Source organism: Arachis hypogaea, chromosome 2 (assembly GCF_003086295.3).
Source record: "Arachis hypogaea cultivar Tifrunner chromosome 2, arahy.Tifrunner.gnm2.J5K5, whole genome shotgun sequence".
Classification (NCBI taxonomy): domain Eukaryota; kingdom Viridiplantae; phylum Streptophyta; class Magnoliopsida; order Fabales; family Fabaceae; genus Arachis; species Arachis hypogaea.
In genome coordinates, this window is record NC_092037.1 from 79,010,067 (window position 1) to 79,082,155 (window position 72,089).

The window sequence follows — 72,089 nt, forward strand, 5'->3', positions numbered from 1 at the left end:
GAAAGTTTGGAGTGCAAAGCTGAAAATTCTACAGCATTCAGCATTTTATTCTGCATAGTTTGCCTATGCAACCTCTACATGCAACGTAACCAACCTCTCTGTGTTTGGCATCTTGCGTACGCAAGCAGAGTGCTTGCGTATGCGTGCAGCGGTTTTTGAGGGGTTGCGTGCGCGACCAACCTTTCTGAGTTGGGTATCTCGTGTACGCGAGCAAGGTGCTTGCGTACGCAAGCATGGCAAAACACACGCCCACAGGTATGCGTGGCCCCTATTTAAGCAAACATGAATTTTGTATTTTAAAGCTTAATTTCGAACCTCTAAACCTCTATTTTCATTCTTTTAGCCCTAGATCTTAATAGTATACCTAGTCATGAGATGCAGCTAGGAAGAGGTGGTAACTTAAGGGTGAAATAAGGTTGAAATATGATGAATTATGTATGAAAAATGCAGAGAACTTAAGTATATGTGATGCCATAGATGTAAAGAATGATTATGCAATGGTTATAAATGATTATTAATGTTTATTAGCTTATGCACTCAATTATCTGAGATACGAGTTTCCTTGGGTAAAGTACGGTGGCTTGCCACCACATGTTCCAAGTTGAGACTTGATACTCTGCTGATCCCATGTCGTATGGGTGACTCAGGTACGTATATATTCCTAGGAAGAATACCCCCAATGAGTAAATTTTATATGAGAAAAAACTATACATAGACTCTTAGAAATGTGTGATGGGGGACAGTCCAGGGTTTAGCAGCCGAACTTGTTGGATTGGCTTGATATCCGACAGATGAGACTCATCAGCCATAGGACAGGCATGCGTCATATGCATATTGTCTGAATTGCTTGCTTGTACATTAATTGGGAATGCCAAAGTGATTTTAATATGTTGTTTGTTATACTTGTTATCTGTATTACTTGTATTCTACTTGTGTTTGCCATTCTCTGCTTGTTTGCTTATGTGAATTCACCAGAGTTAGAGGAACGGAGGAAAGAGGAGATACTAAGGGTTTTAATTCGGTTTTGCTTAAGTTAGAACCTTAGAGGACCACCCGTTTATGGTTTCTGTTTTCATTTCTTAAGGCTTATAATCTGAGTGTCGGCGTTGTAGGATTGCCTCTGACTTTCCTGGGACCTTATATCTTATGTATGCGGCACCTTTACCATGCTAAGAACCCCCGGTTCTAATTCCATACGGATATTTGTCTTTTTCAGATGCAAGTTGAGAGGCACCTTGATAGGCGTCTGGAGTTCTGCAGTGAACTGGATCTTTGGGACTTTATTTTGTGTACTACTATTATATGCTTATATGTATAGGATTCTCCTAACAACTTGTTTTACTTTTGTACCTCTTAGAGGTGTTTGGAGAACTAGGGTTTTTTGTATGTATTCTGGATTATGGGTTTGATATATACATGTATGGGCTAGCCCGCTTGACTCTTTTTTTTTTTTTGAAAAAAATTCATTAAAATTAACCAAAAAATAATAATTAAAAAATAAAATACAAATAAAAAATAGTCAAATTATAATATAATTTTTTTACTATTTTTTTTAATTTTTAACTTCAATAAAATTGTTCAAAATAATATTTGTCAATAACATCATCTTTATTTTAAAAAATAAGTCACATAATTTGAGCATATATACGAAATTGTAAAATAAAATAAATAAAGTTAATAACTAAAAGAAGAATAAAAACAAAAAATAAAAAAAAGTGTTTAAAAATTCTATAATTATTAATTTTATAATAGTAACCACTCTTTTATTTAATAAAAAAAAAGAAAAATAAAAAGCTTCGGCCCGGCGGACCGGCCCGCCCCGCCCCGCCAAAACCCGCCAATTTGACGGTGCGGGTTTGGTGGGTTTTTTTAATTTGGCTGGCTCAAAATCCTAGCCCGACCCGCCTTTTTTAGCGGGTTTAGCGGATCGGCCTGGCGGGCTCGACCCTTTTTGCCACCCCTAATATATTTTATTATAAAGGTCGTAATACCAAACACCTCTATTTTTCGACTTAAGTGTAAAGCTCTGTGTGGTAGGGTGTTACATTACGGTATCAGAGTAGTTCGTTCTTGTAGAGCCTGAGGGACGAACTTACTATGCTTCTGTGAATTCTCTGTGTGTTGTGTCTATTTGCTATTAGGATATCTAACTGATATATGTGGCATAACGTTCATGAGCGTGGATTTGGGACTTTGAAGCACTAAACTTGCGATATTGAGACTGATCAACTTGATATCACTTATTTGCTGTGTATAGGAACCAGATGGTGCCTCAAGGACGTGGGCGCGAGCGAGGTATAGATAGATTAGGCAATGCATGTCCTGAACTGACAAGGAACAATCCTGTAGACTTTATGGCTTCCCTGGGAAACATGATTGTGGCTATGCAGGCGACAGCCGAGGCACTGGGTAATCAGATGAACAATGGGAACAATGGTGAAAAGGGTTCTATGACACTCTCCTCCTTTCTCAAGGTGCACCCTCCGACATTCAGGGGGACCTCAAACCCTACTGAAACAGATAACTGGATTCAGGCTATGGAACGGGCATTGCAGGCTCAGCAGGTTCCCGAGGAACAGTGGGTTGAATTCGGGACTTATTAGTTACAAGGTGTGGCCCAGTACTGGTGGCAGGAAACACGACATATCCTGTAGCTAGATGGTGTTGTGAACCCTTGGGAGGTGTTTCGAATAGAGTTTTATAGGAAGTACATTCCCTGTTCGGTCAGAAATGCCAAGGAGCTTGAATTACTCCAATTAAAACAAGGCCATATGACTGTTACTGAACATACTAACAAGTTTGAAGAATTGTGCCGATTTTCCTGAATCTGTCCTTAGAATTTTGTTGAGTGAAAGTGTATTAAGTACGAGGGAGGCCTTTGGAGTGGTATTCTAAGCTCCGTTGCACCGATGGAGATTAGGGTATTTTCTAAAGTTGTGAATAAGAGTAGGGTAGCTGAGGAGTGTGTAAGGAATGCAGTAGTAGAAAAGGGAAGTAAGAGGATGCCTTTACAGAGGACTTAAGGACGGAATTTTGCACCGAGGGGTAGGAAATTTAACTGGGAAGGTTTTGTTCCACAACATATTTAAGGTCAGACTAACTTCAGGAAGCCAAAGAATAATGCCAATCAAGGAAGAAGGTATGGAAAGCAGCCACAAAGTGATTTAAGCTGTTAGAGGTGCGGGAAGTATCATCCTGGAGTCCCGTGTAGATTGGGATTAGAGGTATGCTACTTTTGTGGACAACCCGAGCACCAGGCATGGAATTGTCTAGAGAAGAAGAAGTTTGAGACCAGCAGAGTACAGCAATCGGGAAGAGTATTCACTACTTCTGCAGTAGGTGTTGAGGGATCCGAGACACTAATCAGAGGTAATTGTGAAGTAGCCGATAAACTTTTAACTGCTTTGTTTAATTCGGGAGAGACACATTCATTTATAGCATTTGAAAAGGCTAGTGAACTAGGATTAAAGATTGCGGTCTTGGGTTATAATCTGATGGTGCATAATGCCACTTCTGAAGCCATTGTGACTAGATTAGGATGTCCACAAGTGTCATTCAGAGTTAAACAACGTGAATTTGTGCATGATTTGATTTGTCTGCCGATGACTGGTCTTGATCTTATCTTGGGATTGAATTGGTTGTCTAAGAACTGTGTCTTGCTAAATTGTTATGAAGGGACGCTACATTTTATATCAGAATGGTCAGAAGAGCCAGTTGCGGTAAAGGATTATTATCTAAACTCGATAGTTGTGAATTGCAGCGGGTGTCAATACGGGGGTGTTTTTTGTGGCGAATGTGTCAGGTGAGGAATAAAGCTTAGAACAGATTATGGTTGAATGTGAATTTCCTGAAGTATTTTCGGACGACATTCCAGAATTTCCTCCTGCTCGAGAGATCGAGTTTACGATTGAATAGGTACCTAGAGCCGAGCCAATCTCAATTGCTCCTTATCGAATGTCACCACTGGAATTAACTGAACTTAAATCTCAGTTAGAAGAATTGATGAGTAAAAGTTTCATCCAGAAAAGTGTTTCACCGTGGGGAGCGCTAGTGCTACTGGTAAAAAAGAAGGATGGGAGCATGCGCCTATGAGTTGACTATCGGAAGCTGAACAAGGTTACTGTGAAGAATAAGTATCTGTTACCAAGGATCGATGACCTAATGGATCAACTTCAGGGAGTCGGAGTATTTTCTAAGATTGATTTGCGATCTGGTAATCACCAGATAAGGGTTAAAGATGAGGACATTCCGAAGACTTCTTTCAGGATGCAATATGGTCACTACGAATACACGGTAATGTCTTCCGGGTTAACCAATGCTCTGGCAGTATTCATGGACTACATGAACTGAAGCTTCCGTCCATTTATGGATAAGTTTGTAGTTGTCTTTATTGATGACATACTGATTTACTACAAGAACAATGAAGAGCATTCGGATCACTTGCGAATTGTGCTACAAATATTGAAGGAAAGAAAATTGTACGCCAAGTTATCTAAATGCGAATTCTGGAAGAGCGTGGTCATGTTTCTTGGCTATGTGGTAAGTCATCAAAGAATTGTTGTGGATTCTGCTAAGGTTGAGGTTGTAATGGACTGGGGGCGACCAACTTCTGTGACGGAGAGTAGGAGTTTTCTCAGTTTACCGAGTTATTACCGAAGGTTCATCAAAGGGTTTTCACAACTCGCCTTGCGTTTAACCAAACTGACCACGAAGGATGCGTCATTTTTCTGGACTTCTGAGTGCGAGGAGAGTTTTCAAGCATTGAAGCAGAAGTTAACCACCGCACCTGTATTGGTGTTACCTGAGCAGAGTGAACCATTTGAGGTGTATTGTGATGCATCTTTGAAGGGTCTGGGGTGCGTGTGATGAACTACTATTTCATGGCTTATTTTGGATAGAATCAAGTGGATTTTATCAACTTTACTCACACTTATCCATATAATTTGCAAGTTTTTAAGTTTCCTTCCGAATTTTGTGCTATAGCTAAGAACATGTTTCCTAGGCATTAAAAACACTAATATTTAATCCTCTCTTATTATCATTCGATGTCGTGACGCATTTGTTAAGTGATTACAAGGTTTATAGAGCAGGAATTCTATAGAGGATGAAGAGGAAGCATGTTAAAGTGGACGGAAGACAAGAAATTGAAAATTTGAGAAGCTGGAACCGACACGTGCGCGTGGCTGAAGTGTATGCGTGATAATGTCATCTTCCAACCAACGCGTACGGGTGACTAATGCGTACGCGTGACTAGGAGCTTCTTCGAAGTGATGCGTACGCGTGGCTGACGTGTACACGTGGCGAGCGTTACATGCTGCAATAAAGGGAATACGCTAGGGGCAATTTTCTGGATGCTTTTGGCCCAGTTTCAAGCCCGAAAATAAAGACAAGAGGCTGGGGATAGAGTGGGGACAGACACACTTTCACTCTAGTTTTAGTTTTCGATTAGTTTTAAATTCTAGAGAGAGAAACTCCTACTTCTCTCTAGGGTTTTGGTTTTCTTAGTTTACTTTCAATTGGATCTTGAGAGAAACTGTTGCTACCTTCACTTCTAGTTATTTTCCTTATAGTGTTCTTCTTTAATTCCTTTAGTACTCTTTTCAGTTTGGTTATCTTGAACTCATATTTGGATCTTGTTAATCTTGAATTTTGTTAATGCATTGAGTTATTTCCATATCCATTGTTATTGCTTGCTTTGTTATTGTTGATTATTGTTAGTGGTAACTTGAATTACATTATTTTCTCGCTTTCATCATGTCTTTTATCTTTGCTCACCAAGTGTTTGAGGAAATGTCATCCATGATCATGGAGTAGATTTCCTTACTTGGTTTGGGGTTGAGTAATTAGAGCCTCTTGAATTTTTATACTTAAGTGTTGATTGGTAATTGAAGATTGCTAATTAGCTTGAACCTCACCAACTCTAGTCTCGCTCCATGAAGTGACTAGGACTTGTGAGATAAAGTTAATTGTGTTACTTGACTTTCCTTCAATTGTTAGAGGATAACTAAGTGAAAGCAATGAGCCTTTACCATCACACTTGGGAAAGACAATAAGGATAGAAATTCCGATTCTCACCCCTAACTAAGACCTTTTATATTAATTAATTGTCAATTCTTGCTAGTTGTTTATTGTTCTAATTTTTAGTTATTTATTTTTCTTGATCTCAACTTCAAAAAATCCCAAGGAAATCCTAACCAAAGATGTGCATCTTGTGTCAACTCCTAGGGAAAATGACCCGGGATTCTACTCCCGGTTATTGTTTTTATTTGTGACACACATTTTAACTTTGACTAGCAGAGATCTTGTCAGTTGAGAGTATACTTTGCGACGTTGATTTGGAAGAAAACTTTTTGGTAATTCTTGACCGATATTTATCTGCCCGTCAAGTTTTGGCGCCGTTGCCGGGGATATCTGAGTGTGAGGTCATATCCTAGCTCGTGGTTACCATTTGAGGTATAATATATTTTCCATCGGGACAATTTCGTTGTCCCTTAGAATCGTTGTCTTCACATCCCGAGTCTCATAGGAAACTCCAGCCGCAGACACCAAGTCCATAACCAAAGCGGGAAAAAGGTAGGTTGCTCACTGTTTGAACTCATCCCATAGCTTGTCGGATGAGTCGAGGAATGTTGAGAGGTTGCTCCATTAGGACACACCAAATAAGAACGGTCATATCTGCAGTAATGGTGGACTCATGAGTGCTTGGCAATACATAGTGGGACATGATATGTTCCCACACTCGAGCCTTCATAGTGAGCACTTGTGCTGAGATACACTTGGGTTGAGTTTTGCTTTTCCCAGAGATCCGCTGTCTACCGTCTTGAGCAATGACCCGGAAGACGGAATTCTAGTCAAAACTGTATCTCTTGCGCTCAAGTTGTGCTTCTTGGTAAGCATCCATCCCTTCTTGTCGTTGTGTTTGCTTTAAAGGTTTGGAGGCATTACCTCTATAGCGTCAAATTTCAAGTTTTCTTCGATCCCAGGAGCTTGAAATACCTTTTTGAGCAGAAAGAACTGAATATGCGTCAGAGGATGTGGATGGAACTTCTAAAGGACTATGACTTCGAATTGAATTACCACCTTGGAATAGCGAATGTAGTGGGGGACACTTTGAGCCGAAAGTCCCTATGTGCTGCTTGGATGATGCTACGAGAGGAAGAATTGCTAAAGGCATTCAAAGGTTTGAAATTAGGGGTTAGAGAAGAGTCTGGTACTCTATGTCTAAGCAGTTGTAAATTTCAAGTGATTTTAAGTCCATGATCGAAAAATCTCAACAAGGCGAAAAGGAATTACAGAAAGTGTGGCCAACAGTTGAGCAAGAGAAGCGATGGAGAGTATCATGGGATGATGATGGAATATGGAGATTCAAGGGTAGGATCTATGTGCTGGATGTTGGAACCTTACGGTAGGATATCTTAAAAGAAGCGCACACAAACGAATTTTCTATTCATCTGGGAGGCACTAAGATGTACCAAGATCTAAAAGCTATGTTCTGGTGGCTAGGAATGAAGAATGACATAGCATTGCATGTATCTAAGTGCTTGACTTATCATAAAGATAACATTGAACATCAGAAACCATCAGGAACCCTTCAACCCTTAGAAATTCTGCAATGGAAATGGGAGAGTATTGCAATGGACTTCGTGTCTTGCTTACCTAGAACTCGAGCTGGGTATGACATCGTCTGGATGATGTTGATTGACTGACAAAGTCGGCTCACTTTTTCCCCATTCGGATGAGTTTTACATTGGAGGAGCTAGCACATTTGTACATTAAAGAGATTGTGAGGTTGCATGGCGTGCCTTCTACCATTATATCCGACAGAGATCCTCAATTCACATTAAGGTTCTGGGGAGCCTTCCAACGGGCATTTGGGACTTAGTTAAGCTTGAGTATTGCGTACCACCCTCAAACAGATGGTCAGCCGGAGCGAACAATTCAAACCCTAAAAGATATACTGAGGGCTTGTGTTTTGGACTAGCCGGCGAGTTGGGATCGATATATACCGCTAGTGGAGTTTTCATATAACTACAGCTACCATGCATGTATCGGAATGGCTCCGTATGAGGCTCTGTATGGAAGAAAGTGTCAATCTCCTCTATGCTGGTGTGAGGCTGGAGAGAAAAGCTTGTTAGGGCCTAAAATGATAGCTGAAATCACTGAGCAGATAAAGAAAATTTGAAGCTGAATGCTTGTCGCTCATAGCCATCAGAAGAGCTATGCTAATCAAAGGCGGAAGCCTTTAGAATTTGAAGAAGGAGAGTATGTTTTTCTGAAGGTTACTCCAACAACCGGAATGGGTAGAGCAATCAAAATGAAGAAACTGAATCCCCATTATATTGGACCATTCGAAACTTTGAAGAGAATTGGGCCAGTAGCCTATAAGATTGCTTTATCGCCACATCTTTCGAATCTGCACGACGTGTTTCACGTGTCGCAGCTTCGGAAATATACTCCCGATGCAAGTCATGTTCTGGAACCCGAATCGGTTCAAGTAAGAGAGAATCTGACGCTTCCAGTAATCCCGGTTAGAATTGACGACACTAGCATCAAATGATTGCGCAGAAAGAAAGTATCATAATGAAAGTAGCTTGGAGTCGGGCTGGTATCGAAGAACATACTTGAGAGCTCGAATCGTATATGCAGAAGGACTATCCACACCTCGTTTCAAGTAACTAAATTTGAATTTTGAAGGCAAAATTCTTAATTAGGTGGGGTAGGATGTAAACCCCGTAAAATTAGTAAATAATTAATCAATAATTTAATTTTTAATAAAAAAACTAGAAATGTGAATTTTATAGTTTAATAAGATAAAGCTAATTAAAATAAGAATTTTGACACTAATTTTAAAGAATTTGGCTCAAGATTGGGCCAAAGGGCCAAATGGGCCCAAAATTGGCCCAAGGCCCAACCCATCAGCCCAATACACTTAAGAAGAGTACATCCTCTTCCTCCATTCATGAAAGGAATGCTGAAGCATACAAGGGGGAAAGAAGATAGATTTCCAAACCCTTGGCCTTGATTCAATCCTCCGAAACTTTCCGCTCTGAGCTTCGATTGTCGCACTGTTTGCAACCACAAATCCGCGGCGTCGATCTCTACAAAGCCCAGTATATTTTAAGGTAAGGAAGTCACATTTTCTTTCTCAATTTCCTCATTTCCAATTTCAAAATTTATGAATAAAGATGTTAAAAATTGTTTAATTCCGGTGTTTAGGTTCGAATTAGCCTGAGAAAAATGCTTCATCTTACTTCATTGGTGCTTGAGTAAGGTGAGAATCCTAGAACCCTAGTTAATTCATTGATTGTGTGTTGGGTACTAAATTTTGGGTATGTATATGTGATAAATGTGTTAGGTGTATGTATATATGTGATATGAAGCAATTGGATATGTTGGAAGCTTAATTGGAAGCTTGGGATTTGGTGCTAGTTGCTGAAATTAGTGTTCAGGGCTTGTTTCTTGTCTAAGTGGGTTGTGTTGGGTTATACGAAAAAATTGGCCAAGGTGTGGTTTTGGTTTCTCATATTTAATATATAATGTGTTGTGAAAACTTAGGCTAGATGACCATAGGATAGGTTGGAACGCACGAGTACATTGAATGCTTAGTGCCTTGATGATATTGTGGTTATTGATTGAGTAATTGTTGGATGACTATTGTTTATGATGATAATAGGTTGTTAAATGATGAGTTAATGATGGTGATATGAATGGATAAGAATGGATGGTGGTATATTGATGTTTTGGTTAACATTATTGAGAAATTTATGCATATGATGTTTAAAATTGAGGAATGGTTGTGTATGGTAGCATGTGGAGGTTGTGATGCTGTAATTGGTATGTTGTGGTGCTGATTATATATATGGAATGTTGAGGTTTGAGTTGGATTTTTAATGAAAGTAGAGGTTGAGAGTTTTTGTGTAAAATTGATTTTTAGCCAAACTTTGGCATGCCATAACTCATCTTCTAGACCCCCAAATTGTTTCAAACTTATTTCATATGAAAATTGGGTTCATGAAGTTTACGTCGTTCGAAGAACGAATGAAAAATATTTTGAAACAAAAAAGTTATATGCGTCAAAAGTTTGGAGTGCAACACTGAAAATTCTGCAGCATTCAACATTCTTGCCATTCTTGAGGGTTTGTGTACGCGACCACCTGCACGCAACGCGACCAACCTTTCTGGTTGGATATCTTGCGTATGCGAGAAAGGTACTTGCGTACGCGAGCATGGCGAAATGCACACCCACGCGTACACATAACCCACACGTACACGTGGCCCCTATTTCAGCAAATATGAATTTTGTATTTTAAAGCTTAATTTCGAACCTCTAAACCTCTATCTTCATTCTTTTAGTATCTTAATAGTATGCCTAATAACGAGATGCAACTAGGAAGAGGTGGTAACTTGGGGGTGAAATAAGGTTGAAAAATGATGAATTATGTATGAAAAATATAGAGAACTGAAGTATATATATGTGATGTCATGGCTGTAAAGAATGATTATGTAATGATTATAAATGATTATGAATGTTTATTGGCTTATGCACTCAATTATCTGAGATACGAGTTTCTCTGGATAAAGTACCGTGGCTTGCCACCACGTATTTCAGGTTGAGACTCAATACTCTATTGAACCTATGTCGTAAGGGTGACCAGGCACGTATAAATTCCTGGAAAGGATACCCCACTGAGCAAATTTTATATAAGAAAAAGCTATGCATAGACTCTTGGGGATGTGCGACGGGAGACAGTCCAGAGTTTTTTACAGCCGGACTTATCGGGTTGGCTTCATAACCGACATATGAGACTCATCAGCCATAGGATAGGCATGCATCATATGCATATTGTCTGAATTGCTTGCTTGTGCATTAATTGGGAATGCTTAAGTGATTTTGATATGTTGTTTGTTATACTTGTTATCTGTATTACTTGTATTCTACCTGGGTTTGCCATTGTCTGTTTGTTTGTCTATGTGAATTCATCGGAGTTGGAGAAACAGAGGAAAGGCAGAGAGACTAAGGGTTTTAATTTGGTTTTGGTTAAGTTAGAACCTTAGAGGACCACCCGTTTATGGTTTCTGTTTTTGTTCCTTAAGGCTTATATTATAATCTGAGTGTCAGCGTTCTAGGATTGCCTCTGGCTTTCTCGAGACCTTATATCTTATGTATGAGGCACCTTTACCATGCTGAGAACCCTCGATTCTTATTCAATTCTATACGGATATTTGTGTTTTTCAGATGCAGGTCGAGAGGCACCTCGCTAGGCGTCTGATATTCTGCAGCAAAGTGGATCTTTGGGACTTTATTTTATGTACTATTTGTATATGCTTATGTGTATAGGATTCTCCCAACAACTTGTTTTACTTTTGTACCTCTTAAAGGTGTTTGGAGAACTAGGGTTTTATGTATGTACTCCAGGTTTAGGGTTTGATATATACATGTATGTGAATATTCTCTGGCCAGCCTTAGCTTCGCAGGTTGAGTTAGGAACTTGTTATTTTGTACTCTTGACCCTCTAATCTTGTTTCTGTATAAATATTTTTATGAACCTTATCTTTCTTCGTGCGTAAGTTAACCTTATTCTTGAGCGTTGCACTTTTAATTTCGCGAATTTGTTTTACCTATTCTTCAAGGCTCCTAGTATACTACTTTCTTTCAATTATTATACGTATATATATTTTATTATAAAGATCATAATACCACACTACCTCTATTTTATAACTTAAGCATAAAGTTCTCTATGGTAGGGTGTTACAGATGGCTGGTAAGCAAAATTTTTTATTATAAAAACAAATTTTAATGTGCACGAATGGTTGAAAGTTTGGACCTTAATTAGTAATTACCACTACTTTTTTCTCCAATTCTCAACATCCACCAAGAGCCACTAACAGCAACAGACGCATATACACCTGCTTCCTTAGAAGCTCTCTTCTGGAAGAACTAATTAAACTAACATTACAAATGAATGGGCGTAAAAAAATGAGTCAAATTGGATGCAAATTATATTGATTAATGGGTGTAAAATTATTTGAACTATAATGCTTTTTTTTTTCTTTTCTTATGTAGATGAAGGTTTTAAAATTTTCAACAATAACGAAAAATTATTAGTAGAAATTGAATAGAATAAACTTAGGATAGTCTCATAGAGTAGGACATAAAGACAAACCTTCCAACATTTCCATCATTACATTTTCTACATTTGTACGAGTTATATTGATTTTTGTAAAAGGTTTTCTCCCTCCAACTCATTTTCTTTGTGCACGCGAATAGAAAAATTAATTTGGTAGATGAACTCTTTGGGTGGGAGAAGAAGAAGAAAGCATAGGAAACATTGAGAATTCAGTAAACAATTGATGAAGGGTATGAGGAAAGGATTCTTTTTTGTTTCAGCATGAGCGTGTATACACACGTGCTCTTTTTAGAGTATTGTGCCTTTTTTAGGATTGGATCCTCTTAATTTTGGATTTTATTTGAGAGGATAAAGTGTAATTTTTTATCATTTATTTTATAAATAGGACAAAAAAATTATGAAAGAAAGGATATTTAAAGATAAAATATCACATTTTACTTTCTAAAATAAAAAATTGAAAATTTAGAAAATTTAAATTTTTTTTTTACACATACGTAAAAGATACTATTGTTGCCAAATATTGGCCAAAATATTTTGGATAGAGACGTCGATATGTCATTGCCACACTAATTCCTTGTGATCCGTTGACATACTCTAAAATGTTTAAGCATCAACATTGAGAAGAGCTCTGATTAATTAGTGTTTTTGTTCCTTCCATCGAATGTTCGAGTAAGAGACATGTCCTATAAACATATATTCCAATCTCTAGTTCTAGTTGTTTCAATGATTTCCGGACATTATATTTTAGTTAATATTTTAAATCATATGTCGTACGAATATCGTACTTCTTTACAATCAAGAAGTTGGTAACTGTCACCCAAAAAAAAAAGAAGTTGATAACTCAATATCGTACGTCTTTACAATCAAGAAGTTGAAAGTCAGATTTTATAGTAAGACATGAATGAAAATTTTGTGATCAATAGTTGTCTTTCATGTCCAGCAAACATAATTGAAGACCATATCCATATATTACATAGAAACTAATAAAGCTACCTAAAAATCTAATCCAACTTCGTATATTCTCTTGAAGAAAATTTTGGTAACCTCAACCACCGTTGACGAAATCGTCCAAATCCTTGAATCTTAAGTCGAAAGTGAATCCTCTTTAGTTTTCTTCCAAGGTTTCCCCATCTTTGTTTCAGGATGCTGTATTTAGATGATCTTACTAGTCTTTTTGTACAACTACATCCTGCATCTTCAAAGAAATGTTAAATGAACAGAGAGGATGATGTAAAGAAATTTTATTCAATTTCCAACGTTATGTTCTCTTCTATCTGCACGTTATATTAGACAAGTTTAGACTTAGAGCCTAATATTGAAATAACAGCAAATCCATTATGGTCGCTACCAAATTTTGTTTCACATATAACATATTAGTTCTGAAGGAGAAGAAATTCACAAATTAAATATCTTTTATTTTTTCAAATATTAAAAAAATTTTAGTTTCTAATATAAAACAATAAAAGAGTTAATTTGATCTTTTACTTTCTAATAAATGAAAAGAAAATTTAAAAAAAAAAGGGAACCACTCTGTCTTTCATCAATTAAATATTAAGAACCAATACATTTGATATTTTAAAAGGGTAGGAATTATGTTGTCAATTTATTTTGTTAGAAATTAATTCATTTGATGCAGAATTTATTGAAAACTATTTTGGAAGGTTTATTCGTGAAATAATTTATTACTAGTATTATAATAATAAGCTGCTATTGAAGAATTGTTTTCGTTTCAAAATAAATAATGTTTAAATTTTTTTGAAGTATCCAGACACAAATATTGGGAAACTAATAAACATATATATATAGACCAAGGTTTATTTGTCCAAATAATTTTTCAATATAAAAAACTTTTAGACTAACATTTAATTAAAACATAAAAAGTATGTTCATGAAACAAGTTTATACTATGAATCATGGAATGTGATCGCAATATAGCTAACCTTGATGCCTTGTGATTTGTTCATTATCTTGCTCCAATGACTCTCTATGGTGTAGGACCTGCATAAAAAAGAAACAAGAAAAAAAAAGTTCATCAATGTATAAGTAGGTTAAGCTGTAAATATGGTATTTCTATGTTGTATACAAATTAAAAAAAAATATATATTTTTGGCCAATATAGCAAATGTCTTTTTCTATCTTTTTTTCTTACCTCAACCAGATTTTCTAAGCGTTTCCTCATTCTTCTTTGGATAAAACCTTTAGTGATCTGTGGTATACAAATGCCAAACAAAATGTCATAAGAAAAGAATAGTTATTTGAACTAGAACTTGTGCATAAGAAGGAATATTGATATTAACACGTATATTACCTTTACATGGTACCTAACATAGGCATTAAAATTTAATAGATTCCAAACAGTTTTGTCTAGCCTTTTGCCATCAACATGGTGAGAAGAGATATCTGTTAGTCATGAAAACAATGTTAGCCCACGATTTATTAGAATCCATTTTACATGAAACAATTCTTTTTCTTATTTTATGTGAATCCAAACTTCAAATAATGAAATCACGAATAAACTACCAATTTTGTTTTCGAAAAATTGGATTTTGATTTTGGAGACTTATTTAGTTTTAGGAGGAGTTAAAATTTTAGTTTTATTTTCAATCTTTTGGTTGTCTTTGAATTTTGTTGTTAAGATAGAAACATAAATATGGAAGGACAAATAATGAGAATAATATTTTTTTTCCACTTTTATAAATTACAAGAAAACGAGAATATTTTGTTTTTGACCAAAAAAATTGAATATATTTGCTCCTGAGTCCTGTCTACACCAAGCACAGATCTTAAAAAATTGAAACCATAAGTATATCTAATATAAAAATAAAAACTTAATTCTATAAATACTAAAATATGTAAAACTATGAAAATTAAAGGTCAATGGTTCGAAAAGCTGAGTCTAGCCATATTTATATAGGTGTGTGTGTGTTTAATATGCAAGAAAAAAAAAGATCGTTTTTTACTACTTTGTCCTTTACTTTAAGGCTTAAGCTTTTAATTTTTGGATCACTGAATGAAAAAAATTATTTATTAAAAGAGAAATATTATTAGAAAGTACTCAAAATTTATTATTTTTTATCATTAGTTAGTCATTAATATTTAAAAATATAGAAAAGATATATTATTAGATTACTAGACCAAATAAATTGAGTTAATGACTAATTAAATAATAACTAAAAATAATAAATTTTGATAGTCTCCTAGCTATAATTTCTCTTATTGAAATGAATAGATTAACTCAATATTAGAATGAACTTTGAACTCTTTTTTAAAGTGTAAAACTTTTAAAACAATTTGCTTGTTCTTTTAAATAGATCACAATATATGGAGCATTTTTCATAAAAAAAATTATTTATTAAAATAAATAGATGGAGTATTTTTTAAATTTGTTTCTAAAAAATTTTATCAATTAAATTGATCATTCAATAAATTATGAATTAATTATATATTTTTAATCACTTTATTAACATTTTTTGTCAATGATTGATAACATAGAATATTAACTAATAGTAGCATTCATGATACCTAACATATCCAATTAGATACACTGACCAAATATGTTTATGAAAATCTATCAACTTACTTACTAGATCATATGCTAATATAGTTTATGTAATTAGAAAAAAAGAATTAAATTAATATATTTTTATAAATATATCCGGTCAACATCTAATTGGATATGTCAAATATTATGTATGTTGTCAATTAATGTTTCATATCATTAATCGTTGACGAAAATTATTAATAGAGTGACTGAAAGATAAATATAATTAATTTGTAACTTTAAAAGACTAATTTAATTAAAAAAATTTTTTAAGCACAAATTTAAATTACTTTTTTACCCTTTCTTTTTTCTTCTATTTTTCTAATATAATCATTTCACTTATTACTACCAACCATCCAACACCACCGTGATCCACCCACTACTGCATTCAGTCACCTTAAACTTTAAATTCTAAATATTAAAATTTTAAAATATTTCAAATATTAAATTTTTAATATAAAATCTAAATTCTAAATTCTAAACTTCCAATTTTAAATTTTAAACCGTAAATGGTTACTTTAAAATTTTTTTACTTGAATTCTAAATATTTTTTATTATTTAGTTTTAGATTTTTTTTTGGTTCAAGTTCAACGCTTTTTAACTATTAACTAATTTTAAATTAGTTGGCTTAATTAATATTTAATCCTTATATACTCTTTTTCTTTAAGTGCCGTCATATACTCTCTACAACCAAATGAATTTCTATATGTATCCAGTATATCTGCATTTGGAACAAAAAAAGCATCCATCGAAACTACGTTGGTGATTTGTACTGCAATCAACGTATAAAAACTTTAAATTTGGATCTTCTAAACTAAAAAAGTTAGTAAAGTAATAAAGTAAACTATTAATTATCATTGACTTTGTAACTTATATAAAATGTATATGATACTATCTTAATTTAAGAATAATTAATTTTCACTTTACTACTTTACTAACTTTCTCACATTAGAAGATCTTTATCCAAAACTTTGTAGACAAATAGTTTGTGGAATAAATTGGTGTGGGATAATAGTAATACCAAAAGAGACAAAGCCTCCATTCGTACTCAAATCCTCAAAAGCTTCTCCTCTTAGCTCTGGAGGAGGAATGGCTGACCAGCTGCATGGTGGTGCCTTGGCATATCTATCTGAACTTCCAACATCCACCAGCTCCTTTCAATAGTCATAGTAAAAAATGAGTCGATAACGAATCAACAACAAAATCTTGTGGCACTAAATAAAATCAGCAACAAACCTGGAAGAAAGCTGTTGAAATAATCACATCTGACTTTTCTGCAAACCGAATAGGGAATACTGCAATGATTTGCTGCGGCTGTTTACAGCATATATGATTTTGTCAATATGGAAATTTTATGCATTACAATGAACAACTTTTACATGGAAGAGTAGTTTTTGGTTACTTAATTGCGGCCATTTCATGTTTCTTAAAGAAATAACATTAACAAGTAATTATTTTTTTACTATTCTAACTCTGATTATTTTAAAGTAACATTAACTAGTTGGTCAAAGTTAAAATGTATGCAGCAATAATATTTGTTTATTAACAACTTTTTTTTCTCTTGTGAATCTGATCTAAAGGATCATCCCCGATGATCTTTGATTTTATACTTAGAAAATAAGGTACCATGTGATCATTAGATGAGTAAAGATAGCTATATAACTCTTGAAAGATTAGCTGACTCACAAAATAGTACCATAAATATTTTTAATCATGTTGCGGTACCAAAATATTATAAAATTTCGTTTTGTCTCCTGTGAACCACTAGTTTGCCTTTGCTCCTTATTGGAATACTAATTTGCTAACAAATTGGCCCTCGCATTTTGTATTACACTTGTCGCACGGAATTCGTATTTGGCTGAGTATAATTAAATTATTAAAAAAAAATTAAAAATATTTTTTTTATTTTTTAGTGTATTTATCAAAATTTTAATAATAAAAATAAAATTATTAAAATAAAATATCTTTTTTAAAGTTAAAATTTACATTTTTTTAATATATTTTTATTTAAAAAATATTTTTAACATAATAAATAAACAAAAAAATATTTTTATATTATTAAACCAAACATAATTGTTAGATAAAAATATATTTTTACATAAACTATTCAAATATAAAATTATTTTTATTTTTCTAAAATATCTTATAAAAAAATATTTAAAAAAAGATATTTTCGTATAAACTCATCCAAACATACATACCTCAATTTTCATAGAATATATCCAACTTTAAGATATTATTTTTCATCACCAAAATGATTTTTTTTTAAGATCAAAATAATATTTACTCACTAAGTCTAGGTTAAAAATTCATAAATTCACAAGTAAATAACTTCTTACATTCTCTATATCGTTTTGTTCCATTTTAAGGTTGGCAATCATGTTACAAATTTGTAATGTTGTTTCTCTTTCATGGCATCCAACACTACTTGTTCAAAGATTTGGTAACCTAGGAATTACCTGTCTAATGACAAAGAAAGGTTCTCTTGGATTGTAGACTAGTTTGATGGGTTTGTGCATCCCCTTAATTGCATTATCAGAGTTGAAATTCCACAATATTTCTTTCAGCTGTGAACTTAAAATCACCGAGTGAACTGTTGAAATTTCCTTAATTACCTTGATATAATCTAGAACAAAGAATTAGAATTTTATCTGTATCACCGTTCATGTATAAAAATTTAATGTACTATTTGAATGAATGCATTGTTTCACATATTTTTTGTGATTTCTTCTTGTTATCATCAAATATTTATTGTGAAAATTACACATTCTCTGTTAGAATGACAAATACTCTTATGCATTGACCAATAGTCTCAAATTTGAATTCAGCATATTATATTATGTGTATATAAATCTCAACTATCACTTTTTTTTTTTTTTACCAAAGATTGACTCGAATCCGCAACCTCTAAATGAGTATGGAGAGACTATGCCATGTGAATTATAACTCATTAGCAAAACTCAACTATCAATTATCCATTAATCATTATGTATTGTGTATAAATACATGTGTTGTTTAACTCATTTTCAATGTGTATTTTGTATTTTTTTTTTTTACCAAAGATAGGGAGACTCGAACCCGCAACCTCTTAGATAAGTATGGAAAGGCTATGTCATTTGAACTATAACTCATTAGCATGTATTTTGTATGAGGAAGTATAGGAGCCAATGGAATATTTGTACAATGTGTACAATGGAGGTTTAAGGATGTCCGGTTCAGTATTAGAGATATAACCATTAGTGTTACTTTTTTCTATCAGCTTAAACTTTTGGAATGAGTAGTATCATGACATGGTATCAGAACTCTAGATCCGAAGGGTCAAGAGTTCGAATTCGACCTTTGATGAACCCCAAAATCATATTTATTATCCCTGTATGGATAATGTTCATTTTTTAACTCAATAGCCCATTGTACACATTGTACAAATATTCCATTGGCTCCAAAGCAGGACTCATTTTGTATTTCAATATGTATCCTATACAGATAGTTATTTTTTATGTACATATAGCATGATTATTGTTATAATTAAATTTTATTATTGTAAAATATGATTAGGCTTTAAAATATATAATTTATAAATTAAGATACTAAAATAGTAATTTAAATAATAATATATAATTTAAAATTTTATTTTTTAAGTTTTACATTTTAAAAAATTGAGTAATTTTTTTTAACAATACAATTAAAATGTCTCTTTTCTTATATATATCACTAAATAATTATTTAAAAACTTACTTCTCATACAATTAGAAGCCAATTCTTATTGATATTCATAGTTGAGAAAGTTCTTTCAAATTAATGCAATGCTACGAGAAAAATTAAAGCTAATTTTAAAAGAAGATAAATAATACTCTTTCGAGTCGATTTCTAAGAAAGAACACCAATTTCATTTAAATTGATGATTGATAACTCTAATAACATCTACTATAAAATTTTTAAATTGACTATTAAATACCAAAAATTAAATAAAAAATTATTGTGAAGTCATATTTAATAATTTAATAAAAACAAATAAATATTATTTTGTACTATTCACAAAATTTTAAATTTTAGTGGAAGCACTTGTCCCTGATGACTAAAAATCTTTAAATATAAAATTATAAAAATATAAATTTATTTAAAATGAAAGTAACGTGATTAAGTGTAATTTACTTATATGTAATTAAAAAATAATGGAGTACTATGTATAGTAAAAAAATTGATATTATTAAAAGATAAAATTAAAATTTATTTTTATATATTGTTTTTGTTCCCAACGTTTTCGTTCTATTTAAGTCGCTAACGTTTTAAAATCATCTCAATTTTGTCCCGTCGTCAATTCTGTTAATGGATCCCTAACAGAGTAATAGTAGGACAACATTGAGCCAATTTTGAAACGTTAGGAACTTAAATAGGACGATTGAAACATTAGGAACAACTTTAGAATTTACCTCAAACATTGGAAAAAAAATAATACTTTACTCTAATTGAATATCTGTTTATGACAATGTCTGGATATTATCTCGCTTGCCTATTGAATTTATTTTGTTTTGACACCTACACCGGGTAGGGGTGCACAAGACCCGGACCGGGCCCGGTGGCTTCAGAGCTAATTTGATCCGGCTTCGTTATGGCCCGGTCAGACCCGAGGTTTCAATAGATGGCCCCAATTATTTATTAAATCAGGTTCGGGCTAAGTCTCGGGTCACCCGGTCTCGGCCCGTTGGACCCGTGTAGGCGTACAGTAAAAAAAATATATGCATTATTTTTTATTGTTTCTTGCCTTTGTGTTTAATGTCCACACTCCACAATTTCACTCTTCAGGGCTTCAGGCTTCACATTTCACAGCCCACAATATTTAGGGGTTAGGGCATAGCACACAACACACTCTCTCTCACTTTAAAAACGTTTCCCACTTTCCTTGAGGCACAGCGCTATAGCCCCAACGGTCAGCGGAGAGCTCCTCCTCCACACTTCCATGTCATTTGTGCTTCTTAATCTTACCTCACTCTCTCCTTCACTACCAATCTTCTTTAATTTTTTTGCAGTCCCTTTTTTTACCTTCTTCCTCCTTCTCCACCAAGTCTAATCAACCACCACAACTGCTGACCATCAAACACCGCACGCACCAGTAACTCGCCTTCAATCACCTCTCAGAGACTTAGAATTTTCACCAACGTAGTGTTCATCGCAAGACGCATAGCAGGTAATTTGTTTTTGCTAAAAACCGTTGATTTTCATTTTTTTCTTGCAACTACTGGCCTATTGGGTGCTAAATATTTTACCTATTTTGTTTGTTTTGTTCATTTTTAGGAAGAACTAATGAAATTGTTGATATTTTTCTTGTCGTAATTGATTTAATTTTGAAAAAACCTAACAAAATTGATTTTTTGTGTTTAATTTTCTGGTTTGTATTTTGAGTACTTTAATTATGAATTTATGAGAATTATGGGCTAGACGAAAGTAGCAAGAAGTTGTTGATTAGAGATAGGAATTAACAATTGAGAGGAATTGGAAGTAGGAAAAATAATTTACAATTATAATTATTGGCTGCCTTAGCAAATTATTGGAAGTAGGAATAATAATTTTAGTTTTATAATTTGCACCGCTAATAATTATAATTGATCTCTTCCACTTCAAAATTGATTGTTATTTAAAAATTGAATTTTCTAGTTTGTGCACTTTATGTTATTGTGAGTAATGCTTAGCAGCTTTGGTGAATATTGAGTAATGCTAACTGCTCTGCCTCATTCCTCACGTGCATTTCAACCTACCTTCAATTATTATCTATGGCTCTATGCCTTACTTCACTTAAGTCTAACAATAATAAAAATGAGACTGACATACTTATGAATCTTTATTATTTGTTATGTTTTTTTTTTGGATTAGTAAATTAAACATTTAATTCTTTTTGCATTTGTTATTGTTAAATGATGAGACTAAACACTTGTTTAAGTATGCTCAGTTTTATTTAGATATATTGAATTTATGATCAGTTGTTTAAGTATGTTTAGTTTTTTTTAGATATATTGTTATATGAATCTTTTTTATGTTTAAAGAAACATAAATGGGAGGAGGAAATCCTAGTTGTATTGCAGTCCAAAGTACTGAGGACAATAAAGCTATGGACATAGAGTATGAGGTTGCTGCTGTTGAGGGACAGCAAGCTAATGAGGGACAGCAGGCTACTCGCAAGGAAAAAAGTCTTATGTTTGGACACATTTTAAACAGCTTCCATTTAGCGAGACCAATGGAGAGCATAAGGCCAAATGTAATCACTGTCGAAAAGTATATATATGTCATCCAACTAGACATGGCACAAATTCTTTGAATAAACACTTAAAAATTTCTCACAAGTGGATATTTACAAAAGCAGGCAAAAATGGGACACTTCATGGCTATATGCCTACGGTTGCTGAAGAAGGTGAAGCCGGCAAAATTTTCAAAGTCAATGGCTATAGCTTGGAAGATTGTAGGAAGGCAATGGCTGAGTTTTTTATCCTTGATGAACATCCTTTTAAAGTGGTCGAAGGGATTGGGTTTCGCAAAATGATTAATCGATTTGAGCCAAGATTCACTGTACTATCCAAGATGACAATGTCAAGAGATTGCTTTCAGCTTTATTTATGAGAAGAAAAAACTTAAATCTTGGTTGGCAAAGTCATGTGCTCGAGTTTGTTTGACATCAGATTGTTGGACATCAAATCAAAATTATAGCTACATGAGTCTAACTACACATTTTGTTGATGACGAATGGAAGCTACAAAAGAGAATTCTCAACTTTTGCTTGATTGAGAACCACAAAGGAGAAACAATAGGGAGAGAAATTGAGACATGTTTGAGAGAGTGGAGAATTGAAAAGGTCTTCACAATCACATTAGACAATGCATCTTCAAATGATGGGGCTATCACTTACCTTCAAAGAAAATTAGCTGCAAGGGGTGGATTGGTGTGTGGAGGAAAATATTTGCAAATGAGGTGTTGTGCTCATGTTCTCAACTTGATAGTGAATGAAGGAATTAAAGAGCAACATGCCTCCATTGAAAGCATTTAGAATGCTGTTAGGTATGTTAGATCTTCTCTCCAAAGAATTAAAAAATTTAAAGAATACATTGAGGCTATGTTGATAGAGTCTAAAAGTCTTGTTTGTTTAGATGTTTCAATTAGATGGAATTCCACATATCTAATGTTAGAACATGCTCAAAATTTTGAAAAAGCTTTTGATAGACTTTTTAATCAAGAAATTGATTTTTTTAGATAGTTTGGAGAGGATAGTGGGGGTAAAAAGAAAGTTGGTCCACCCACGGTACTTGATTGGCAACATGTTAGGCTATTCATTGATTTTTTGAGAATCTTCTATGAGATTACTGTGTTTTTCATCTTCTTTACATGTTACTTCAAACAAATACTTTCATGAAATTGCATCTATAAATTCTCAACTAACATCTTGGAACCACAACAATTCTGAATTATTGGGAACTATGGCATGCTCTATGAAGGCTAAATACGATAAATATTGGGGACCAGTTGACAAGTTTAATCCTTTGATACTTGTTGCTGTTGTTTTAGATCCTCGATACAAACTTGATTATCTTTCTTGGTGTTTGGAGGATGTATATGATAAGGAAGTGGCTACTAGTATGACTAGTTTTGTAAAATTTACATTGGAGACATTGTACAAATTTTATTCAAAAGAAATTGTAGATAATAAAGTTCTTGATGATGGTGGCAGTTCCTCTAGAGCTTCTTTGGATGATAAAGATAGTAGTAGTCAGTCTAGTGCTAAGTGTGTTGCTACAAATAGAGTGAATTTTGTGGAAAAAATAAAAGAAGGAAAAAGCTAATGCAGATAACAAATCTGATGTTGAGAAATATTTAGCCGAAGATCCTGTGGATGTCGAAGATGAGAATTTTGATATATTGGCATGGTGGAAGTTAAATGGATCAAAATATAAAATTCTTTCTCCCATAGTCCATGATGTCTTTGGTATTCCAGTTTCAACTGTTGCATCTGAATCATGTTTTAGTACTGGTGGGCGTGTGGTTGATCTTTGCCGTAGCTCTTTGTCACAAAAAATGGCAGAAGCTTTAAACTGCACTCAAAGTTGGTTGTATCCTTCTAAGCAGATATTTGAAAAACTTGAGTTTGATCAATTTGATAGTAGTGATGGTGCACCACTATTTTGTAGTACATCTTGTGCTTAATTGAGTGGATTTTATCCACTATTCTCACACTTATTCATGTAAATTGCATGTTTTACATTTTCCTTCCTGATTTTGTGCTATCATTGAAAACATGTTTCTTTGGTCTTAATTTAGCTAATTTTAATCCTCTCTTATTACCATTCGATGCCATGATATGTGTGTTAAGTTTTTTCAGAGATTACAAGGCAGGAATAACTTAGAGAATGGAAAGAAAGCATGCAAAAGTGGAAGGAATACAAGAAGCTGAACAAACTGCAAAGCTGTCAGCCCTAAACTCTTTGCACTCAATTGACCATAACTTGAGCTACAGAGGTCCAAATGAGGCGGTTTTAGTTGCGTTGGAAAGCTAACATCCGGAGCTTTGCAACAATATATAATTTGATATAGTTTCCTTGCTGTTAGGCGACACGCACGCATAGATTGTGCCGCAGACAAGTGACACGTACGCGTGGGCGACGTGTACGCGTAACAGAGCCACATGCTGGACGTATCAGAAATCACTGGGGGCGATTTCTTGGCTATTTTTGACCCAGTTTTCGGCTCAGAAAATACATATTAGAGGCTACAGAGTGGGAAAATCCAGTCATTCATTCTTCACAACATTCATTCACATAATTTTAGGTTTTAGATGTAGTTTTCTAGAGAGAGAGGCTCTCTCCTCTTTCTAGGTTTTAGGATTTAGGATTTCTCTTAGTTTTAGGTTTATTTCTCTTTCAATCCAGGTTTAATGTTCCTTTAATTTAGTTTCTCTTCTACTTTTATTTATTCTATTACTTTAATTTATGAGTTTTCATGTTAGATTTGATTTCTCTTATTAATGCAATTTGAGGTATTTCATGTTTATTGTTTGTTTCTCCATTTGTTGTTATTGAATCTCTTGGCTTTGCTTGAGTAATTGGTGACACTTGAGTTATCAAACTCCTTTGTTGATGGATAATTGTTATGTTTGCTAGTTGATTTGAATTCCACTAACTCTAGTCTTTCTATAGGAGTTGACTAGGACTTGGGAAATCAAATTGATTTATCCACTTGACATACCTTCATAGTTAGAGGTTGACCAAGTGGGAGCAATGAATAATTCTCATCACAATTGATAAGGATAACTAGGATAGGACATCCAGCTCTCATACCTTGCCAAGAGCATTTCTAGTTATTAGTTTATTCCTTTTGCCATTTACTATTCTTGCTTCTTATCCTAAAAACCCCAAAATATACTTTTACATAACCAATAACAAGAACACTTCCCTGCAATTCTTTGAGAGATGACCCGAGGTTTAAATACTTTGGTTATCAATTTTATTAGGGGTTTGTTACTTGTGACAACCAAGTTTTTATACGAAAGGATTCTTGTTGGTTTAGAAGTTATACTTTCAACGAGAACTTATTTGTGAAATTCTAGACCACACAAAAGTCTGTTCGTAAAAAAATGGCGCCGTTGCCAAGGACTTGCAAACGTGTGCCTTATTATTGGTTATTGTAAATATTTGCTTTCCATATTTGCTTTTTGCTTGTTTGCTAGTTTTTGTTAGTTAAGTACTTAATTGCTTATTTTTATTAGTTTTTATTTTTATTTTCTTTAGCTACTATGAACTCTCACCTGTTTGGCTATGAGTCTGGTTACCATTCTATTGCAGGAAGAGGAGATTACAATGAGAACATGCATCAAGGTTGGAACAACCAAAGATGGGAGGCGCCACAAGGATTTGATCAGCCCTCTTGGCAATAAACTCCTCCGATGGATTACAAGCAAAAACCATTCTGTGATGCATATCAAGGCAATGGTTATGGTGGACCTTTCCGTGACAATCAACACCCACCACACTATACCTATGAGCCCCCTCTTCAACATAACTTTAAACCACCACACTCACAAGCCGCCCACTACCAAACATCCTTCTATGATCCTAATCATTACCCACCATACCACCCATCTTATGAACCATACATAAAACCACCCCAATTTCAACCTAATTACTCCCAAGAACCACCACTTCCATATGCACCATGTCCATATCCATCAATCCAAGAGTCTTATGATCCCAATTACGTTATCCAAGAGGAACAAGAGTCACGGGATCGCCTCAAGGACACACTGGATCAATTTCAAGCAACCGTTCATCAATTTGAGCAAGTGGTAAGCCGAAAAACACACGAAGCTTCCATAGATAAAGAATCTCAACTGGAGAACAAGGAATTGAAGTGTGTTGCACAACAAGTGGACAAGATGGAGAGTGTTGAACCACTACATCCTTATTATGATGGACCACCCTCATATCATGAACCTTCCCTCCTAGATAATAGACCCTCTTATCCATCCCGATCTCCCATGGATGACACTACAAATGTTCTTCTTTCAGAGGAAAGATAGATGCAAGGGAAAACACAGGAGTTCCAGGAGAATATGCTAAATTTCGCGGCCGCCTTGGGCGAGTTAATAAGTCGATTAGCCTCCCAACGGCTAGACACTCAAGGAACTCCCATAGCTACATATGAAGAATCTAATGAAGTGTGTAGCATGGAGGAGACACTAGAAACGCCAGTGGACAATGAGGAACGTGACTTTGTATGAGAACAAGTGGAGGAAGCTGCAATAGTTGAAGAGGAAAACATGGTTGAAGACTTAGGAGATGCTGAACCCCTATAGGAATCTAGAGCTGTGGAACATTCCCCCAAGAAGATTGAAATTGATGTTGAGGAGGATAGTGCACGACCTCCAAGACATGTTCCATATGAAGAATTGGACGGAATAGATCAAGAAACAAGTTTCCTTGGTGAAGATGATCATGGAGCAAGTCTACCTGTTAATGAATCCTTATCTACAATTGAACCCTCTCTCATGCCCTTGGTAAAAAATGAAGAAGAGATTGAATTGGAAGAAAGCTACCAAGAAGAAGCGGTTGCAATTGAAAAGTCTTGCAAAGAGGTGGAAGAATCCAAAGAAGAGCACAAGGAAATGGAGCTTGTAAGCCCAGTGGAAACACCTCTCCCAAACCCATTACCATCCAATACAATATTCAAGTGGGTAAAATTCTCATCCTTGACCTTTACTTTCCCACTTGAATATGGTTTACTTGAGACAAATGGTCAGCTTAGAGCTCTTTGTGGCTCTAAGAGTAAGAGGGAGATGGTTAGTAGTTGGCAACACAATCCTAGGTTCGTTGTGGTTGGGAGCGCAAAATTTAAATGCAATGGTTGGTGTAAAACTCGAATGAATGGGTCTAAGAAGCTATTTGGATGCCTTAGTGAGAATTCGGATTGCTTACCACCCGGATGGAATCATGATGATCAACTTGAAGACGGGTGTAGAATCAAGATTTGGGATCCAGGAATATATGAGGATCAATTTTGGGAGCTCAAAGCTTGTGAAGAACTCCATCAAAGCTTGAGGAATTTAGCTGGTATTGATAAAGCTTATTGGAAGCCCAAGCATTGGTGAAAGTTTCAAGACGAGTTCAAGCACAAGCCACCATGACAAGGAGCTCACCGAATGTCCAACTTAAGGACTTTAACTAAAAGTGCTAGGTGGGAGACATCCCACCATGGTATAATTGTCCCTTTTCATTCCTAGTTTTATTTTCTTTTGTTTTTCACAATATTCACTCATAATTTCTGTATAATCATCTACATTCTGTATTCTGCATTTTGCATTATATATATATATAAACAAAAAACGGGGGAGATCGACGCGCAAGCGCCTACGACGCGCACGCGTCGTTTGTGTATGCACACCTGAACAGAGAGTTACGTGAGAGACGCGCGGGAGGAATGCGTGGCGCACAAGCCACCCCACGCGTACGCGTGCCTCACGCGTACGCATGCCTCACGCGTATGCGTCCCCTGAAAAACGTTCAACCCATGCATAAGCGTCTGCGACGCGTATGCGTGCGCATGAAAAATCGGCGTAAAAGCGTGCTGAACAGAGAGTTGTGATGGTCCAGGGCTGGTACTATGCTAGAGGCACAACCTCACCCACGCGTACGCGTCCCTGACGTGTGCACGTACTTTTGCTTCCAGAACACCCACGAGTACGTGTTGGCGATGCTTACGCATCGAACGGCCAACTCAGTCTTCACGCGTACGCGTGATGCCCACGCGCACATCATACCCCGTTTTTCATTCCCTTCTCCTTTCTTCTCTCGTTGCCCCTTCTTTTCTTCCCCCCATCTACTCTGTCCCCCTTCTTTCCATTATTGCATTTATTTATTTCATGTTACCTTAGTTATCTATGAGTTCTTCTCATGCATTTTTATGCTGGTATTGGAATTTTATTTGGGTACTATTTTATTATTTTGAACCTGTGGATATTATAAGGATTGATTTGACAATTGACATTTAAGTTTGGCTCTCATATATATTTGGACTCATTCTTTTCATTTTTATTCTCACATTGCACTCCACATGTATTTGGGGTTATCATTCACAATTGTCATCATAACAAGTGCTCTTTAGTTTGGAACATTTATTACTTGATGCTTAAGTTATGCTTCTCATGCCTGTTACTTGTATGTTTTTACCCTCCTGCATCTTATTATTCTGAATTGCCTACATGATCTAAATTGATGTCTTACCTACATGTTGTAGCTACCATGTATTTAAGCCATTATCTTTTCTTTGGCATTCATTATCACTTGGAATTTTCTCCCTTCCAGTCTTAGTTATCTATATTTCACACTCTTCCTTTTTCTTCTTCCTTAGGCATTGGTACCAAGAAAGGAAAAGAGAAGGGCACTGACAAGACACCAGCAAGGAGTGGAACCAAGAGACCTCCAGCTAAGGCGCCTCCATCTACAAGCGTCAGTTGGAGCTACCCGTCCACTTGCACATCTTAGCATGCACCGATGATGATGCAAGCTTTAAGTGTGGGGAGGTCGATACCAACTTCCAGGGGTTAGTTACCTTCTTTTCAACACCATTGTTTAATTTTCTTTGTAGTTCATTGTTGCATTTGCATGTTTGATTGCATGTTTGTTTGATTTTTGTGCATATTTTACCATTGCTTGGTTAAAGTAATGAGTTTCTTTTCAAGACCCTTTTTACAATTTTTCACTAATTTAAATTAAAAATTTGTGTTAAACTTGTTTGAAGCTTGTATTTGGAACATAGTTTATAGCTAAGAACACACAACCTATGAGACTTGAGCTTAATTATATGGTTACATTATTTAGCCATAAATTTTTGTTCTTGTGTATTTTCTTCTCTATGATTGTAATCTATATTTTTTCATTCTATATGTCCATTGTTTAGTGTATTTACATGCTTGCATATGATTGAGACCATCATTTGTTGTTAGCTCACTTATCCCAAATAGCCTACCCTTTCAATCACCTTTGTTTGCCACCTTGAGCCTTTTAATCCCCGTTTGTTCTATATTTTACCACATCACTAGTCTTAAGCAGAAAAATAATTAATTACCCCAAATGAATCTTTGGTTAGCTTAAGTTAGAGATTGTGTGTCAATTAAGTGTGGGAAACTATGGAAACTTGGGTTGATGAAAGTATACAGTGTTTTATTAACAAAATATTGGGAATTTGGGTACCTACTCATGTGAGACCAGAAAAATTAAAAACTCATGTGCATTGATATGTTATGTTTGCTTTAAAAAAAAAGGAAAAGAGAAAAACCAAAAATATTCAAATAATTAAGTAAACAAGTGAATAAGGGGACAAATTTACCCCAATGTTAAGTTTAATAAATGATCAATGCATATGTGATAAAATTGAAGAAAAGTTGATACATGAGTATGTAATGCAAAAGTGGGAATTTTGGTTAGCTAGGCAAGATTTTAGAGTTACATAGAGTGTGTATGTGTGTTAGGTGAGAGCTTAGGTTAATCAAAGATTCATATTTTAGCTCACATGGCCATACATATATCCTCACCCTTACCTTAGTCCCATTATAACCTTGAAAAGACCTCATGATGTTTGCATTGGTATACTAAATACTTTTTGATTGGTTAGATGAAGAACAAAGTTTTAGAAAGCATGATTAGAGAAGAGTAGAGTGATTGACCCTAGACACTTGAGAGATTAGAGTGCATATACACTTCTTGTGAGGGTTCAATGCTTAATTCTATGTTCACTGTTTTCATGAGCTATCTTCTTACAAGTTTACTTGTCTTTTATTGTATAATTTGAATTAGTGAAATCTGATTTATGTTTGTCTTGAAGAGCTTATTTCTTTTAACCAAGTAGATAGAAATATCTTAGCACATAGTTGCATTTATAGGTTGCATCTCATACTTTCTACCATTCTTCTTCACTCTTATAGCTTCTCTTGAGCTTTGCATGAGGACATGCTAATGTTTAAGTGTGGAGAGATTTGATGCACCACTATTTCATGGTACAATTTGTACTTCATTGAGTGGATTTTATCCACTATTCTCACACTTATTCATAGAAATAGCATGTTTTACATTTTCCTTCCTGATTTTGTGCTATGATTGAAAACATGCTTCTTTGGCCTTAATTTTGCTATGTTTAATTATCCCTTATTACCATTCGATGCCTTGATATGTGTGTTAAGTGTTTTCAAGGTTTATAGGGCAGGAATGGCTTAGAGGATGGAAAGGAAGCATGCAAAAGTGGAAGCAATAGAAGAAACTGAAGGAATTGCTGACCTGTCCAGCCTGACCTCTTCGTACTAAATCGACCATAACTTGAGCTACAAAGGTCCAAATGAGGCGGTTTTAGTTGTGTTGGAAAGCTAACATTCGGGACTTCGCAACGATATATAATTTGCCAAAGTTGATCTGACGTTTAGGGACGCGCACGCGCAAAGCACGCCTACGCGTGACCTAGCGAAAGTTCAATCCACGTGTACGCGTGGACGACGCATACGCGTGACAGAACGCCGTGCTGAACGTATCAAAAATCGTTGAGGGCAATTTCTGGGCTATTTTTGACCCAATTTTCGACCCAGAAAATACATATTAAAGGCTACAGAGTGGGGAAATCCAGTCATTCATCGATCACAACTTCTCATTTACACAATTTTAGGTTTTAGATGTAGTTTTCTAGAGAGATAGGCTCTCTCCTCTCTCTAGGTTTTAGGATTTAAGATTTTATGCTTTTGAGTTGGATATTAACAGAGTTACTACCTCCGTTGAATTTTTTATCATTCTAGTTTGTTTCCTTTTTCCCTTGCTCTTTCATATCCTTAATCTCTGTTCAGAATTACAATTGGATTGTTTTTAAGATTTATTAATGCAAGAAGTATTTTTCCATTTAATTTTATTATTTGTTTAATTGCCATGTCTTCTTTCTATTCCCTTCACATGTATGCAAAATTGGCATCCATGTCAATGGAGTAGGCTCTCAACTTGACGTTGGAGTTAGATTAATATTTGAGACCCTTGAGTTGGAATACTTAAGAGTTAATTGGTAATTGGAAGTTGTTGGCCAACTTTCTAGTTACTAACACTAACCCTTCCCAAGGGAGAGGATTAGGACTTGTGAATAGAAGTTGGCTCCCAACTTACTTGACTTTCCTTTAATCAGTAAAGGATAACCAAGTAGAATAGCAACCTCTTACCATTACACTTGGGAATATCCAACAAGGATAGAACTTCAGATTAATCTTCTCCTAGTCAAGGCTTTATGTGCCCATTGCCCAAACTCCAAATTTCCCAGAAAACGCATAACCAATAATAAATACACTTCCCTGCAATTCCTTGAGAGACGACCCGATGTTTAAATACTTTGGTTATTATTTTTATTGGGTTTTCTTAAGTGATAACCAAACTTTTATACGAAAGGATTCTTGTTGGTTTAGAAGCTATACTTTCAACGAGAACTTATTTGTGAATTCTAGACTACACAAATATCCGTTCGTCAAGTGGCAAGATTGTTAATGGTATATTTAATTTATGATGTCTTTATTTTTTTCATTATTTAATTTAATTTATATGATAATCTTGAGAGACTAATTTTTATATTTTGCAGATGTTACTAACACATCCACACAACAAGAATCAAGTTCACAACCTTGAGAGCAAGCTACGAATCAAATGAATTTTATTCTGTAGTTGTTTGCTACTTAATATTTTGTTGTTATTGTTGGTATATATGACACTATAAATTATTATTATTATTATTATTATTATTATTATTATTATTATTATTATTATTATTATTATTATTATTATGTTAATCTTGTGTTGGGTGTTAACTTTATTTTAATTGTCTTTTCAACTTTTAATGTTTAGTGTGTAATTGACATAATTATTATTATTAAATTTTAAATTATTATTATTATTAGATTCTAAATTATTATTATGTGAATGTTGCAATGTTATGGAATAATTATTTTCCAAAATTTAGAGGTTCAAAAGATGTAGAATCTAATTTTTGGTGATGTCGTGATAAAGTTGATTAAGATCCGGGCTTCACCCGGTCTAGACCCGGCTTAAGTGTGGCCCGAAAGTAACACGATTTCATTGGGTCTAAGGCCGGATAAGGGTCTCATAAATAGACCCAGTCATTATTTAGGGTCAGATTCGGGTCACGGCAAACCTAGCTTCACCTGACCCCATGTGCACCCCTAGCACCGGGTAAGAACGGAGGTTTCATCCTGCTTGTTTCGTGGTTGCGGTATGACGTGGGGACGACGATACGTAATGCCTATATTCTCTCAGATGAAAGGTGAAACGACACTCTCCATTGATGTAAGACGACAACCTCTGTTGTTTGACACGTTTATAACTCTGGGAGAAGGTGAGACGACATTCTCCGTTGAGTTAATGGTATCATGATTGATAATTCCTCCTGTAATGCGCACCGAGATACCGATCCATGGTGTCAACCAGATTTTGTGTTGGGTTTGGCGTAATAACCGACACGTGAGCTCATGGATAGTAGGACAGGCATGCATCATCTAAATTTATGTGACATTATTTGAGTTTGTTTATTGTATTTGGTTTGCCTATGTGATTAATTTTCTACTTAACTGTTATTTGCTCTATTTGATGTATTTGTTTTTGTTTGTGGTTGATTTTCCTACTTGTGTTTGCTACTACTATTAAAATCATTGAGATAATGAGAAGACTAATGACTTGTATTGAGGGGAATTGAAAATCTAAGATCATTAATTAGTTGAGTTTTAAATTTTGATTATCCTGTTTGGTTTAGAAGAACCCTAGGCTTGAATTTTGGGTTGTTTTGAGTATAGGATTGTCTAGCGGGTTCATGTCTTTTGACATAATCTCTATTTGGAATTATTACCCCACTGGAAACCTTTTAATTCTCACCCGTTTTGGTAATTGTTTATTTTACAGATACATCACGTGATGCACCTTGTTGAGTGTGTTGGTTTTCTCTTGGAAGTGAATATTGTCTTTTGAAATTTTCATTTTGCTTTAGATGTTATTGTTCTCCACTTTTGTACATTGTAATTGTATATCCCTCTTAGAGGTTGATTATAGAGGAACAAGCTGTATTTTGTATTTTTTTAGGATGTATTATACTATTTAGCCGGTTTTGTCTTCGTAGGTTGAGACTAGTATTGATATGTATCTCCTTTTAAATCCTATGTATATATTTATATGTTTCGCTCTTTTTTATATGTCGACACTTGTTATTCTTCAACGTTTCAAATGTAATACAATTTTTGTGTTGTTATTTTTTTTATAAGCTCCTAGCTATATTATTATCTTTTAAATATATGTATTTTAAATATATGTATGTATTTTGTTTTCAAACATCATAATGTCTCACCATTCCTGATCTATGACTATTGCATAAAGTTTTGTGCGATAAAATTTTACAAAATACACGAGTTATACATGGCTGCATTATTACTAATTTAGGCATGAAGTGAAGGATCACATTTTTGTACTTTATTATTTATTTGGTTGTCATTGTAAACCAAATAAGTATAGATATATTTCTTTTACAATTTGAATAAGATAAGTAATACAATTTTGCTAATACTTATCTTATTGGTAACCAATATATGTAAAAGACTATATTTATGTGTATAATATCTTTCTTGTCTATAATGACAATGAAATAAGATTATTGGACAACTAAAAATAAAGTATTTGAAATATAATATATTTCTTGTCTCTCGGTGTGGTGTGAGTTGCGCTTATTTTTAAATACTCTTATATATATATATATATATATATATATATATATATATATATATATATATATATATATATTTGAAAATATAAATTTTCTTATATACATTACAATATTTTTGAGCTATTGCAACATGTAGTACAGACAACACTTAAAAAATATTGTCTATAATAATCAAAAACAACTTTTAAAATTTATTGCAAAAGAATAAGGCTATTGTAACTCTTTATTAACTAACGTGTCATAAGCGTTCTCTTTGATCAATTAGAAAACATGTAAAAAGCATTACTTTAGTAAATTAATCAAGCAACGCTTATGGTTTTCATATATTACCCTTTATGAAAGATGCTTTTAAATTTTTAACAGACTTCTCATTATAATCGTTGCCTAAAATAATTCAATATTTTCTTTTAAAATTTTACGCGTCCCTCTAAATATTTTAAGAAGAACAGCATACATTCATCACCTGGTTCACTCCTGTTACTAAATCGTGATACTCTTCCTTCTTCTTCTGTGTTGTCCTTGTTGTTATTTTCTCTTTTTGCTGCTGCTGTTGTTACTGTGGTTTGAGGAGCGAAATTCGATCTCATATGCTTTGTTCATGTTGTGGCTCGCTTTGATTTACCTCATTTGTTACCGAATTCAGCGATTTCTTCACCACCGTTAGGGATCGAGCCTTCGAGTTCATCTTGGAAGGTTCTTTCGAGTGGATGCGCCAGCTCCATGGAGGCTTGTTCGGACGGCGCGTGTGAGTTTCATGGTTGATTGTGGAGGCGCGTTGGTCTTCGATCTCTCCCAGACGAACGCTTGGATGGCGTTCAGAATCAAAATCATGAATAACCTAAATCCCTAACCCCAACCCTAACACAATTTTTCCAATTTCACAACACTGATGTGCGTGTAAAACCCGGTTAATTAACGGCTAATTAACCCATAAATGAGAATTTATTCTAGAAAGCCCAAAATGTGATTTTTATGGTTAAATATGATAGAGGAGATTGAGACGAGAATTTTGGTACCAATTTTATATAATTCGGACCAAGATTGGACCGAACGGGCCAAACCGGGCCAATTGGACCCAAAGTGGGCCCTTGGCCCAACATAACTTAACCAAAACCCTAGTTTTCAGCACTCTCTCTCCTCATTTGTTACACACACAAGCTGAAATTTGAGAGAAAGGGAGGAAGAACACTCTCTCAAGTTCTCTCCCTTGGTTGATCTTCAAACCATCATAACTTTTGATCTAGAGCTCCGATTGCCGCTCCGTTTGCGGCCACGCGTTCACCGCGGAGAAGTCTACAAAACCCATACAATCAATCTTGAGGTAAGCCACAAGTTTCTGTTCGAAATCTCAGCCCTTATTTTCGAGTTTCATGGGTGAAATATTGAGATTTTGGGTTCTTTGATGTTATAGGACCCAACTCTCTTGAAGGGGAAGATTAATCTTGTCTCCTTGGACCTTGGGTGTGGTAAGGTTCCTAACCCTAGTGTATTTTGTTGTTTTATGATGTTTGGATTTTGAGATGTTGTGTATGGGTATGATGGTTGTGGCTTAGGATGTGTATGTGTGGATATTAGAGCTTGATTGGTGACTTTGAAAAGCTTGAAAAGGGTTTGGTGGTGAAAAATCTGTTCTTGGAGGTGTTGAGGCCTTGAAAGCTTGTGGATAAGTGATTGGAAGTGCTCCGGTGGAGCTTGGGAAAATCGGCTAAGATATGGTTTCGGTTTCCCGTATCTAATATGTAATGTGGTAGGAAATACTTAGGCTAGAGGCCCTAAGATAGGCATTAAATTGTTGATGTTGTTGAATTATTGATATATATGATGTGGTCATATATGTGATGATGATTAATGATGCCTTGATGGTATGATGTATGAGAAATATGCATGTTGTGATATATGCTTGATGTTTGGTTATGGTTGAATTGTGGGTTGGACCATGTTGATGGTGAGTATGATATTGATTGTGTACAATGATGATTTATTGGAATTGGTGTTGTTGAGAATTGGCATGAGTAAGAGTATATGATATGTCAATATATTTGAGTTTGAGCCACTTGGGTGAAGTGGGTTAGAATGATGAGATAGTGATTTTGTATATTGTGGTAATGTGTCAATGTGTGAGTTGAGGAGGCTTGATATTGAAATTGATATGTTTTGATTGATTTCAAAGAAAAGGGATGAAAATGGCATGTTTTGATTGATTTTGAAAAGAGTTGGAAATGGCTTGTTTGCAAATGGCACTTTGTGGTTTTTATGAAAAATATGGTTTTTGGGCATACTTTGGTGGGACATAACTTGGACTACGGATCTCTGTTTTGTGCCAAATCTATTTAGAAATGAAATTGGATCCGGGATGTCCATGCCGTTCGAAGAACGGGTGAAAAATGATTTAAAATGAGAAAGTTATGTCCGTTGGAAGATTGGGGTTTAAATTGGTGAATTCTGCAGCTTTTAACTTAGAAAATTTTTAGCAGAATGACCCCTTGCGCGTGGGCGCACTTGGCGCGTGCGCGCCGTTCTTCCGGAAAATGCCATCCACGCGTGAGCGTGATGTGCGCGGGCGCACCGATGGTGCTGCACCCAATGCCCAGCCATTTCCAGAGAGTTATGCCAGAACTGTGTCAGTGTTGTGCCTGGGGCACGAGAACACCCACGCGTACGCGTGGTTGACGCGTACGCGTGGTTGACGCGTACGCGTCGATTGGCAAAGTTTTAATCCACGCGTTAGCGTGCATGATGCTTGCGCGTCGATGAAGTTTTTGAGGCCATCCACGCGTGCGCGTGGAGTGCGCGTACGCGCGGACCTGTTTTCATCCCAAAGTTGATTTTTGAGTTTTAAAAGCCAAACTTCATACTTCTAAGCCTCCGATCTCACCACTTATATCTTAAATCATTATGACATGCCTAGCTATTAAAAAGGGGCTAGTGAATGAGGTAACTTGCGAGTGAAGCAAGGGAAAAATGAATGATCAATGAGGATCATTGATGATTATGTGAGATGTGGAGGATGGTGGTGGAAGTGCTTGTATGCCATTGGCCGAAGAGCCGTAATTGTTTATGAATATTGGCTGGTTCTGGATCGAACCGTGAGCCGGAATAGCTGTGTATGCTATGAATATTGGCTGGTTCTGGATTGAACCGTGAGCCGGAATGGCTGTGTATGCTATGAATATTGGCTGGTTATGGATTTAACCATGAGCCGGAATAGCTGTGTATGCTATGAATATTGGCTGGTTATGGATTTAACCGTGAGCCGGAATGGCTGTGTATGCTATGAATATTGGCTGGTTATGGATTTAACCGTGAGCCGGAATGGCTGATATGGATGTTGATCCATGGATGAGAATTCATGCATGTTTATGCTGAATTATTGATAAATTGTGATTTGCACTTCCACTATCTGAGATACGAGTTTCCTTGGGTAGTAGCAGTGGCTAGCCACCACGTGCTCCAGGTTGAGACTTGATACTCTGTTGACCCTATGTCATAAGTGTGGCCGGGCACTGTGAAAGACCCGGATGAGCTCGCCCCCGTAAATATTCACCAGTGAGGGTGATGGATATGGATCATGATTATGATCAAGTTTATAATGAGTATAACTCGAGTTGGGGATGCGTGACAGAGGGACAGTCCAATGGTTAGCTACCAAGACATGTCGGGTTGGCTCTATAACCGACAGATGATATCATCAGCCACTAGGGACATGCATTCATCATATGCATACTATGTGAATTGTTTGAGATTGCCTGTTTGACTGCATATTACTTGCTAATCGTCTAAATGCCTTAATTGCTCCTATTTGTATATTCCTTGTTTGATATAACTGTGTTTGCTACATTATACTCCTGTTGGTGGTTGGGAGGTCTGAAGGAATTGGAAAGGGAAGTATTAGTTAGACTGAAGAATCTTTAGTCAGATACCCTTATATGGTTTAGCTTGTTTATAAGCTTTGATATTATCTGGAGGAAGTTCTAGGATTGCTTTCGGCTTTCCTCTATTATTATGTATTATATATGTGGAAGCTGTTACCATGCTGGGGACCTCTGGTTCTCACCCATGCGGATTTTGTGGTTTTCAGATGCAGGACGTGAGGTTTCTCGCTGAGGCATGCTGGAGACTTCTAGATTTGCGAAGATCCTTTGTTCTCGGGGCTATGTTTTGGTTTATATGTTTTGCTTAGATACTTTTATCTCCATTAAATAATACAAACTGTGATGACTCCTCTTATGGGAGATTTTGGAGAATATGTTTTATGTATTTGTGTCCCTTTGGGTTTCCTTGGGGTTTTCCTTATTTTTATCATATGTATATATTGTTATGCTCGGACCGGTTATCTTCGCATCCGGATCTTGAGTCTTGATATTCCTGTTTTTGACACTCCTCTGTAAATATATAATCACGCGTTGGTTATCCTTGTTTGTTACGTTATCGATCGGAGTGTTACGCTTTCGAGTTGCGGTTTTTGTTTACCCCTTTTTTCTACAAAGGCTCCTAGTTATAATCAATCATTCATACTATTATACGTACTAAATTTTTATTTTAGAGGTTGTAATACCTTGCCATCTCTGAATTATGACTTAAGCATAAGACTGTGTATGGTAGGGTGTTACAGTGCGCATTCTGCGTTTCTCTCTGCTCTACCGAGTTCTGCTCTACTTCGCCGTGTTCTTCTCCTCGCGTCGAGTTCTGCTTTGCTCCACCATGTTCTTCTGCTCGCGCCGAGGTTTGCTCTACTCTGCTATATTCTTTTGCTCGCACCTTGTTCTTCGTTCTCTTGCGCTGAGTTTTGCTCCACTCTTCCGTATTCTAAATTGGGAGAAGTAGCTACTTATGCAAAAATAGTGAGAAATGTGACCTTGTTTTTCTTTTCCTTAATGTTTCAGAAATTTCATGTAACTCAATTAGATTATAGTAAGGCCATCTGCAGATAAATGTGAGGTATGTTCCTTTTGTCTTTAAATATGTCATTTAATTTTAAGTTTAAGAAATTAGAGAATAAACTCTCAGTTGCTGCTATTTTACAGGCAGAGTTGTTAAGCAAGAAATATGAGGAGAAGTACAAACATTCTAGTGGAAATAACATCCAAATTGATTGTTGAAGAATCTGAATTTCGTGATATACAGGTAATTAAAAATTTGCATTATTATTTGGTAAATAGTAAAAGGATTTTAGGGAAGAATGAATTGTTATTAGCCTTGCTTAATGGATGTAAAGGTAATTATAAAGGTAAGAAGAATGAGATTTTGCAGCGGGAAGGGAGAGAAGAAAAGGATTTTTCTGTGGTCTGAGGTTCTTCTTGTAAGGATTTTTTTCCTACTTAATGGGTTTACTTAAAGAGCTTTTGTTTTTAGTAATTGACTGTGTGGGATTGGCTTGATTTTTTCTAGTTTTGAAATGTTGCTGAAAATGAAGCTTTCTTCAGCTAATTTTTGTCCTCCACCCCTGGAAGGTATGTTATGTATACATTCTTGTTTGCATATTCTTCCTTGTTCATCTCCCTTTCTATTCTCCACGTTTTTGGAACTAGTTATTGTTGCATACCAGTGTTAAGGGGTGAAATGCTATTCTCTTTTAGATCTTGATGGACTTTGGTTGTTGAGAATTTTGTGTATATAATTATATGGTTACAGGAGAAAAGAGAGACTGCACGGGGATTCAGTTTAAGCCACCTGGGTGTTGGGTTCCACTTCCATGGTTGAAGGTGGTAAAGTTAGCCATCTTCACATGCTTCTTGTGTTCTGCACTCTTCCTCTTAGTTGTCTTTTTTTGTCTTTACCTTTATTTCACTCAATTCTTTTACTTTCACAATTAACTTTATTAATACCTACAATTTTCCAGATCTTGACTCTGAATATCTATTTACTTTGGTATTTTTCAACTAAATGACTTTATCTATTAATACCTACAATTAAACTTAATGTCATTTCCAAAATAGTTTGTGAAAACAAGTTTTTGAATAAATAATAGATCTTAAACTATCTAAACAAAATTAACTTTATTTATTACTTTTCTTCAAAGCCTTTGGTTACAGAAGAAAAGCGCGTTTTGGATTCAGAACTTTGGCATGCATGTGCTGGTCCTGTTGTTTCTTTACCAGTTCTTGGAAGCTGAGTTGTGTCCTTTCCACAAGGTCACAGTGTACTTTCCACAAGGTGCATCATAGGCTCCTTGCTCTGTTCTATTTTCTTATGGCTGAAGTTGATGAGAAATTTTGGTTCTACAATTTTTTCTTCTTTAATGAGAAATTACTGCTTAATTAATTCTGGTCCTGTAAAATTACTACAATGTTTTATTGTTATGATATATTTATCTGCCTCTAATTTAATCACTAAATGATGGCAATTTTAGGGCTTAGAATTTAATTATTGTTGGTGGAATCTCAATTTGGAAAGTTAACAGTGGATTCATTGTTATTGTAGGTGTTGGAGTTGGCTGGGAATTCTTTCAGTTCAATTGAGTTGGCGCTAAGTTTTTCGCCATGCTTCCAATTACGTTCACTTCTTTTTTTCTGCTTCTCTCTTTTTGCAAATTTTGTACGTTTGCTTTCATAGCTACAATATTTGCAAATTCATCTCAAGAGCCATTTACAGGCATTTCCCTTTATTCTTCTTGCTTTCACTCATTCTAAATATCATGGACTTCTTTTCTTTTACCAACATATTTTCTGTGTTTTTCTGGTCATTGCAGAAATATAGACTTGTGAAAAGCCAACCACAACTTGAAATCTGTTCTAGCAACAACAAACATGAAGGTAACTTGGTTATGGTTTCTCAGTTATTATAACTTGTTCTGATGAATGATCATTTTTCTCCGTTGGTGTAGATTGCAGATAAATGAACAACAGTAAAGGTCCTTGTAGCAGTAGGGAAGAAAGTATTGGAACATATAATGAGATGACTGAGTAATAATTATAATAGTTAGAAAATTGATCAAACTAGTTGAATGCTTTTGTGATTGGTATAAAAAATTTTATTGATCAAATGTTTTGTTCAACAGAAGCATGAAAATTGCTGAGGCTCTCCAAATACAAATGGAAGTGCAGAAGAAACTTTATGAGCAAATTGAGGTAGATAGCTAAATTAAAATTGAAGCATAACAAGGATATGTTAAAGATCAATATGGATAATAATTTTTTAGGTGCAGAGACATTTGCAGCTTAAGATTGAAGCACAAGGGAAGTACTTGCAACCAGTACTACACAAGGCACAAGAAACACTTGTAGGAATGATCAACAATGGCAGCCCGGGATCTCCTCCGATTTCAGAACTAACAGAAACAAGAGGAGGGTTCAGTTGGAGCTGTGGGCAGAGGAAACAGAATAGAGGAACCATGTGCTCACTTGAAATTTAAAGTTCTTTGACATCTTCTAAAAGCTCAATGGATCAAAGGCCTAATAGTACTAACACTACTAATACTGCTTCACTTGAATTGTTGCCACTCTTCAAAGAATCTAAGGAACAAGAAGATGAATCTATTATTAGGAGAAAGAGGAGTTCAAGCCGCTGTGTTGATCAGCCATCAAAGATGAGCAGATCTGAACTATTATATAAAGCTGTGTTCTTCCAAGGATGCCAGCTTCTCGTCATCATGGAAAAGGTTATCTAGGTTTTAGTATTTGGTCTTCTTGTTTGAGCAATATAGCGAAATTAGCTGAAGTATTTAACCAGTAATACTATAGGTCTAACTTTCTAGGGTTTGCTTGCAACTTTCAAGCACCACACTCAGCTTCCCTCTCTGCTAAAGGACAATGTTTAACTTTTTAACAAGGAAAGATGTGAGAAAGATTCTCAAGCGTAAAGACAGTGATGCTGGTGAAAAAGGTACTCCCTCCCTCCTTAAGAAATTTGGGAGTTGAGTTTCAAGTGGTTCACATTTCTTCTCTTTTTTAGCTGGGATTGCTTTTCAAGTTGTTTTTTTCTTGCATATTTTGTCATTTGGGGTTAAATGGTGTCTTGTGGTCTTTGATTAGTGATTGATGAAGTTTGCATTGCACAACAGAGCTTCTGGATGTTCCTGCTCATTGATTCTTGGTTGTTTAGGCATGCCATTGTACTTCTGAGCCGGTTTTGTTCAAATAATTGATTTGGTGGATTGTAATTTCGTTTCTGTGCAGATAGTTTGAGATTTAATGCATGCTTTGGTTTTTGAGACTTAATGCATGCTTTGGTTTTTGAGACTTAATGCATGCTTTTCACTACTAGAAAACTAGTTATTACAGATGGATATTTCTGACGGATTTTATCCCACGGAAATACAGACAGAATTTCAGAGGGATTTTTTGTCGGAAAATAAAAAAATAAATTAACATAAATTACAGACGGAAAATAGAATCCGTTAGTAATTTTATCGGAAAAATTAATTTTTTTCGTGAGAAATGGTTACAGACGGATTTTTCGTCTGTAATTAAATGGACAAAGACGCTGCCTTTTATTAAATTATTACAGACGGAAAATCTGTCTGTAATTTAAAATTTTTCGTCGGAAAGATTGACTTAAACCTAAACTCTACTTCTATCCCCTCGAGCTCCACAGTCCACACACTCCAAACGAGTTTCACACTCCATTCACACTTCACATCTTTCTCCTCAGCGCCGCATTCTTCCATCAACGCTGTTCCATAACCACAGTCATCTACCGCATTCTTCCATCATCAACACCTTTGGGACTTCCATCACTTCGTCGTCATCAATAATCACTCTCGGTAAACCTAACTCTACTTTTATGAGTATAAATTTTAATCCTTCTTCAGTGACTTTTTCTTCTCTTCAAACCCAACATCGATAGTGAGTATTTGAATTTTCTACCATATTTTCTTCCGGTTAGTTTAATTACTGCTTGATTTCTTTTTCGATTTGGATTAAGCTAGGGTTTGCTTTTGATTTTGTGATTTATTTAGTTGTTGTGATAAATTTTTTATTTAATCAAAGCATTTCGAATGATGCATGTAAGCTGTTTGATGAAAAGCCACAGAAACGGGATATTGATTTGGAATGACACATTTGGCAATGGTGTTTTGGTACTACGTATACCCTTCCTTGCTCACATCATTTTTTAATTATTCTTTTTTAGTTTTCTTTACTCTGTACTACTACTCAGCCTTACCTTTTTCATCTTATAAGGTATAAGGTGTGGAAACTATGTTCTGATGCAGAGTTTGTGAGATGAGAGCTAATAATCTTATGAATTAAAAATAAAGATGCAACATCTCTACTTCTGCTAGTGCTTGTCAATGGTTTTGTTTCAAGTTGGTTCATATATAGAACTAATGACTTTGTCATTTTATCATTTATTTAATTAAATCCCTTCCCAGTTCCAATGTTTTTCTGCTTCAAGTGTATTCTACTAACTATACCACCTTATTAATTAATTACTCAAATTAGTGTTAGTAATCTTCTTTTAATAATGTTAACGTTACTGAACCATACGACTCTTGCTAGAAGTTTTTTATATAAAAAAACACTCTAAAGGTTAGTGGCTTGCCCATGGTTTCTTGATCAATCCTCTTTTAGCAAAATTCTTAGTGTCTTATTTTTATATCTTTAGTGTAAGTACCGTTGGATCAGCTATAGAGCATATGAAGAGGATTCATGAGGCTGTAAATGAGAAAGAGTCCAAGCATATTTCTGCAGCAGTGTCACTAATCAGGTATCTAGTGAATTAATTGTGAGAAACTGAGTGTTTTTTTTTATATTTTTTTAGTTCCCCTTTCATGTGAAAAATTACCTGATAACTATTTTAAATTTTAGCTCCACAAATTGAAGCTAGGAAGCTCAGATCTATTATATTTTGACTTTTTTTTGCATTTTCTTAGTCCACTAATACTACTTCAGGAGTGAATTCATCTTGATTAACTTCCTATTTTCCTTCTTTTATGTTACTGTATGTAAATTGATTCACTTCCTATTTGCTTGTACTATTCACATTTCCCTACAAAATGCAATCCACCTGAACATTTTCTCTTATGGAACTTCCAGCAAGGACTTGATAGGATAGAAAAAAGAAGCAGGTGGGACAAAAAAGATAGGCAGCTAGCCCTTGATAATTTGGAGCAGTTCCAGAGTGTAGCTAAGACTAGCCGTCACGGAATTTGGCATTTGACTGAGCATCTAAGAATATCCATTGCAATAATACTCTTTATAATTTCTCTTGTAGGTTGTTAATGGAAAACTTTCTCAAACTTGCTATCTTATGGCTCTTGATTCATGCTATAAACAACTCAGTCACAAGTAAGTGTCTAACTAATTTTATTTCTAGTGGTCTCTTGATTTTCTATGCGCAGTATTTGCAATTTCTGTTATCAAAATATTAGTAACCAGCAATCACCTAACTCTATTTATCTTCAGATATGTTATCCTCTTAGCTTTTCGCTTCTTCCCATGACCCAATTGTCCTCTCATATGTCCATGTTGTTCCCCTCTCCAATGCACCATTTTCCATTCCTCTTAAGGAAGTCTCTTCCTTGGATAATACTTTTCCAAATCCAAGTTTCTTTTTTTTTTGCTTTTTCGCATTCCAAAAGTCTGTGTAACCTTTTCTACTCTCTGCCATTTATTCAATACAGAATTGCTTTCATGTTAATTGATGTTGGAACCTGGAAGTGCTCATTCAGTTGTGTAGGTGATGATGATATTTGGATTGCTTTCTCAAAATATATAGTTTAAACGATGGTCATAATGTCATTTATTTAATTGAATTCACTATTACTCTACATAATTTCAGGTTGCATAATGGAAAGTGAGGTATCACACTATGATGGGACAACTTGATTTAATTTAGTTCCTTTTGTTCCTATAATAATTCATAGGTAATTGAGGATTTCATTTATTCTAATAGAAAACTTAAGAAGGAACAGAATAATAGAAGATCAAGAGGTAATGAATTTTTTTCTTTTGCTATATTTAATTTCTGAGTTGGGGCTTTGCTATATTTAAGTTCGTTTGACGATTACAAATCACTTTCATCACCATGTTCCTGATTCAGCACTAATATCTTCTCTTTTCCTTCTGTTTTGCTTTTTAATTTTATAGGGTGATTACATCAAAGATTTGTACCTGTAACTATATCTGTATCAATTTCTAATTTCACACTTTGTTCTTGGATTCATTTTTTTCTTTCCCCAATTCCACAATATTTTTTTTAATCTATTCCAAGTCGAACTTTGCTCCATGATTTTTCCATTTTTTGTTTCTCTGTAGATTGGTAACTTTGGATCTATAATATGCTTACTGCAGTTAAAACATGATTTGATTCCACTGATCCAACACCACACCAAAATTGTTGTAATGTTGCTGTCTCTTACACATTCACAGGGAGGAGATCCTTCTAAACAACGCAATTTCACTTTCGAGGTCAACGATCCCAATTCTTCCTCCCTATTTCATTTTCCTATTAATCTGTAGCTTTTTGAATTTAGTATGCTTCTTCTACTTTAGCTACATGTTTTCCAGCAATCCTCACATGCTATTGCTAATAATTTCATTTACTTATACTGCACAAAATCCTAGAATTAGAAAACATTGAAATATGAAAACAAACTCTTGACTTTGTTTTCATTAACTTGAACGAGGAATTGCATGAATATAAACATGACCGGCACTCATTTAATTGATTATTGATTTTTTTTTATAATATAGTTTCTGTATTATTGAAGCTATGTTAACTTCTTTTACATTTATTTTTTTTCTATATTACTTTTGCTATCAGACATTGAGACGTTTGGCTCAAAACAGAGAGGCCACAAGAAAAAGCCATCTAAGGAAAAAGGTGTGTCCTATTATTATATGGTTGCACAAATTCAAAAATAGTTGTTAAGAGATAAGATTAAAGCATATTACAAGTAAAGCATATTACAAGTATAAATTATATTGTTTTGCAGGATGGCTTGGAAGGAAATCTCGATAAGAAACAAGAAATAAGCTTCACTAATTATAGAGACTGGAGAGAAATCTTGATAAGAAACAAGAAATAAGCTTCACTAATTATCTTTACATACATTTAGATAAAATTGATGGAGTAATAATTATATTTGTAAAGTAAAATTAATGATATGAGATTCATTTTAATTTTATGAAATGTAGTATCTTAACAGTATGCGGTAAACTTTGACTCCTTTAAGAACTTATCTTTATGTGAATATTCCCTTATTGATTGTTTAAGTAGTTGCAGAGGTTTCAGTGCAAAGAGTGAAGAAGGAGGAGGTTAATGCAAAGATATCAGCATGCAGAACAAGATTGCAAAGATTAACAATAGATTCAAGAGAGAAGATGCTGTCATCAAAGGTTGGGAGAGTGAGCAGGTTCAGAAGGCTACTTCTTGGATGAAGGAAGTTGAGGTAATTAACTTTTTTCCTTTTGCATTGTACTATTCTGCAAAGCTATTTTTTTCATTTCCTTGCAGGTACCTAATACTATTGAATTTGCGGATTGGATTGGTAGGACAAAACAAAAAGAGATCCGTGTCACAAGGTAAGTAGTAAATCTCTGTTATGGTCTTGAGGGCCATTTAGTAGTTGAAAATTCTATTCAACATGTAGGACCTTTATTTCTAACATTACCTTTTTTCTGGAAATGTGTGAGAGCATGCCAACAACAATATATAGATCTCAGATATGGGCGGCGGATGTGCTCAATAATCATATTAAATCAATATTTGATCTACCTTGGTTGAAATTTTTACCGTATGAATGAATTAGTAATTACAGTGTGCAAATCAATATTTGGATTTCCTCTTTAACTTGCGGTTTTATTTAATTTGTAACACTGTACATCTCCAATTCCATATATTTTCCTTTTATCCGGAGCATCACTTAATCCATGAAATATAGGTTTTGGTTTTGATTTTGTTATTAATATTATATAAGATATATCATGTACATCAAATATTTAGATTTAAATGGTTTAACCGTAGATATCGTTGATCACACTTAGGTGGTGTAAGGCTTGGTTGTTATTATTATTGTTGTTTATATAATATGAACGATGAGAATAGATTTAAGTAGCTTTTGTTATTTATTTGACAGCATAGATACAAACTTGAAATCCACGCTGAACATAAAATAGAAGTTTTAAATTCCCTTGACTATCTTGAATCTCTTGTGGTTTTTCCTATTATAATGATCAATTTTATCACCAGGACAACAAAAAGACCTGTCCCGTTGGAGCACTGCCTATTTTATTTTGGAGAACTTTACAAGTCAGAGATAAAAATTTGAGTCATAATTTGAATTCTAATATTACATACTTTTTTTTTACTATGCAGGAACTGAACTAGCAATGTGTTATGGGAATATCTATGAAATTGGTCACATTCTTGGTTGAAACTTTGAATCTTCCATCAGCTAAATCTGCTACAATGTTTACCAATTTTATGGGAACTCTCAATCTTCTTTGGCCTCTTTGGTGGTTTCTTAGCTGATGCTGGCATTCAAAATTTATATGATGCTATAAGAACAATACACTTAGTTTATGTTTTGAATTATAGTTGATGTATCAATACATTTTGTCGATGTATAGTTGTTATTTATTATTATAGTTGATGTATCAATACACTTTGTTTATTTTTTGAATTATATTGGCTTCCTTGTTTATAGTATTTTTCTTTTAGTTTGATAATACAATAAATTTATTTATTTTTTGAAATATTATAAATATTCAAATACAAATTAGATAAAAAATTTATTTATTAAATTTATATTTATTTTGTATGAAGAAAGGTATATTTTGCAATGAAAAATCTAAAAAAAATTACCTTACTGATGGGTTTACAGACGGATTTTCCGTCTGTATTCAAAGTTTGGAAAATCCGTCTGTAATTACCGACGAAAAATCTGTCGAAAATTACAGACAAAAAATCTCTCTGAAAATTCGTCTGTAATTACAGACAAAAAATCCGTCTGAAAATCTGTCTGTAATTACAGACGGAAAATTTGTCAGAAAATCCGTCTATAATTACAGACGGAAAATCCGTCGGAAAGTTTGTCGCCTTTGGGAAATAGATGGAGAATTTATAGAGGGAAAATCCGTCGGTAACTGGTAAAAATCCGTCAGTAACTTTCCGACGGAAAAAAATCCGTCGGTAAATAATTTCCGATGAGGCTTTTACAGAGGAACAAAATCTGTCGGTAATTTCGTCGGTAACCAAAAATCCGTCTATAATAAAGACCAAATCTGTCTGTAAATCTGTCTGTATTAATTCATTTTCTAGTTGTGTTTGTTTTAATTAATTCTGGGAGTGCTGGTTTTTGCATATTTTTTAAATTTCAAGTCTTATTAGAACACTTATTAAACATATTAAATATTTACTATGGTTTCAACTTTCAACTCTTTCATTCACACTCTTTCCTCTCACCAAGTTCCAACAGATTTTAGCCCATGGTTTGGTGATACTGTAGAATTATATTTCCTATACATAAATTATCAAATGATTTGATATCAATCTGTTTACATTTACTATATATACACTTGTCAAGTGAAGTATATATTATGAGAAATTAAATAGAGATTGACTTATAGCTAAGTAGCATCTGATATTAGAACTACTGTTGAAATAATCACTTAACATGCATGTGTTGTATGCACCTATACAGCTATACCTAAGATTTACATGATGGAGCTTGTTGATGTGTTTGAAAATTGAAGGCATTCCCACTAACGGTTAATTTACACTTGTCAATGTACAAAGCAATCTTATCCTTTGCACGTTGGCCACACGGTTTTGCCATTTGTAGCATTCATATGGACTAAGAGTGTTGATTGATGCCATTCGAAATTAAATGAAAAGGAAAGAAAAGTCTGATGAATTTGACATAATTTTTGTATCATTAAAGTGCTTGTATTTTAGATATTAGATATTACAAGACAACTTTAACTAGAGTTTAAGAAAGCTTGTTTGTTTTCATTGTCCATCCTAGTAGATTCAGCTCCCTCTAAAGAAACAGATCATGCTCAAGTATGCTTCACACTTCAAAGGGATAACATCAATGCATCAACAATAGGGTATAACTCTCTCACTAGTACTACATACTCATCTATATTGGGTACATGAATAACACTATACCTTTTTATTGTGTATTATTTACAGATTTAGCATATGGGACAAGTCAAGCATGGATATAAAATATGTAATTAAATTGATATTTTTTTGATAAATATTAATTACTATTTTGTTATGAAAATTATTGTTAGACAAGAATTTTATTATTTTATTGAGAATTATTGATAAACATGTATTTGAAATACTAATTAAACCTTTTAATATCTATTTTAATTATAATTTTATTATTAGTTATTTTGTCTCTTTTATAAATTTTTCTATTGTGCATAAATTTATTTATTAAATAAAATAATTACACATGTATGAACAAAAAAATTTATTGTAAATTTTATTTGTGTGTATTTTTATTACAAAAATAACTTTTATTTTTATCAAAAAGGCAACCCTTTTATTAGTTGCATATTTTGAATATTAGACAACACTTGTATGGTTGCATATCTAAAAGAAAAAACAACACTTGTATAGGTTGTATATCCAAAAGAAAAGGCAATGCTTTAAAAGGTTGCATATTCATAACTAATAGACAACACTTCAAAGTATTGTAAATTCAAATTTATAAGCAACATGTAAAAGGGTTGCATTTTATTGCAAATAGGCAACACTTTTTAGTAGTGGCCAAAATAGAAGAGAAAAGACAACACTGAAAAAGTGTTGTCTCAAACACACCTTTGAAGTGTTGTTGTTTTTCAACCAAAGACAACACTTGATAAGTGTTGCTTTCAAAAGCAACACTTTTAAAACAAAAATGTGTTGCCTTGATCTAAGGCAACAGCTACATATGCAACGCCGTCCAAAAACGTTGCCTTAGATCCAAAAGCGTTGCCGTAGATCAAAAACAACCTTTTATCAGCTTTTAGGCAACATTTTTTAAATGTTGCCTCAACCTAAAAATGTTGTAGTGATAGAAGGTTCTATAATAATAAATAGGTAACAATTACATTTTAGTATCCATTAATGTCCACTAAAATATTTAAATTCACATATTTTTTAGGTAAATTTTATCTAATTCTTTTAAAAATGATATATAATTTATTTTTTGTAATGTGTTAATTTCTAGTTATATGTTATCACAATTAACTATACATATCACTTAAGTTAGTTCAATTTAATTAGAGTTAATATTTTAACTATAATAAAATTATTTTGTAATTAAATTATTATTTATAATAGATAATTATCTAATTTTTTAAAATATTAAACCAATTTTTTTGAATCATTCTTTCAGGAAAAAAAAAAAGAAAAACACTTCAGCATTCTTGTTACTTAAATAACGTTATCACTCCTCATTATAATTGCTCACTACCCACCATAATAAGTTGAATGCTTTGGATATCATTTTATTTTATTTTATTTTATTTGTCTTTTTTTTAAATATTTTTACCAAATTATAAATTTGGTGAACTTTTAAATTTTTAAATGAATCTAACTATTCATGCTAAAATTTTAAGCTTACTAGATGAAATGATAAAAAGAATAATATATCATTGTTAAAAGAGATAATAGAAAACTAGATAAGAATGTGGACTTTATGAGTTCACCTACCAAGGTGCATTTAAGTTAATTATTAGATAGGATAAACGATCTTAGATACGATTTTGGAAGGCACAACGACAAAAAAATTGGAGATCATTATAGAAAAACTTAAGGTAGCTGATTTAAAAAAAGAAGTTTTTAATTTTTTTTTTTTTGTGTTAAGTTATATATTATTTTAAAAAGAATCGGATAAAATTTACTTATTTTTAGTGTATTTTATGAAATTATATATCCTATTTATGTACCAGTTTCCGGATAACATAGTAAATAACGTGAAATTGAAGGGTAGTTGCTAACCTTTGCCACGTGGAATCTTAGTGAGATTCAGCTTGAGAGTAAGTTGATATCCTTCTCGTCTAGATTCAGCAATTTCCACAACAGCAGGACAAAGTGCCTTTATCATTTCAATTGTATAGGAAGAAAGCTCATTTGTGGCAAGGACTCCAGGGCAAAGAGGTGCAGTTGATATTGACAAAAAAGCTACTCGTGGATCAGAGGCTTCAGACTGTAAGCATAGTACACAAATACTCAAATTTTTGGTTATTCTTTTTTTGTAAACGTTGATTTAGTCTTTAGAATCTGAAAAAGCTGAAGATCTAACTTTAAGAACAAAATAAACTTGTGAAACCTGAAAGTAAAAAGCACTTGCAGGGGGCTAAGTTTTCTTAGTCAAAAATCAACCAAATAAAAGAAAAAATTGATTAAATATTAACTGAATTTATTTTTTCTATACTTAAGGTGAATAGTGCTCATATCGTTCAAACAGAGTATGGTGAGAATTTTACCAGAATATGATACTCCGCTGACCCAAATTCATACAAGTGATGATCAATCTCCATGGGCTTCTCAGCACTGTCATTAGATAGAGAAATCTCTTAGATGCTATATCTCAAAAAGAGATCATTTTCTTTATTTTTTTTTTATGTGGGATGAAATATGAAATTTCTAGTTTAGCTAGATAATTGAATACTTTTATTAAATGAAATTTAGTATTTGAAAACATAGGATTGGTTATAAGTGTATGTTAGCTGAATTAGCTAAGAGTGAGATTCAAGTGTTCTAAAATAAAATAATACATTGTTATCCACTGGAATCATCTCTTGCTCCTTCCTCTTTCTTTCGTTTCTTTCTTATCTAAACACTAATCTTCCCCCCGGCGCGCCTAGAAATTAGATAATGAGTTTTTTTTCTAATCCTTTACAATCAGTTTTTCTTAAAACACGAAATTATATCTGAACAGTTTTTGCTGCTACTTATTTTACCCAAAGATTAGTGATTATCTTTAAAGAATTAGTTTTCGATATCAGTAGTTTCCACCCCAAATCACAGCTTTTGTTTTGAATAATGACACTTACTTCCATCATAACTGGTGGTAAATCAATGTTTGGTGTGATGATTGTTCCACCGTACGCATGATTTTTCCTCTCACTTTAACTTTGCCATCATTCGTATTTTCGTTTCTCTCCCTCCATATTTTGCCGATGTTTATTCCTTCACTTTTTGGTATGCACCATCCACTTATTAAAATGTGCGATTTTATTCTCATAGTAACCACTAACATTTACCACGTGCATCGTTTTACTATTTTCTAACGAAATAAGGGAGTGTTAGCTCATCACTCCATTTGTCAAATTACTGTCGGAAAAGGTCGAAGAACCACTGTAATATCCGAAATTCAATTTCGCGGACGATAATAATACCATTAGAACTTCAGAAACTAAATTGAAACATTTACTTTTACTTTCTTCTCACTACTTAAATTCAATTTCAATTTTACACCCATAATAAGCTGAATTTGAAAAATAATGTAATGATAAATAATTAAAGAACGAGAACGAGGAGCATTTTAAGCAAATGGAAATTGTTAGTTTCTCTATACCTAATTAATTAAAATCCATATATTAAATTCTTGTTACCTGTATAGTTTGAGCAGGATCTGATTCAAAGCAGGGGACGCTCTCTCTATGCATGTCATTTTCTGATGAGTGATAAGACTCTCTTCTTCTTCTTCTGTTGTGAGAATGTTAAAAGTGAAGAAACAATTGTAGAATGTGAGACTCTTTAATCGGTTGTATGAACTTTAAGTAAAATTTACGTTCAGTGCATATAATCATGTTTGGTAACCTTTGAAGCAAATCCACTTAGCCACACTCTTCCACTCACATTTCTTTTCTCCTTTCCTTTCTCTAATTTGTCATTTTCCCTTTCCCTTATGCTTCACTCTATCCTACGTTGATGATATGTATCTTTTGGTATACAAAGGTTATATATAATTTGAATTGGATAAAGCCACGTAAGAACCATATATTCAATCATTTAACGATGGATTTTATAAAATATTATTTAGATAAAAAAAATATTTAACAATATAAGATTTATTTTAATTATGTCAGTATCATTTAATCCTAACTTAATACAAAAATATTACTTTTGAAAGAAAATATATTCTAACTTTAGTATTTAATAAAAAAATTGATTATTTTGCTGTAAATAATTTGATTATTCTAATATAAAATGTTTTTTCATTGTTAAAAGAAATGGATAAAACAAATATAAATTTTACATGTATACCTTAGTTAATAAGTTCGTGATGCTCGAGTCTCAATAGACTATTGGACATAGTATAACAACTTATCATAAATGTTAATCATGCTGTCATATATATAATAGGAAGACTTTCTGGGAATTTTTTTTATATAAATGAAATAAATATATTATTTACGGATATGAACAATTTGCAGCGTTTTTACAAAATTACATCGTATTATTTATTCTGTTTATAATGTAAACGAAATAATTTTAAACGTATTTCGTTTACAGTGTAATATGTGAAAATTTCTAGACACATGTTACGTAATATGTGGAAGTTGATGTACTCCACATATTTTTCGTTTACAGTCGTTCAAAATTATTTCATTTACACTATAAACGAAATACGAGTACTTGTAATTATAAAAAATTTAATTTTTGTAGGTATAAAAATATAATTTTTAAAATAATAAAATAGTATTAAAAATATAATTTTTACCGATTTAAAAAATAAAATTCGATATATGTTTGTTATTGTCTTAATTAATTTATATAATTCGAATCGGGTAAAGTACTAATTTGGTCCCCTACGTTTGAGGTGAATTCTGTTTTAGTCCCTAACGTTTAAAGTGTTCTATTTAAATCCAAAATAGTTTTGATTTGCATCAATCAGGTCCTACCGTTAAGTGGGTGTGAAAAACTTAACGGCGTGTCCGACGTGGCAAAGGAGAGGGGACAGGGGTTAATAGACGTGTAATGGTTCTCGCCTTTGGATAGAACGCATACTTACCCTGATTCTTCTTCTTCTTCTTGTGAAGCACGAAACGATAAAAAAATCCCACAAACCCTATCGGTCGTCACTCAAGGGTTGCGATTCGCAGCTAGAGAAATGACATTGTCCTTCAGTAACGTTAAAGGTTCACAAAAGCAGTTAGTTTGAAACCCTTCCTTTCCAGAAGAAGATCGTATCAGGTATTCCTTTATCAAATCTCCTCAACCCATTTGGTTTTTATCTTAATGCATGTTGATTTGTAATGATGCATGTTGATATGTGATTGTTTTGTTTTATAGTTTCATATTCGTTTCTTGTTTTGTTTTGGAAGTTTTTATTTTGACCTAGTGATTGCATTTATGCATTTTTGTTGTTGTTGATTAATGTGGTCGAACAGGGATATGTGGCAGAGAACATCGCTGCAATGTGGTATAATTCTCCAAAAGATGAAACATATGTAGGACTGAGGATGCTTCACACAGACAAGGATGCAATGGACATGGCTAGAATTTGAATGAGGGACAATATGGTGGAGCTTTTTGTTGTTCACAAAGATGGTGTTATTGCTAGAAAAGGCTGCACCATTGAGAAATTTGAAGAGATAGATGGTGGTGAGGCTGCTGCACCCACTGCAGGGACTGTTGGGCCTGGTCCAATTATGCTGCACAAGGCCCAATCATCTGCTTAGGCCAAGGTGGGTAAGAAGCCCAAGGTGGTGACAGAAGCCTAAAAATGATATGTTGGAGGATGATGATAAAGAGAGGTCAGATTTTTCAGGTGATAATGAATCTGAGGATAATGATGATGAGCGGATATTTTATATGCTTTTTGGTGGTATTTTCATGTAGTTTTTAGTATGCTTTAGTCACTTTTTAGTATATTTTTATTAGTTTTTATGCAAAAATCATATTTCTGGACTTTACTATGAGTTTGTGTGTTTTTCTGTGATTTCAAGAATATTCTGGCTGAAATTGAGGGACCTGAGCAAAAATCTGATTCAGAGGCTGAAAAAGGACTGCAGATGCTGTTGGATTCTGACCTCCCTGCACTCGGAATGGATTTTCTGGAGCTAAAGAAGTCCAATTGACGCGCTCCCAATTGCGTTGGAAAGTGGATATCTTGGGCTTTCCAGCAATATAAAATAGTTCATACTTTTCCCAAGATTTGATAGCGCAAACTGGCGTTTAAACGCTAGCTTTTACCCTTTTTGGCGTTAAACGCCAGAACTGGCATAAAAGTTGGAGTTAAACGCCCAAACTGGCACCAAAGCTGGCTTTTAACGCCAGAAATAGCCTATGCACGTGAAAACTTCAATGCTCAGCCCAAACACACACCAAGTGGGCCCCGGAAGTGGATTTCTGCACTATCTATCTTAGTTTACCCATTTTCTATAAACCTAGGTTACTAGTTTAGTATAAAAACTACTTTTAGAGATGCATTTTGTACCTTATGACATTTTACATCTAAATTTTGTATCTTCTATGGCATGAGTCTCTAAACTCCATGATTGGGAGTGAGGAGCTCTGCTGTGTCTCAATGGATTAATGCAATTACTACTGTTTTTCATTCAATCACGCTTGTTTCCATTCTAAGATATTCATTCGCATTTCAACATGATGAATGTGATGATCTGTGACACTCATCATCATTCTCAACCTATGAACACGTGCCTGACAACCACTTCTGTTCTACCTTAGATTGAGTGGGTATCTCTTGGGCTTCTGATTCATGAGTTTGATTGCCTCTCCTAACAATAGAGCATTCAAATCTGTGAGATCAGAGTCTTCATGGTATAAGCTAGAATCAATTGGCAACATTCCTAAGATCCGGAAAGTCTAAACATTGTATGTGGTATTCCGAGTAGGATCTCGAAAGGGATGACTGTAATGAGCTTCAAACTCATAAATGTTGGGTGCAGTGACAGTGTGCAAAAGGATCAACGGATTCTATTCCAACACAAATGAGAACCGACAAATGATTAGCCATGTACATGGACCATTTTCACTGAGAGGACGGTGGGTAGCCATTGACAATGGTGATCCACTAGCATACAACTTGCCATGGAAGGAGCCTTGCGTGCGTGAAGAAGAAGATAGTAGGAAAGCAGAGATTCAGAAGACAGAGCATCTCTAAAACCCCAATCTGATCTCCATTACTGCATAACAAGTACTCTTTATTTCATGTTCTTTATTTTCTGCAATTAAAACTAAGAATCATTATTGATATCCTGACTAAGAGTTACAAGATAACCATAGCTTGCTTCAAGCTGACAATCTCTGTGGGATCGACCCTTACTCACGTAAGGTATTACTTGGACGACTCAGTGCACTTGCTGGTTAGTTGTGCGGAATTGCAAAAGTGTGATTGTGATTTCGTGTACCAAGTTTTTGGCACCGTTGCCGGGGATTGTTCGAGTTTGAACAACTGACGGTTTATCTTGTTGCTTAGATTAGGAATAAATTATTTTTTTGTTGGTATAGAGTCATCAAATTTGAGTCTTTTATTTTCTTTTCAAAAAAAAAATCTTTCAAAAAAAATTTTTCTTTGATTAATTTTTGTGTCAAACTCTTAAGTTTGGTGTTCTTTTTGTGTTCTTGTGAGTCTTCAAAGTGTTCTTGAGTCTTCTTTGTGTTTTGATCTTAAAATTTTTAAGTTTGGTGTTCCTTGGTGTTTTCCCTCCAAATTTTCGAAAACAAGGAGCATTAGATCTAAAAATTTTAAGTCTTGTGTCTTTTGTGTGTTTTTCTCTCTCCTCATTAAAAATTTAAAAATAAAAAATATATATTTTTCTTTAATTACTCATAATTTAGAATTTTTAGTCTTATTTTATTACTTTGATTGAAAAATTTTAAGTTTGGTGTTTTCTTATTAAGAAAGTCTTAATCTTTAAAATTTTAAAAATCCTATCTTTTCAAAACTTCCTAACCACTTTCTCTCTCTTCACTTTCGAAAATCACCACCCAAATTTTTTTCAAATCCTTTTAATTAATTAATTATTTTAGTTTCCAATTTTCTTTTATTTTCGGTTTTCAAAAAAAAATTAAAATAAAATAAAATAAAATTTTACTTATAATTCACATCACCTCCCTTTCTCCATCATGGACCTAAGTGGAACTGAACAGTCTAGAAGGACTCTGGGGTCATATGCTAACCCCACTGCTGCTTTATATGGGGGTAGTATCTGTATACCCTCCATTAAGACTAGCAACTTTGAGCTAAACCCTCAGCTTATTATCATGGTGCAGCAAAATTGGCAGTAATCTGGTCTTCCACAGGAAGAACCTATTGAGTTTCTGGCACAGTTCTTACAAATTGCTGACACAGTACATGATAAGGAAGTAGATCACGATGTCTACAGATTACTGATGTTTCCATTTGCTGTAAAAGATCAAGCTAAGAGGTGGTTAAATAACCAACCCAAAGCAAGCATACGAACTTGGAAGCAGTTATCAGACAAATTCCTAAATCAATATTTCCCTCCAAAATGGATGACACAGCTAAGGCTGGACATCCAAGGCTTTAAAAAAGGGGATAATGAATCTCTGTATGATGCTTGGGAGAGGTACAAAGAGATGCTAAGGAAATGCCCCTTTGAAATGTTTTCAAAATAGGTGTAGTTAGACATCTTCTACTATGGGCTTATAGAAAAAGCCTAGATGTCTTTAGACCACTCAACTGGTGGATCTATACACATGAGGAAGACAATTCAAGAGGCTCAAGAGCTCATTGATACAGTTGCAAGAAATCAACATCTGTATTTAAATAGTGAATCTTCCATGAAAGAAAAGGCTAAAGCAGTATCCACTGAAATTAGTCCTCCAAAACAAGTAGCTGAACTTAACCAGCAAATACTTCTCCTAACAAAATAGTTAGCAGAGTTCAAAGAAATGTTACAAGATACTAAAAATGCTAACAAGAACATGGAGGCACAATTGGATCAGACAAGACAGCAGTTATCTAAACGAATAACAGAAGAGTGCCAAGCTGTTCAACTAAGAAGTGGAAAGACATTGAATATCTCAACTCAAGGCAGCAAAAAGCTAAGAAAGGAATAGCTAACTAAGGATGACCAATTTATTGCCTAAAATCCCTCTGAGGACAGTAAGAGCCCATAGAGAAATGATTCTGGCGTTCAAACGCCAGAAAAGGGCAGTAACTTGGCGTTAAACGCCCATTCTACTACCAGTTCTGGCATTCAAACGCCAGAAAAGGGTAGTAACCTAGAATTAAACGCCCAGTCCATGTCCAGTTATGGCATTCAAACGCTAGAAAAGGGTGAAAAATTGGTGTTGAACGCTTATCCAACCCTTAACCCTGGCGTTCAAACGCTAATGAGGGATCAGATACCTGCAAGTGCTGATAGTAACCCTCCTAAGAAGGCTTCTCCAACCTCCTCTGTAGGAAATAAACCTGCAGCAACTAAGGTTGAGGAATACAAAGCCAAGATTCCTTATCCTCAGAAACTCTGCTAAGCGAAACAGGATAAACAATTTACCCGCTTTGCAAACTATCTCATGACTCTTGAAATAAAGATCCCGTTTGCAGAGACACTTGAGAAAATACCCTCTTATGCTAAGTTCATGAAAGAGATCTTAAGTCATAAGAAGGATTGGAGAGAAACTGAAAAAGTTTTCCTCACCGAAGAATGTAGTGCAGTCATTCTAAAAAGCTTACCAGAGAAGCTTAAAGATCTCGGAAGCTTTATGATACCATGCACATTAGAGAGTACTTGTACCAAGACAGCTCTATGTGATCTTGGGACAAGTATCAACCTAATACCTGCATCCACTATCAAAAAGCTTGGCTTGATTAATGAAGTCAAACCAACCTGAATATGCCTCCAACTTGATGATGGCTCCATTAAATATCCATTAGGCATAATTGAGGACATGATTGTCAAGGTTGGGCCATTTGGCTTATCCACTGACTTTGTAGTGCTGGAAATAGAGAAGCACAAGAATGCAATTCTCATTCTAGGAAGACCTTTCCTAGCAACTAGATGAACCCTCATTGATGTCCAAAAAGGGGAGGTGACCCTGAGAGTCAATGAGATTGAGTTTAAGTTAAATGCTGTCAAAGCTATGCAGCATCCAGACATATCAAAAGACTGCATGAGAGTTGATATTATTGACTCCCTGGTGGAAGAAGTCAATATGACTGAGAGTCTCGAATCAGAGCTAGAGGACATCTTTAAAGATGTTCAGCCTGATTTGGAGAAACTAGAGAAAATAGAAGAACCCCTGAAAACTCCTCAGGAAGAGGATAAGCCTCCTAAAACTGAGCTCCAACCACTACCACCATTCCTGAAATATGCGTTTCTGGGAGAGGATGCAACTTTTCTTGTGATCATAAGCTCTGCCTTAGATCCACAGGAAAAGAAAACACTACTTCAGGTGCTAAAGACACACAAGACAGCTCTTGGGTGGTCCATAAGTGATCTTAAGGGCATTAACCCAGCCAGATGCATGCACAAGATCCTATTGGAGGATGATGCTAAGCTAGTGGTTCAACCACAGAGGCGGCTAAATCTGGCCATGAAGGAACTGGTGCAGAAAGAGGTCACTAAATTACTAGAGGCTGGGATTATTTATCCTATTTGTGATAGCCCCTAGGTGAGCCCTGTCCAAGTCGTCCTAAAGAAAGGAGGTATGACAGTGATTCATAATGAAAAAAATGAACTGGTTCCTACAAGAACAGTTACAGGGTGGCACATGTGTATTGACTACAGAAGGCTCAATACAGTCACCAGAAAGGATCATTTTCCTTTACCATTCATAGACCAGATGCTAGAAAGACTAGCAAGTCATGACTATTACTACTTTTTGGATGGCTATTCAGGCTATAACCAAATCGCAGTAGATCCTCAGGATCAAGAGAAAACAGTATTCATATGTCCATCTGGAGTATTTGCCTACAGAAGGATGCCATTTGGTCTGTGCAATGCACCTACAACCTTTCAGAGATGCATGCTCTCTATTTTCTCTGATATGGCAGAAAAATTTCTAGAAGTCTTCATGGATGACTTCTCAGTATTTGGAGACTCATTCAGCTCCTGTCTTGATCATCTAGCACTTGTTCTGAAAAGGTGCCAAGAGACTAACCTGGTTTTAAACTAGGAAAAATGTCACTTTATGGTGACTGAAGGAATTGTCCTTGGGCATAAAATTTTGAACAAAGGAATAGAGGTGGATCAAGCTAAGGTAGAGGTAATTGAAAAATTACCACCACCCACCAATGTTAAGGCAATCAGAAGCTTTCTGGGACATGCAGGATTCTACAGGAGGTTTATAAAGGATTTTTCAAAAATCACAAATCTTCTGAGTAATCTGCTAGCTACTGATACACCATTTGTCTTTGACACAGAGTGTTCGCAGGCCTTTGAGACTCTGAAGGCTAAGTTGGTGACAGCACCTGCCATTTTAGCACCAGACTGGACATTACCATTTGAATTAATGTGTGATGCCAGTGACCATGCTATTGATGCAGTATTAGGACAAAGGCATAACAAGATTCTGCACGTCATTTACTATGCCAGTCGTGTTCTAAATGACGCACAAAAGAATTACACAACCACAGAAAAAGAGCTGCTTGCAGTGGTTTATGCCATTGACAAGTTTAGATCCTATTTAGTAGGATCAAAAGTGATTGTATACACTGACTATGCTGCTCTCAAATATCTACTCACAAAGCAGGATTCAAAACTCAGACTCAGAAGATGGGTGTTGCTTCTGCAAGAGTTTGATATAGAAATAAGAGACAGAAAAGAGACAGAGAACCAAGTAGCTGATCACCTGTCCCGGATAGAACCAATAGTAGGGGTGTCTCTTCCCCTGACTGAGATCTCTGAATCCTTTCCGGATGAGCAACCCTTTGCCATTTAGGAAATATCATGGTTTCAGACATTGCAAACTATAAGGCTGTAAGATTCATACCCAAAGAGTACAGTAGACAGCAAACGAAAAAATTAATTTCTGATGCAAAGTACTACTTGTAGGATGAACTATATCTCTTTAAGAGATATGCAGACGGAATGATCCACAAATGCGTGCCTAGAGAAGAAGCACAGAAGATCCTATGGCATTGCCATGGATCACAATATGGAGGACATTTCGAAGGTGAGTGAACAACCACAAAAGTCCTCCAATGTGGCTTCTACTGTCCTACCCTCTATAGAGACTCCCGAGCGTTTGTACGTAACTGTGACAGTTGCCAGAGAGTTGGTAATTTGCATTACGGTTATGCCATGCCTCAGCAAAGGATCTTAGAAATTGAGTTGTTTAATGTATGGGGTATTGATTTCATGGGGCCTTTCCCACCATCATACTCAAACACTTACATTCTGGTGGCAGTAGATTATGTATCTAAATGGGTAGAGGCAATTGCCACACCCACTAATGATACTAAGACAGTGCTAACGTTCCTCAAGAAGCATATCTTCAACAGATTTGGTGTCCCCAAAATACTAATCAGTAATGAATGAACTCATTTCTGCAATAAACAGCTTAACTTTGCTCTGATCCGATATGGAATTAACCACAAAGTGGCAACTCCATATCATCCACAGACAAATGGGTAGGCTGAGGTCTCAAATAGAGAACTAAAACGAATCCTGGAACAGATTGTAAGTACCCGTAGAAAAGATTGGGCAAGGAGTCTGGATGATGCTCTGTGGGCATACAAAACTACATTCAAAACTCCTATAAGGACCCATCCATACCAGCTTGTGTATGGAAAAGCCTGTCACCTGCCAGTGGAACTGGAACACAAGGCCTACTGGGCAACCAAATTCCTAAACCTTGATGCCAAGTTAGCTGGAGAGAAAATATTTCTCCAGTTGAATGAGCTAGAGGAATTCAGACTCAATGCTTTCAAAAATGCAAAAATTTACAAAGAGAAAGCAAAAAGATGGCATGACAAGAAACTATCGTCCAGAGTCTTTGAGCTAGGACAGAAGGTTCTGCTGTTTAACTCTAGGCTCAGATTGTTCCCTGGTGGAGGAAACCATATGTGATCACAAGTGTGTCACCATATGGATATGTAGAGCTTCAGGATATTGACTCTGACAAAAGGTTCATTGTTAATGGACAGAATGTCAAACATTATCTTGAAAGAAATGTTGAGCAAGAATGCTCAAAACTGAGGCTAGACTAAAGCTCAGTAAAAGTCCAGCTAAAGACAACAAAAGAAGCGCTTGCTGGGAGGCAACCCAGTCATTAGCAAGGGTTCTTGTTATTTAAATAATAATTATAGGAGTTTGATATAAATTATCTTTAAGGTTAATTGTCAAATGCAGAAGTTTACAGAGTTACAGAAGGATTCAGAATACAAAGTAGAGAAAAGGAGCTCACTGGCTCGAAAACGCCAGTAAGAGTCATTTTTGGCGTTAAACGCCAGAATGGGTACCATTCTGGGCATTTAACGCCAGAGTTGCAGCATCCTGGGCATTTAGAAAAATGCCCAATGACAAAGGATTCCTGGCGTTTCACGCCAGCCAGGGTACCTGGCTGGGCGTTAAATGCCCAAATTGGCCAACAAATGGGCGTTAAACGCCAGAATGGATACTATTCTGGGCGTTTAATGCCAGAACTGATAAGGAGAGGTGATTCTATTTTCACTTCAATTTTTTTTTGAAATTTTCATGTCTTAATTCATAATTTTCTGCATAAACATGTTACAAATTTTCAGCTCTCAAATTCAATTATAAAAAATTTAATAGTCTTCTAAATTCTTTTTAATTTTCTTTCAAAATTCCTTTCAAATCTTTTTCAAAAACTCATTTATCTTTTCAATTTCTTTCCAAATATTTTCCAACTCATCATATCATCTTTTAATTCTTAGATGCATCAACAAAAATTCAGATTTAACTTTTTTATATCTTTTCCATATCTTTTAAATTTTAAAATATCATGTTTTTCATATCATGATTCATCTTTTACAAATCATATCTTTCTATCATATCTTTTTCAAAATTTTCGAAACCCGCCGCTTCCCTTTTAAATACACGTTCGGCTATCCCCATACCTCCACCATTCGAATATGTCTCCCCCTCTATTACTCTCCTTTCCTTTCTTTTGCTTGAGGACAAGCAAAACCTCAAAAAGATCATGGCCCCTAAAGAAAAACAAGCCACTTTAAGAGGCAAGAAAGAGAATAACCCAAAACCACTTTGGAATAATGAGAGGTTCTTAACAAAAGAACATGAAGACCATTACCACAAAATAATGGGTTTGAGGTCAGTGATCCCAGAAGTTAAGTTCGATCTGAAAAAAGATGAATATCTGGAGATCCAAGAACAGATTCGAAATAGAGGTTGGGAAATCCTAGCTAATCCTGAGACAAAGGTGGGAAGAAACATGGTCCAAGAATTCTACTCAAATCTGTGGCTAACAGATAAACAGAGAATGACGGGAACTGCCTTCCATACCTTTCAAACTATGGTTAGAGGGAAGACTATTTACTTCCACCTTGACAAAATAAGAGAGGTCTTCAATCTGCCTCAACTATAAGATGATCCAGAATCCTTTAATAGGAGAATGGTGAGAGTAGATAAGCGTTTGGACCAAGTTCTAGAGGACATATGCCTCCCTGGAACTAAGTGGATAACCAACTCAAAAGGTGTCCCAAACCAACTCAAGAGAGGAGATCTCAAACCAGTCGCTAGGGGCTGGTTGGACTTTATTGGGACTCTATACTGCCCACTAGCAACCACCCTGAGGTCACTGTCATAAGAGCAGTGATGATTCATTGCATTATATTGGAAAACAAAGTGGAGATTCATCATCTGATTTCTTGTGAGATTTACACAATTGCAAATAAGAACTCCACTGAAGCCAAATTGGCTTACCCAAGCTTAATCTCTCTGCTATGTAAAGATGCTAGGGTAAAGATGAGAGTGGATGAGTTCATCTCAGTCGAGCATCCAATCACTAAAAAGTCAATGGAGGGACAACAAGTACACGACAACTCCATCAAGAGGAGGGTGCAGGAGTTCCTCCCAGAAATCCCTCAAATTGACTACTGGGCGCGCCTAGAAGCATCTATCACCAAGCTACAAGAAGCTATGGATCAACTTAAGGAAGAACAGCAAAATCAAAATAGCATGCTCTGCAAGCTGCTTAAGGAACAAGAAAAGCAAGGGCGTGAGCTACAGGAGCTGAAGTGCCAGAAGCTCTCCCTTGAGGGACCGGACTCCCCACAGATTGAAGGAGCATCCATCTCCCAAAATAAAGGTTGTTGAGTCCTAATCTTAAATCTGTGATAACTTTTATTATCATAAACCTATCTTAAGAATTACATGAGTATTAGTAATTAGGGTCCTTATTTTTATTTTTATTTTTATTATCTCCAAGTAAGCTATAATTTATTCTTCTCATCATCACTAAACATGAATAAAATAGTAGATTTTCTTTAGAGTAAGGAGGCAATTATTTCAAGTTTTCAATAAGAAAAATTCTAATTATTTTTATGTGGTGGCAACACTTTTTGTCTTCTAAATGAATGCTTGAATAGTGCATATTTTTGGTAGTGAAGTTTATGAATGTTAAAATTGTTGGCTCTTGAAAGAATGATGAAAAGAAAGTCAAATGTTATTGATAATCTAAAAAATCATAAAATTGATTCTTGAAGCAAGAAAAAACAGTGAAAAATACAAAGCTTGCAAAAAAAAAAGAGAAGCAAGCAGAAAAAGCCAATAGCCCTTTAAACCAAAAGGCAAGGGTAAAAAGGATCCAAGGCTTTGAGCATTAATGGATAGGAGGGTCCAAAGGAATAAAATCCTTGCCTAAGCGGATAAATCAAGCTGTCCCTAACCATGTGCTTGTGTCATGAAGGTCCAAGTGAAATGCTTGAGACTGAGTGGTTGAAGTCGTGATCCAAAGCAAAAGAGTGTGCCTAAGAACTCTGGACACCTCTAACTGGGGACTCTAGCAAAGCTGAGTCACAATCTGAAAGGTTCACCCAGTTATGTGTCTGTGGCATTTATGTATCCTGTAGTACTACTGGAAAACAAGATGCTTAGGGTCACAGCCAAGACTCATAAAGTAGTTGTGTTGAAGAATCAACATATTAAACTAGGAGAATCAATAACACTATCCAAATTCTGAGTTCCTATGGATGCCAATCATTCTGAACTTCAAAGGATAAATTGAGATGCCAAAACTGTTCAAGAGCAAAAAGCTACTAGTCCCACTCATCTAATTAGAATCTGAGCTTCACTTAAAACTCTGAGATGTATTGCCTCTTGATTTTCTTTCTACCCTCTTTTATTTATCTAGTTGCTTGGGGACAAGCAATAGTTTAAGTTTGGTGTTGTGATGAGCGGATATTTTATACGCCTTTCGGTGGTATTTTCATGTAGTTTTTAGTATGCTTTAGTCACTTTTTAGTATATTTTTATTAGTTTTTATGCAAAAATCACATTTCTGGACTTTACTACGAGTTTGTATGTTTTTTTGTGATTTCAGGTATTTTCTGGCTGAAATTGAGGGCCCTGAGCAAAAATATGATTCAGAGGCTGAGAAACGACTGCAGAAGCTGTTGGATTCTGACCTCCCTACACTCGAAATAGATTTTCTGGAGCTACAGAAATCCAATTGACGCGCTCCTACATGCGTTGGAAAGTAGACATCTTGGGCTTTTCAGCAATATATAATAGTCTACACTTTGCCCGAGATTTGATAGTGCAAACTGGCGTTTAAATGTTAGCTTTTTACTCTTTTCTGGCGTTAAACGCCAGAACTAGCATAAAAGTTGAAGTTAAACGCCCAAACTGGCATCAAAGTTGGCATTCAATGCCAGGAATAGCCTATGCACGTGAAAGCTTCAATGCTCAGCCCAAACACATACCAAGTGGGCCCCGGAAGTGGATTTCTACACTATTTATCTTAGTTTACCCATTTTCTGTAAACCTAGGTTACTAGTTTAGTATAAAAACTACTTTTAGAGATGCATTTTGTACCCTATGACATTTTACATCTGAATTTTGTATCTTCTACGGCATGAGTCTCTAAACTCCATGATTGGGGGTGAGGAGCTCTGCTGTGTCTCAATGGATTAATGCATTTTTTCAGTCAATCACGCTTCTTTCCATTCTAAGATATTCATTTGCATTTCAACATGATGAATGTGATGATCCGTGACACTCATCATCATTCTCAACCTATGAACACGTGCCTGACAACCACTTCCGTTCTACCTTAGATTGAGTGGGTATCTCTTGGGCTCTTGGTTCATGAGTTTGATTGCCTCTCCTGACAATAGAGCATTCAAATCCGTGAGATTTGAGTCTTCGTGGTATAAGCTAGAATCAATTGGCAGCATTCCTGAGATCCGGAAAGTCTAAACCTTGTCTGTGGTATTCCGAGTAGCATTTGGGAAGGGATGACTATGATAAGCTTCAAACTCATAAATTTTGGCCGTAGTGATAGTGTGCAAAAGGATCAACGGATTCTATTCCAACACAAATGAGAACCGACTGATGATTAGCCATGTACATGTACCATTTTCACTGGAAGGACGGCGAGTAGCCATTGACAACGGTGATCCACCAGCATACAGCTTGCCATGGAAGGAGCCTTACGTGCGTGAAGAAGAAGATAGTAGGAAAGCAGAGATTCAGAAGACAGAGCATCTCTAAAACCCCAATCTGATCTCCATTACTGCATAACAAGTACTCTTTATTTCATGTTCTTTTACTTTCTGCAATTAAAACTAAGAATCATTATTGATATTCTGACTAAGAGTTACAAGATAACCATAGCTTACTTCAAGCCGACAATCTCTGTGGGATCGACCTTTACTCACGTAAGGTATTACTTGAATGACCCAGTGCACTTGCTGGTTAATTGTGCAGAATTGCAAAAGTGTGATTGTGATTTCGTGCACCAGATGACTACCAGCCATGGAATGATGATGAGGGAGTCAGTGATGAACAGTGGAGTGAAAACAGCTCTGGAGATAGTGATCTGGAGGTTACATTTGATGACAGTGATGATGATTGAAATGTTGATGGGGGTTTGTATGATGTTGATATCACAACTACAAAAGATTTCCAAAAGATGAAACATAGTGTTCCAACTGAGAGAGTACAAGGAGAATTTAGTGGCAGCGTTAACAAGGGAAAGAAGCAGGTGGTGGCTACTGGACTAAGGGATGAAGATGATGGGTATGAGAGTGAGGAGTTGTGGGATGTCCCTGTAAGTGATAATGAAGGGGATCCTTTGTTCAGGAAGTACCTGTTGCTTAAGAGTCTGAAGAATACGAAGGAGAATAAATTGGAGGTTAGGACAATATACATAGATAGGAATGCTTTTAAAGAATGTGTAACTAGCTATGCTGTGCACAGTGGCAGAGGAATATGGTTCTCAAAATGTGATAGCCATAGGTGCAAAGATGTTTGCAAAGAAGGTTGCAAGTGGTTTGCTTACTGCCATAAGATGAAGAGAGAGAGAGAGAGAGGATACATGGCAATTGACTAGCTGTCACAAAAAACACACATGCAGTAAGGCAACCAAGATTGGTATCATGAGTTCTCAGTGGCTAAGTAAGGCTTTTATGAAGAAAATCTATGAGAACCCTAAAATTAAGTTGAGAACTTTGATAAGGAAGGCTCATAGCAAGTGAAATGTTGATCTCACAAAGATCAAAGCTACCAGAGTGAAGCAGCAAGCCTTGGATGAGATTAATGGTACTTATGGATAGCAATATAAGAGGATTCATGACTATGCTGCGGAGTTACTGAGGTCGAATCTGGGTTCTACTATTCAAATACAAGTGGAAAGACCTCCTGAGTTTCAACTAGAAACACCAATCCCTGGTAAGGACATGAGGCCACAATTTGAGAGGATCTATATCTGCTTGGATGCTTGCAAATGGAGTTTTATGGTGTGTAGACCCATGATCGGCCTTGATGGATGCTTCATCAAGACTCCATATGGGGGTTAACTTCTAACAACCATTGGATGGGACCCCAACGATCAGATTTTGCCAATTGCCTATGCTGTTGTTGAAGGAGAGACAAAAGACTCGTGGAGATGGTTTTTGTTGAATCTGTGTGATGATTTTGGAGTTGATAAGATCAGATGGTGTACATTTATGAGCGACCAACAAAAGGTAACCCTCAATCTAAGCAGTACTCACCTAAACTTGTGTAATTGATTTTGTCTCTAATTCGTGTTGTGCTGTTATTGACTTGTGCTATTTTTAAATTCTGCTTCCAAGGGATTGATCTCTACATTTGATGAGTTGCTGCCAGGCATAGATCAGAAGTTTTGTGTCAGGCACTAATATAGCAATTTTAGAAAAAGGGATTAGTTTTATATAGAAATTTCTAACCCCGAAGTAAAATAAATGGTAATATAATTTTATTATTATGTTATTTATTTATTTCATCATATGTCTTTAATTAGCATCATGACCTAACAATGTTCATTTTATTTTTCTCTTGGCCGAGCTATTAAGAGAATAGAAGAAAGAAAAAATATAAATAGGATCCATGTACTTTAATTCATGATTCATCCACCTAGGATTTTGTTAGCATGGCTTATATACATATGTATACATATATAAAACATAACACGTCTCCTTCCTTTATTGAACAAAGGAACTTAATAATGAGTTATCATCCAATGCCTTTATTCTTTGATTAATGCCCTTTTACTATGACCGAATGTATTAAAAAGAAAAAAAAGGGAAAAAGAAAGAAAACATGACACATAACACTCTCCTTGACACATATCCTTGTTCAATATTGCTAACACCTTCTAATCTCCTTTCTTTAACTCATAACCGAATTGCATGTAAGAAAGAAAAGAGAGAGACCAAAATCCCCCATCGAAGAACCGTAACCCTTAACCATTCTCCTTTCCCGATTTCTCCTAATCCGTAACTCCAATAAAAATTTAATCCGCTAAAAGTGTTCGTATCCTCCTCCTCTACGTTTAGCGTTACTTTTGTCCGGTGGAAGTTGACAGTGACGTAGCTCCCCTATCCCTTGATTTTGGCCAACTGGAGTTCTATGAGGCACGGAGGATTTTGGACGTTTTTTCCTTCAGCAGCTCGGTCAGAAGGTTCCTCCGAAACTTCGCATATTTTGATTTCGTACCAAGGTAGGATTTTGGTAAACTTTTACCGGTTAATTTGGTATTTGATAAGTTAATTGATGTTGAGGTTACTTGTCGGTTGAATTTATTTTGATATTTGTGATAAGTTTGAGGTTTGGAGGGTTTAAATGCAGCCAGGAACTGAGTTATTCTGATGATTGTGATTTCTGGATTATGGTAGGATAATTTAAAAATGTTAAAAGTTGCCGGTTTGATTTATTGAAATTGATTTGAAAAGAGTGTGGAAAATGGTTTGGATGGAACCCGAGAAGGGTGGCAGAGTTCGGATTTTAAGGGAGGTGCCATCAAAATTTTGTTATAAACCTTAAGAATTTATTTGAAATTTTATTTAGAAGAAAATGATTGAATTTGAGAAATTATATTATTTGATTTTCGATTTATTCCGAAAATAGTTATATGTTGGATTTAATTTATTTAAGAAAAGTATATATTTTGAGTTTTGATTTATTTAGAAAAGAGTTATTTTATGATTTTAAATTATTTAAGAAAAGTGCTATGTTTAAGTTTGATTTGAAAATGAAAAAGGGTTGATGTTTTGAATTTGACTCAAGGATTTTATTTGAAGGAGTTTTATTGAACTTCAAAAGTAATTGAGTTTTTATTGAATGATTCTGTTTGGAGACGTCTTGGAAAATGTTAAAGAATTTGTGTTAAAAATAAAAGGGGGATTAGTTTTGGTTTTAACAGAAAAAGAGAAGACAAATCGGCACGTGTGATTATGAAATAATTAAAAGGTCACAAGATGGTAACGAAAAGTAAATGGCTATAGTGTTGATGTGAAAAAGTTAATAAGTGGGCTTTATGTGTGAGTAATTGTTCGGGAATGCCTGTGTATATGGAATGGCTTCCAGGAGAATGTGGCACATGCTTCAACTGGAGAATCAGAGCCTGCAAGTACTTGCAGAGGTCATGTTCGGCATACTTCAGCTAGAGAATCAGCGCCTGCAAGAGGTTGAGACCTTGCAGAGGTCATGCCGCTGGAATGCCTTATCTGACTTGGGAGTCGGATTACGTCGGGTGTGGGTCGAAACCGACAAATGAGCTCATTACCTGCGATAGGACTAGACATGTATCATCCTTGTTGTGCATTTGCATTTTACTTGATACGGTAAAATTATTTGTGATTGTCTTCCTGTGTTTATGCATTCCTTACTGTTACTCTAAGTTGTGGTAATTAGATATTTCTCTGTGATTCTCGTATATTTCATTGTGAATTACTTGAACTGTGGTAACCCAGACTAAACTAACTAACCTCGACCCTACTAAGAACCCCCCAATTCTTACCCCTTTCCTCCCTCCCCTTCAGATGGAGACCGGAGTTATATTTTACGAGGTGGAGCTTCCCTATATATACGAGGATATTGTACAGCATAGGTTTTATGTAGTAGGTGCAGAGATTAGGACTCGTATGTACATTCTGCATGATCATCCTTTCAGTCACCCGATTGACACTCCACTGTTTAACCCCGACATGCCCTATGAGTTTCCGGTGTAGTGGCTCCACCCGGATGCTCCATTTCACCCATTTCATGATGGGTCGGTACCTCACTAGCATCTCTATCAGCCTGCGGATCAGGCGGACCCTGAGCCTGTACCGGAGGAGGATATCTCAGTGGAGCAGATCTCAGTATCTTCATTCGTGCCATCTTCTGAGGAGCCACTCACCGCCTCTATTAGTGGACCGGTGAGTGCTGGTCAGACCAGAGCACGAGTACCAGTGCCCCTCCTGATATTATAGAGATTTCTGATGACGAGGACGAGGATCCTGAGGAGTGTTCTGATGTGGTTGTGATCTCTTCTGACGATGATAGCTGAGGCCTGGGAGCTGTGGTTGTGCCTTTTGATAGTTTTTGTGTTTGCCTAACTTTTGTGTTAATCTCTCACTTTTGGTTAGACTCACTGAGAGAGTAGGGTGTACATAGTTGACTAGGATAGTTCGGGCGCCAGCTTAGGGGTTTTCTGTATGAACCAGGGTCCGGAGTGTTGATTTGTACATAGTAGTATTTCTGAAAGGTTGTATGCAAACTTAGGATATATATATATATATATATACACGATATTACCTGTATGCGTATGTATGGTCTATGCTATGTGTTGTGGTTATATATAATGCTGGCTTGTGTATGTTTAAATAGCTGTCATTGCAAGTTTTTTTATAAAAGTCTTTCCAAAAACTCGATAGTATGCTAACACGATTACAAGCTTAATAATAAATAGTAAAAGTTTTAGGTGAACAAGTTGGTGACACTTGATTTCTAGTATGATAATGACTTACTGGGGATTGGGTCGTTACAACTTGGTATCAGAGCAGTTCGTTTCTATTATAGCCTGGGGATATGGACTGAATTATGCTTCATTGCATTCTCTGAGTTGTATCTCATGCATATAGGATATCATTGTGATATGAACTGCATGACTGTCATTGTGTTTCCATTTTAGAGACTATTCACACTATGCCTGAAATGTTAAGACTGATCACCTTAATATTGCATGTTGGGTGTGAACAAGATCTTGATGGCTGCACGGGAACAAAGACGTGGTAGGCAAATACTTTTATAGCTGCGATGCACACCATGGCTAAGGCTGTGCGTGAAATGGAAACTGCTACAACGCGAGCAATTGACTGTTTAGGATAGAGGAGTGGAGATCGCAATGGAGGACGCAATGGTGAGCATGGTGGAGACGGTAATGATAATGAAGGTGCTGGAAACCACGATAACCCTATGACGCTAGCAACCTTTCTGAAGGTGAATCTGCCCATGTTTAAGGGGACGCTTGTTGCAATTGAAGCTGACAATTGGTTCCATGGTATCAAGAAGTCATTGCAAGCGCAACATGTACTAGAAAGACAGCACGTGAAATTTATGACCTATATACTAGAGGGAGAAGCTGAACACTGGTGGCATGGAGTGCAACGTTTGTTAAGACAGGTGGTGGAAGATATTGACTGGGATACTTTTAAGGAGGAATTTACAAAAAGTATTTCCCTAGATCTGTTCGTGATGCTAAAAAATGGAACTGATGCAGTTGACGCAGGGGAATTTGTGAGTGGTAGAATATACTTGAAAATTTGATGATTTGTGCCGATTCTCTAAGATCTGTTAGGGAAACCCAGATGATTTTGAAGAATGGAAGTGTTTAAAGTACGA

The 72,089-nt window shown here is 35.2% G+C and overlaps 1 protein-coding gene and 1 long non-coding RNA gene across 7 annotated transcripts; one reads left to right on the forward strand and one right to left on the reverse strand.

The window, feature by feature from the left end:
- Nucleotides 1-12,939: 12,939 nt before the first annotated feature.
- Nucleotides 12,940-52,762, reverse strand: LOC112743168 (actin-related protein 2/3 complex subunit 2B). Of its 6 annotated transcripts, none has more exons than XM_072219110.1 (11): nt 52,645-52,762; nt 52,437-52,530; nt 51,306-51,372; nt 50,818-51,025; nt 18,129-18,295; nt 16,906-16,983; nt 16,691-16,823; nt 14,437-14,528; nt 14,278-14,334; nt 14,069-14,126; nt 12,940-13,317 (listed from the first exon to the last, which is right to left on the reverse strand). In XM_072219110.1, the coding sequence occupies exons 2-11, from the start codon at nt 52,493-52,495 to the stop codon at nt 13,130-13,132; spliced, it is 1,107 nt and encodes a 368-aa protein (XP_072075211.1). In that variant the 5' UTR covers nt 52,496-52,530; nt 52,645-52,762; the 3' UTR covers nt 12,940-13,129. The 6 variants fall into 6 exon arrangements, with proteins under 6 accessions (XP_072075211.1, XP_029147724.1, XP_072075190.1 ...); XM_029291891.2 differs by having other exon boundaries at nt 12,940-13,323; XM_072219089.1 differs by lacking the exon at nt 52,645-52,762 and having other exon boundaries at nt 12,940-13,323; nt 16,691-16,820; nt 52,437-52,628.
- LOC112743192 (uncharacterized) lies at nt 50,890-51,605 on the forward strand. Its single transcript, XR_003171931.3, has 2 exons — nt 50,890-51,027; nt 51,259-51,605. It is a non-coding gene; the product is annotated as an uncharacterized lncRNA (long non-coding RNA).
- Nucleotides 52,763-72,089: the final 19,327 nt, after the last annotated feature.

Excerpts from the sequence above, each read along its gene's own strand:
- LOC112743168 (XM_029291891.2), bottom strand. The coding sequence starts at position 52,495 with ATGACATGCATAGAGAGAGCGTCCCCTGCTTTGAATCAGATCCTGCTC. Across the intron at positions 18,296-50,817 it reads TAAGATTCCACGTGGCAAAG|ATTATATCAAGGTAATTAAG; the intron begins GTTAGCAACTAC and ends TCTTTGTTCTAG. Across the intron at positions 16,984-18,128 it reads CTTTCTTTGTCATTAGACAG|CCGCAGCAAATCATTGCAGT; the intron begins GTAATTCCTAGG and ends TGCTGTAAACAG.